This window comes from Carlito syrichta, unplaced genomic scaffold (genome assembly GCF_000164805.1).
Source record: "Carlito syrichta isolate Samal-C Ts95f unplaced genomic scaffold, Tarsius_syrichta-2.0.1 Scaffold303767, whole genome shotgun sequence".
In the NCBI taxonomy this organism is placed as follows: Eukaryota; Metazoa; Chordata; class Mammalia; order Primates; family Tarsiidae; genus Carlito; species Carlito syrichta.
The window spans coordinates 1-68313 of NW_007247863.1; the positions used below are offsets into that span (position 1 = coordinate 1).

Consider the following 68313-nt stretch of genomic DNA (forward strand, 5'->3'; position numbering starts at 1 on the left):
TCCTTAGCAAAAGGAACAAAGTGGGAGGTATCACACTTCCAGACTTTAAGCTTTACTACAAGGCTACAGTAACCACAAAACAGCTTGGTATTGGAACAGGAATAGGTACATAGACCAATGATACAGGACACAGATTCCAGAAACAAAAACCCGGTCACTCAACCAACTCATCTTCAACAAAGTTACCAATAATAACCACTGGGGAAAGGAGACCATATTTAGCAAATGGTGCTGGGAAAACTGGCTGGCCACATGCAAAAGAATGGAACTGTCACCATATTTTTAAAAAATCAACTCAAAATGGATCAAGTACCTAAACATAAGAATCCTAGAAGAAAATGTAGGAAATACTCTCATGCAGATTGGAATAGGCAATGAATTCTTGACCATGTCCCCAAAAGTGAATGCCATGAAAGTTAAGTTAGACAAGTGGGACCTTATCAAACTAAAAAGCTTTTGCACAGCAAAAGAAACCATCAAGAAAGTGGGGAGAAAATCCACAAAATAGGAAAAAATATTTGCTAATTATGCATCTCACAAAGCCTTAACATCCAGTATCTACAAGGAACTCAAATGAAGAGGAAGGAAAAAAACAAACAACCCTATTAAAAAGTGGGTAAAGGACATAAATAGGCACTTTTCAAAAGAACACATACAAGCAGCCAACAGACACATGAAGAAATGCTCAGCCTCACTAATCAACAGAGAAATGCAAATGAAAACTACAGTGAGATACCACCTAACTCTAATAAGGATGGCCATCATCAATAAATCAAAAAATCAGCAGAGGCTGGTGTGTACACAGAGGAAAGGAAATGCTCCCACACTGTTGGTGGGAGTGCAAACTAGTTCAATCAACATGGAAAGCAGTGCGGCAATTCCTAAAAGAACTAAAGATTGACCTTTCATATGATCCAGCAATCCCTCCACTAAGAAGATACCCAGAGGAACATAAATCACTCTACAAAAAAGATACCTGCACATGCATGTCTATTGCTGCTCTATTCACAACAGCAAAAACATAGAACCAACTCTATCGCCCATCAAAAGCGGATTGGATAAATAAAATGTGATATATATACTTGATGTATTATGCAGTCATAAAGAAGAAGAAAACCATGGACTTTGCAGCAAATTGGATGGAGTTGGAGATCATCATACTAAGTGATCTATCAGAGAAACAAAGAACTGAATACTGCACGTTTTCACTCACAAGTGGGACCTGAACATTAATCATATTAGCACAAGGCAGTCATTGGTCACTGCTAGGCGAGAGAGGGAGAAGGGGAGGCATATGACAACACAAAGTGTACCTGGTTCATTACCAGGGGATATGAGCCAGGTAGAAACTCAAACTTCACCTGCATGCAGCCTACTTATGTAGTTAATCCTCACTTGTACTCCACATTCCTAAACTAAAATGTAACCTCTACACTGAAGACTTAAGTTACAATTCTAACTGGACTTTCAAATAATTGTGTGTTTTCCCACAAATGACACAACTCCTTCCCCCTGCCTCATTTTTGTAATTTGTCAAAATCAAATGTCTGCTATACTGACTTCATAGGGTGGTTATAATGAATAAAATAGAGAAAATTTTGAAAAGCTTAAGCATTGCAAAAATATAAAGACTATTAGCATTGCATACCACTTTCTAAAGTTGCAACTTTTTAAGTTGTTGCAACAGCAACAACGACAAAAAAATCAATACACTGATGTAATTTATGAAACTACCATTAGGTGTCAAAACACCAGAATGATTCAGTGCTTTTCCTTGGTAAACTTCACTTTTTAAAAGATTCTCTTAGGTTAAAAATAGTTTAATTTGGAATCAGTTTTTAAAAATTCTTTTAACTCAATGAATCATTTAAATTGTGGTACATGCAAGTTTAATCCTTTGTTTTAAACCTAAATTTAATAGTTTAAATCTGGCCTTTCCTGTGAAACAAGGATATATGAAGCAATAATAACTTCAATAGTGCTCATTTATAGAATGAAAATAGAAAAAAGTACAAGAGAAAAAACAAAAAAATACTTTCTCCTACCAAGAGAACAAGAAAAATAGTTAAATAAATGCTTAATTACCAAATATTTGAACTACCTTTCCCTTTGATTACCTGTCCCACCAGCATCTCCAGCCACATTCCCCCAGCTTTATAAATCTGGAATGCAGAGGTGTCATCACTTGTGTTTCTTTTATAATTTTGGTTTACATGATCAACATAGAAACCAGTGAGTAAATGTCTAAAGAGAAAAGTGCATGATCATGAAGAGCTGGAGCATACAAGGCTAGGATTCTAGAGGATTCCAAAAATGCTATGAATTCTAGAGAGAGAAGAAACCACTTCAAAGGAAAACCAGGTGGACATTGATTGGTTGTATTGGTAACTAAGCATTAGATGTCCACTTTCCTTACTTTACTTCTGGGCTTGCCTCGTGAATCAGGCATTGGCAATATATAAAAATTCACATTAACCTTTTTCAGGAAGTTAGGTCTTGGATTCTAAAATGGGATACTTTTCCTGAGGGAAATTGGACTGAGCCATGAGTTTTAGTGCTATATTTTAAATAATTCATCTTACCAGATCTGCTTCGTTCATATTTTGAATTCATAGAGAAGAAATCTTTTCATATGAACTATAATGACCTATATTCACCCTATTATTAACTCCTTGCATTGTTTATAAGTTAGTATATACTTGTTTGCCAAAACTTCTTTCAAATGCAAAGATTAAAACAAATTTATCTACATTGTCAATATGCATCTGACCCTTCTGGATCTTGTCTCAGGAAACTGGGAGGATTTTGTCTCAGGAGACTTATGGTCTTGTGTGCCTACAAGATTTTTCAGGTGAGTTATCATCCAGGATAAACTATTGTGGCTGAGTTTCTTTCATATGGAGTTTTTGAGGGTTTCTTGGAGCTCTCCATGCTGGGGTATTCAGACTGGCTTTGGCAATGTTGTCTCTAATCTGCTACAGGTGATACTTCAAAACCTTGTCATCTCAGAATATCTACCCAGTCTCTGCTGAGGATTCCTTGTCCCCTCTTGTGTGGGGTCCATAAAACACCATTGCATCTTGCTCCAATCTTGTTTGCCTTGAAGCTAGAGAGTATAAATTGCTTATGACTGTGTCTTAGTCCATTTGCGCTACTATAACAAAATACATTTAACAGAGTAACTTACAACAGAAATTTAGTTTTAACAGTTCTAGAGGCTGGAAAGTCCAAAATCAAGATGTGAGCAGATTTAGTATCTGGTGAGAAATTGCCTCTGCTTCATAGACAGTGCTTTCTTGTTGCATCCCTACATGGTAGAAGGGGCAATCTAGTTCTCTGGAATCTCTTTTATAAGGATACTAATCCCATTCATGAGGCAGAGCCATCATGACCTAATCACCTCCCAAAGGCACCACCTTTAATACCATCACCTTGGTATTTCAACATATGAATTTGGGGGAATACTAACATTCAGAACATAGCAAACTGAGTTTGAACATTAAGATTTATATACCCACAGCTCTTAGATCCAGAGTTGTAAAATTCTAGCAATATTCTGCAAAAACCTCCCTTTCTAAAGTTTCTCCCCAGGTTAATTACCAAAATCTAGCATCTGATTAAGACCTGGACAAACTAAATCAACTGACACTCCCTAGTTTATTTTATCTGTAGACTATTTTCTTCAGTGAAAAAAGATTAAGTTTTATAACCCTTATTTCAAAATTGATCCTAAAATTTTATGTTTTATGATATTTTTGTATTATATCTAAAGATTACTTACAAGTGTTTGAATTACATAATTTTAGCAATCCTGTATTTGAGTTTTTCTATTTCTTGATTGTATGCCATTCAGTAGTTTTCACTTATGTTCATAATACTTTTATGTCTTCTCACTTTTTAATGTTCTCAGGATTTATTTAATTTTAATCTTTTAAGTTCAGTTGCCTTTTTTATTTAACTTGCAAAGACTTCAATAACTATTATCTGTCTATAAATGGCTCAGAAGAAAAAGAAAACAAGAGAATCGTTTAACCAATCTAGATTTTAACAACTTAAAATGAATAGACTTTTGAGGGTTTTTTGTCCTTTCCCAAAGACAAAAGAAAATATTACATTAGCATCTAATGGATCTGATGACTTTGATAGTGAGACTCTAAATTGGAGTCTGTGGAATAAACCCCAGGAGTCTTTGACTCCTAAATACTATTTTACTATTATGATGGAACAGTGAAGCATTCCTTTGTGAGATACAATACTCTCAGAGCTACACTGATAAGGAAGATGAATTTGGATTCTGAAGGAGGTTTTGGCAAAACAATTTTAGACTTATAAACTACTCAAGCAGTTAAATATAGTCATAAGTTGGGGGGGATGATTATTTTCTTCTAACATTAGTAAATATCCTGTCTGAGAAAGATGACTTGTTTAAAGACGCATAACTTGTATATCAACTGAGTTATCCTCTGGGAGCAATGTGATATTTGCCTATTAGTGTGATTCTTTGCAAATCTCTGCCCATGAGGAATCGGAGGGGAAAATAGCAAGATGGAAGCATCATGGCATGAAAAAAACAATAGACACGACACAACTGGGAAATTATTCTACCTTGACTATGCCACTCCACAGCTGTACAACCTGGAGCTAGAGGCTGGGAAGTCCAAGATCCTTTGACTCAAGGATCTCATAGATGCTATGGCGTCTCGACTATCAGAATAAAAATGGCTCCTTTACCTGCTGTGTATTAAGGTCCTTTTATACTCTTTTCACTAACAGAAATGTCTTGTGTTTTGAAAAAGTTCTATGGGCACAATACTTAGGTCTAAATTCTTCCTAATGAAAGAGAGTCTTCAGTTCCTCTACCTACATAAGATCATGACTAGAGCTTTGGGAAACCTTTTAGGCAGAGGCTGGAGGAGCATCTATTTAGGGATATCAGCAGTCTGTTGTGTTAGCAGTCTATTCTCTGCCAAAGGTGCAAACTGCGCTAGAAAATCTCAAAAGTCCACTCCAGCTCTCAGATTCCATCTGCCACAAACACTGTGCTGTTTTATCTAAAATGTCTCACACCTACCTTATGGAATTAGAAACCAACTACATCTGCCAGACCAACTAGACAGCTTGGGGTTTCCAACTGCAAATGAGTAGGCAAGCCAGATAATTTGTTGCTCCCTCTCATTTCTCAGGCAATACAGGAAGAACACATAGTTCTCCTTTTTTTCTGCCTTGTTCACTTTCTGTGAAGACATTCTAATTTTCCTGGTGAGAATGTAAATTAGTACAGCCTGTATGGAAAACAGTATGGAGATTTCTCAAAGACCTAAAAAGAGACCTACCATTTGATCCAGTAATCCTACTACTGGGTATCTACCCCCCACCGCCAGAAAAAAAATCAATATACCAAAAAAACACTGGCACTGGTTTGATTATTGCAGTACTATTCATAATAGCAAAGAAAACTGTCCATCAGTGGATGATCAGATAAAGAAAATGTGGTATATTTACACACTGGAATACTACTTAGTCATAAAAAGAATGAAATCATGCCTTTTGCAGCAACGTGGATGGAACTGGGAGGCATTATCTTAAGTGAAACAAGTCAGATACAGAAAGACAAATATTGCATGTTCTCACTCATAAATGGGTGCTAAAAATGTGTACACATGGACATAGGGAGTAGAATGATAGACAATAAAGACTTGGAAGAGTGAAAGGTAAGAAGGGGTAGATGATGAGAAATTACTTAGTGGGTACAATGCCCATTATTTGGGAGATGGATATACTAAATGTTCTGACTCAGCCACTACACAATCTATGCATGTAACAAAATGGCTCTTGTGCCCAATAAATTTATGTAAGATTGTTTAAAGAAAAGACAAAAGATATTATTTTTTCCCAAGTTTGAGCATCTTATGACATTTTCCTAGGACACAAAGATATACAGCCCCAACCAATATTACTACTGCTAAAGTCACCTTTGCCTGGTTTGCCAAGAATCTTGGCCAAGAAATGAGAATTTCTGTGTGTGACATCCCTTTTGTACCGCCAAAGCCTCCCTCTGAGACTTCTTGGTCAGCATATAAGACTTCTCAAGGCAAATATCTGGTTAGCATCTCCCTCTCTCTCCCTTGGAGATCTTAAAACTCAAAAAAGAAAAAGAAAAGAAAAAGTAAGTCATCTTCAAAAGCAGCCTGAGAAACCTGGCTCTGCTAACATTTTTTTTTTCTTGTTAGTAGGAAATCTTTATTCAGTCCCACAGCTAAAAATTTCTAATTATTTTAGGACAAGCTGGTTTTTTTGTTTTTTTGTTTTTTCTCTCATGTTCTGATCCCCAAGCTCCCCCTTGTGCCCTGATGGGAAATTGATTCAAGAAAGAAGTAAAAGTCAGCACATGTAGGCTGTGTGGTTCATGTAGTCCCCTACAGCAGTGTCTACACGCTTTAGTGTGTATCGTAATTATAAATAAGGGTTTATAAAAATATGGTTGAAGGATTCCAACATGTAGAATGTGATATTTTAAGTTAGAAAACTAAAATGCAGAACACATTTTTAGAATCTGTCTCAGAAAAAATAAGCCAAATTCCAAAATGTGGATTAAGACAAATGGATCTCAGATTTGAATATGCATCAGAATTGCCTTGTGTTTTTAAAAACATTCCTGCTGTCAACATCCAGAGATCCTTTAGGCTTTAGGAAAGGCCCAGAAATTAATTTCTAAAATAGACATCTCAAGGCATTCTGCCGCAGGTGATCTCAAGAAACCCTGGCAAAATAGTTAAGTTCCATAAGTGGCAGATTGCTGGATGTCAAAAGAGAAACTTAACTTTTCCTCCCTCCCAAGGAAAAATTCAAGTTTTAGATACCATCATTTAACCCCAGGAGACAATTTTATTATTTATATTAAAACATCAGAATGTATCTTAGGAGAGTTAGAGTGATATATTTCCTAAAGGACAGACTCAGTCTTTAGTAACATCATATGCTTGACTCAGAGACCTGGAGAATCTATGGAAGCTATTCAAGTAGACTGTTGGAGACTAGAACTAGAGAGGTTAATTGCTAGATCCCAAACAAAGGAACTTCGGTAGTGCTATGATAAATAGAATAAGCACCTGAACTCAAAGCTATTCGGGAGACTAAACAGAAAATGAGAAAAGATATGTGCTTTTTTTACTGAAATATCTGGCCACATCATTGCATACAGAGTGTTTGCTGCCTGGGCCTCCAGCACGGAGACTGGCAGAAGGATCCTCTGCCACATGAAACCCTTAAATACCAGTTTCCCTCTGTTCCTTTCACCGACATCTATTACCTTTTACTATATACTCCTTGCATCACATTCTTCTCTCACCTTGAACAGGTGAAAAGAATAATTGATTCGTGATCTATGAGAAGTAGAAAAACACAGTTGGTGAGAAGTGAATACCAATATGTCTTTACACCAAAAGTAAGCCCAAAATACTGTGTTATGCTATTTTTAGGATGCACAAGTAGCTGAAGCAATATTTGGACCACTGACTTCCAATCCTGATGTGACATGAGTAGAATAACTTGAAATCCTTCAAGGATTACTGGGAAATTATCAAAAACAAAATTAAGTCAATCATTTTCTTTTTACAAATATATGTTTTTGCTAGTTTGATGGAGAAAAATCTGCAAATCAAACTATGATCCAAAGGTACCTTAACCTTAAACATATTAGAAATATATAATCTGCTTACTGAACAATGAATAACTGTGAAAAAATAATAATCAGAAGACACTCAAGTGTCAGTCATGCCCTTAAATCTTTATTTAAGTTCTTCTGAGTTCATGGATTTGCTTATTTCTTCCTAGTGTTCCCATCCAAAGTAATTGTATCATTCAGCTCTTAACTGTAGAGAGCTATGACCTCAATGCCAATCTGCATTAAATGAACTGTATTACGTATTCTACAGTTGGTGATTCTGCCACTATTATTTGAAAAACTAAAGAGTTGAAAATGGATCATATAAATTATCTACACATTACAGAGAAAGAAACTATGACTTAGAGGTTAGATTACTTAATCTAGATCACCCAGCTAGTTAATTATCAATCCAATACCATAAACTAGAAAAGTTCCTAATCTAGCTCTCAAGGCAACTGAGGCCAAATAGTAAGATAAAAACAAAGATACAAGCAGTGCAATTATTTGTATATTGCTTAAATAATTTTCAAGACAATTAGACACTCATGGCAAACAGGATAAGAATATGTCATTAAAGAGGCTGGGAAGTAAAGACTGGACAAGGACTTACTTATCTTCATAGGTACTCGGCACATACCTACAATAAAAACCTACAAATTCTTCTGTCTTCTTTCTGCTTCACATTCACAGATAATGAGTTTTAAAATAGTAAGAGGCTGGAGAGTTGTGTTTTTTCATAATAAATACAAATATAGAATAACCATATAGAAATAAGAATACCTGGGAACTGAAATCACTCCTGCTCCAGGCTTAGTAGGATTACACCTCATTCTCAGCAGTTGCCCAGCCATTAATACAAAATGTTGTAGTTGTGGAAGACCTATTGCAAGGCAAATAACAAATTAAAAAGCAGTATGATAAAGATTAGAAAGACAAAAATATCATGTGAATAATCGTTCTCATGTTCTTCAAACAAATAAAAAATAAAAATGAATTAAGGTTCTCTGATTTAGAACTTTAATACAAATTCAGTTCATTAAACGCAGGAGACACCCTTATGGAAATTGGAACTGGCAACCAATTCCTACTCAGAACACTAAAGGCCAATACCTTAAGAAATAAGATAGATAAGTGGTACCTCATCAAATTAACGAGCTTCTTCAAAGCAAAAGAAACCATCAAGAGAGCAGGGAGACAGCAAACAGAATGGGAAAAAATATTTGCCAACTGTATATCTAACAAAGGCCTAACATCTAGGATCTACAAGGGACTCAAACGCACTGAAGGGAAAAAAACAAACAACCCCTTTAAAAAGTGGGCAAAAGACATGAATAGACACTTCTCAAAAGAAGATATATGGGCAGTCAACAGACACATGAAAAAGTGCTCTGTCTCATTCATCATCAGAGAAATGCAAATCAAAACCATATTGAGATACCACCTAACTCCTGTAAGAATGACCATCATTAATAAAACAAATAACAGATGCTGGCCAGGATGTGGAGAAAAAGGAACGCATCTACACTGCTGGTGGGAATACAAACTTGTACAACCTCTCTGGAAAACAGTGTGGAGATTTCTGAAAGAACAAGAAATTGACCTTCCATATGACCCAGAAATTTCCCTATTGGGAATATACTCGGAGGAACTCAAATTATTCTACAAAGAAGATACCTGCACACGTATGTTTATTGTAGCTCTATTCACAATAGCAAAAACATGGAACCAACCATGCTGACCATTGAAGCCGGACTGGATTTAAAAAATGTGGTACATATATATAATGGAATATTATGCAGCCATAAAGAATGACAAATACATGGACTTTGCAACAATCTGGATGGATTTGGAGTCGATCATACTCAGTGATTTATCACAGAAACAAAGAACGGAGTACCATATGTTCTCACTCATAAGAGGACCTTGAACAATTATAATGCTATCAGAAAGTGATTGGCAGCAATGGGAAACTGTTGGTGGGTGGGGATTGGCAGTTGAAGGAAACTGCTAGGGGAGGGAGGGGCATACCTCATTAACAGGGGTACCTGCATGATCAATGTTTGCATACTTAACCCTGAATTGTACCCCACATCTTTACAATAAAAATTTTTTTTAAAATTCAATTCATTTTCTTTCATGCTGCCTACGAAATGTTGACTGTTTTCCCAGGTGAAATGATAAGCTATCATCAGAGTGTTTAGTAAAACTATAATTTTGGTCAAAATTATAATCTAAAAAATTCTAAAGAAAATGGGAGCCATATCTACTTAGGTTGATGCTTTGATGTAGTGCTTATAAATAATTACTGCCTAGACAATGAAGAGTGTCTTTATTCCTAATTTAAAAGCATATACATATATATGATAGAAGCTAAATAAAGCTTTCAAAATATTTCATGTTTTTACTAAGTTTTTCATTTAAGAAACAATTACAGATTATCTATTAAGTACAAGCTACATGCTAGAAATGTTAAGGGAACACAATTTATCTTCCCTGCCACAGGAACTCACAGTCTAGTATTTAATTATATATACACCATTGTAAGTATATAAGTATAATAGTTTCTTTTGCAATAAGAGTACATATATATATCCATTCCTCTTGATTAAAAAATAGATAATCAAGGGAAGAGATTAAAAATAGATAGTCAAAGGAAGCAGAATTATTACTTACTTATAAAAGAAATGCACATCTGGTATTTGACTTGATGGAACTGGGAACATTTCTTCTTTTATATTAACATTTTGCAATGTAGTTTCAACTGTCACTCCTAGGTGGTATTAAAAAAAGAAAACATTCAGTAATATGAGCGTTAAGTTTATTTAGTCTCTGTATATCTGAATATAAAATAGTTTTACTTTGATGACTACTGTTTTTACCAGAAATACTGTATAAAATTAACACATTCATGGTAAAAACAAGAAACTTACCAAAGTCTCTAAAATAAAACAGAAAAGATTCTACTGCCTATCTTTGTAATTGTGCTTAAGTCATTTCATTTCCCTGGGTCTGGTTTCTTTAATCTGTAAAATTCATGCAGTAATATAGATGAACTATAAAGTTTCTTCCAGCTCTAAACTTTCAAAAATCTTCTATTAAATTTTTCATCCTCTAGTGAATTTGCTGGGCTACTTTGCTAATATAGTTTTTTACTTACTTCAATATAGACTTTTTTTTACTCACTTCAATATAGACATATTTGGCAAAGCAAAAACTATTGTCCTAAAAATATCCAGAAAGCAACTCAAAAATTAGCTTAAGCAAATAAGCAGAAAAATAGGGCATTTTTTCCCCTATCTCTTGTAAGCAAAATGACAGCAGAGTCAAAACGCAAGCAATAATGTCAACCTTTGCTCCTACAGAGTCCCCACATTGAACACAAGCCTTGTAACTGACCTTGGTGCTGAAATGTAAAGCTAAATTCCTCCAGAGTTTACAGCATTGGTTCTCAAATCTGGCTGCGCATCAGAATCACCTATGAAGATTCCTAACTCCCATTCCAGAGGTTATAACAAGTTTGCTTCCTAAGATTCACTAATTAGAGACCTGGATTCTCTTAAAACTTTCCTATACCTGCCAGACCACAGAGACAGAAAGGGTACATGGGGAATAAAACTCACATCCTCACCTTTGCTGCTTGTCACCAACTTACTTCTGGTATGAGAAAAGATGCTGCAAACATGTGGCATATATTGTGATTTAGGTTTAGCTTGTGTTTATTTACTGCCCCTATTTTGCTTTTAGTTCTGGTCTTAAAAATTAGTTTGTCTCTTAAACCCCTAGAGAATCTGATGAAAGGCATAGACCCTCAAAAAAATCATACACAAATGAGTTAATACATAAATTCAGAAGATTCTTATACTCACCAAAATTGGTAAATAGTCCCCACTGGCAGGAATTTTTAACCATTTTACAAAGTGATGATTTAGAATTACCTGGGAGCCTTAATCATCTATGATAATCATCATGCATGTATATATGAACCAAAAGAAGCTTACCTAAAAATGTATCTTCCAGAATGATGGATTGTGACAATAAGGTTGCTCGGAATCCCTTACTTTCAGAAGGAATAATAGTTGACTGGCATACGAATACACCTACCAAATTTGTGTAATCATCTGACCCTGCCACCATTTCTTTTACTGTAAAATCTGTTATGTTGTTGGTACAGAGAGCCATCTTCTTCCCCTAGAAAAACAAAGTCATAAAGGAGAGATTTTACAGAAGGTCAGTCTTTACACTGAATCTTAGCTAGCTAGTGATTCGAGCAGAACAGTGACTTTCTCCTCTTTGCAGAGATTCTGACTTAATTGGTCAAGTATAAGGCCTAGGCAACAGTGTTTTTTAAAAGCTCTCAAGGCAGCTCCAAGTTCAGCCAGTGTTCAGAGTCACTGCAGTCATAACACACACAATAACTCAGGGTTGCACTGCTCCTCCCACTGCAGGCATTATTTGTGCTAGATGAAAGCCATCTAACTTTGGGAAATAGAAGTACTCTATGAAATGTCCAGTTATGGGATGATAACACATGCAAGGAGACAAGCAAACAAAGTTTTAATGCCAAAGAAAAAGACTTGGTCTTCCTTCTCCTTTATGAGCCTGTGTGTGGCAGAAAGGTGATACGAAGGCTGAGAAAGAAAGCATAAAAGACGTATCACAGCAAAATCCTAGGACAACACCTGAATTCTAAATGGTTGGTCACTACAAGTATGTTTATTGATCTACTCTTAGATTCAATGATGAATATCTGTTCAACTACACATTATGTTAAAAGGAATATAAGGGTTTATTTTTAATCATGTAGGAGCTAATTTTAAAATATAATTTATAAAAATTGAAAACCTGTTTAAATGTAATATGTTTAAACATACCATAGTTCCACTGCAATGAACTATAGCTTGTCTATAATGTCAACAAAGAAAATGTAAAAAAAAGAAAAACTATTTTATTGGTCTTAGAAGAAGAGTGAATACAAATGGACATAAAGAAAAGTATAAAGATTTCCCTTTCTTAAAGAAGCTAGCAGTTCTAACCTATAAGTTGTTCTCCCTCCACCAGGCCTTCTCACCACAATACAGGTGCAATATATTTTTAAGCTTAAATTAAACTGTTGAAACTAAGACTAATGGGAGAGAGAAGGGGAAAGCAGTAATGGGGAAAGGGGGGAAATAACCAAAAGCAAAATAAAAAGGATGAGAATTAAAAGGAAAGAGAAAGTCAGAGAAAATAGGCAAGAAGGTGAAATAAATGACAGGGGTAATGCAGGAATGCGATTGAGAAGCTGTGTGATAGATACTGGAGTTAATCTTATTCACTACTTCACACAATATCTGGCACAAGCTAGTTACTTAATACTATTTATTTATTGACTGAATTGACTGCTTAACCAATCTAGTAAGTGTGTTGAATCATCCCACGTAAAATTAGGACAGGATAAATGTCATACCACGTAACATTCATAGATATTTTTTGTTTGAAAACCTCTGTGATCATCAGATCTCTTTTTTATCTCCTTTGCAAATAGTCTAACACAGTGTCTCATAATGAAGAAAATTGGAGATATAGGAGCTAATATGGGAAGAGATATGTAGGAAATGCCTTATTTTGTTTTTACCTTTGCTAAAAGTGTACACCATTAGCAATCTCCCAACCCAAAACTTGTATGTTCATAAAAGTATTGGACATATAGTCCTGTACCTCTCCCCACTACCAGTATTAATTAAAGTCTGCTTCTTCCCACAGAAAATAAAATCCTGTTATTTATTTATATTTAAGGCTACCTGTCAACTGATATTTGTCCCAGCATATGTCCTTTTAAATTTAGACAAACTTCCTCTTGGAAGTTTAAAACACAAACTTGTCTTTTCTTTTTAAAACACAAAATTGACAATATAAGTAAATAAGTGAAATTGATAAGCCTGACCCACTTTTACAAAAATGAAAGCTCCTCAAAGCACTTACACCATAGCTCCAACCTTTAGGGTTCAACTCACTGCATGAGCACTTTGATGGACTGAGAGCCACACAAGGTTGCCCCTGATAGGAAAAGCTGCCGATATGCTAGGAGGTAACAGAGGATTTAAGAAATCAAAACTCAGTTTATGACACTTGGTTGTTAGTTTCCATAGAGAATTTATTGGTCCATCAACACAGAAAATATCAACTCAATCAGAGCTGAAATATAGCTGTATCTTACCTTGACAGCCAGAACTCACCTCATGCCCACATAAACTGATATTGAAGAAATGGAAGTATTGTGTTCCTTTGGAAGTAAAGCTGGGGCCATTCATTAAGGAGCCCACACTGCTGAGGTTGCTAAAGTCATAGTGCAAACTCTGGTTTTCTTTCTCATGGTAGAAAAAGCAATCACTATAGCAAACTGAATGGTCTTTTTATTCAAGATTTTAAAAGACATAGCAGGAAAGAAAGTATTAGCTGCTATGAATATGAATTTCAGACAATAATTCTAACTATAAAAACTATTTCAGTAATTTTATCTTAGTTATAATATATTTTACCATACTAATATAAAGAATTGCTAAACTCTAACTAGATTTTCTTAGGCAAAGTTCAGACCATTCAAAATATTTTTTAAGCTCAGAGTAAAGTTATCCACAAATTGGTTTCTTGTAGAGAGGTATTTTAAGAATAGTCAAAATTCCCTGCTAGAACAGCTTTAAAAGACAATAAAACTCCTTTGTCCTTCACCCATAATATAGCATCAATTTTTGCCCTTAAAATGTTATAAGATACACTAGCTGCTCCCAGAAGACTTCTATAGCCAGCCTATAGAGGTTAATTCTAAATTAACAATACACAAGGAACCGATTTTAAAATTTTGGAAATCATTCTTATTTGGAAGTTTTTCTTAATATTCTATGTCCCCAATAACTAGTACTTTCATGGCACTCATTAAATGTAAGGAAAAAAAAACAGAAAAAGGAATGAAAAATTCTTCTCTCAGAACAAAGAGCAACTTCAGAGCTTCCAAAGGAACAGTAAGAGGAACCCTTCAATTTCTCTACTAAAATGTGCTTTCGTGAGATAACTGACATGCAGACTCACTCCCCTGAGTGCTTTTGCTTCCAGGCCCACATGGAATACAAGCTTTCTTGCCATAAACCTGATTTATGGACAGATAGGTATCAGGTGGACATTCTTTCCACTGGTTGGTTTCTTTCCCAATGTAGTGGCCTGGGGGACGGGGACACATGATGATCCTGACTGCTCAGAGCCAAGGGCACAGGCATGGCATGAGGATGCCACCCCATCAACTGCATTAGTGGCTGTGATGGAATAAATCTTCACAATGTCATTGATGAACCGTCTATTCTGGAAAAAGAGAAAGAGAGAGCGAGAAATACTTTTGCCTTAGGGCTTAGCTGTACAATCAGATTATGTCTTACTTTGATATCATCAAAATAAGTAGAGTGTCCCAGTGTAACAGTTTTTAATTGACAATGGATTAATATCACTATTTAGTTCTTTTTTAAAAAAAGCTTAAATCTTGACACCAGAAGTCAATTTCCCTAATAACGGAGTTCCAGGAGTTTTGCCACAATCACCATGAGATATGTCACAATTGGCATAAATTCAGGTATACTCATAAACTTTATATCTGAAAGAACTGGAATAGTTTAAGAGAGAAGCAACTTTATGTCCTATCATTATTTATTCAGATATAAGCCTAAATCAGATGATTTGAATCAAATCAAATCAAATAGGATGTTGACAGTGGGGCAGAATGGAAAGGCCTTAGAATAGGGATTGGAGAAGCATGGTAGACTAGAACCTCTGGTTCTCACCCAAACTGTTGCAGTCACACCACTTCTTTGAGCCTTTGTTTTCCTCTCTAGTCTCTTCCCTAACCAACATAATCTGATATTGTCTGAAAGCATGTGTAATAGAGAGCAAAAACCTGGGTCTTACTGTATTTTCCTTTGTGTAACACGAGATCAATTTAAGGGCTGGTTTTCATCAAGTAGTGGACATCACTCTATCAGTGCAGAGCAGTGATACCCTAGACTACTCAATCGTTTTTGTCTGGGGCAAAGAAAATGGCAAGCAAAGAAGTAGGGTTCCATTGCATGATCATGCCTCACACTATGTTGATCTGAATACTCGTTAAGAAATACTTGGAGTAAAATAATATCTGGAGTAAGGATTCCCCACTGAATACCTGAAGATAAAGGAGAAAATATTCTACATTTGTCACCACAGTACTAAGGCCACTTCTGAACAAGTGGTTTACCCTGTTCTCACCTTAGGAAGGTCACATCTATGGAGATCCACACAAATAACAGTCCTGCTATCACTGAAACATACTATACAACGGGATTTACTTAGGGGAAGGTTAGGGCTATTCTATCAGGAAAAGTAAAACACAGGAAATGATTCTGTATGTTAACCCAATTGTGTGCACACACACACACATTCTCCAGGCTGTAAAAGGAAACATTACTATAATGAAAAAATGTAACAACATCAGCTAATGGCTCCAAGATAAATGTCAGATCATTCAGATGAAGAGGAAGAAAGTTACCAGACTTCTCAAAGCCTCAGAAAGCCTTACAAACAAGTTATTTTTTAAGAATTGCAAAATTAGATTCCTTTGTCATAAGCTACACGCAAATAGATTTGTTCAGAGTGCAGAAAAATTCAGAGACAGAGTGTTATTTCATTCCATACATTCTTACCTGCAAAACATAAAAAACTGCCATTTTAGATCAATCCACTCCATACCCAAACGATTGCTTCAACATGAATGAAAAGCAAAGTCTTTTCTTCCAAATCTGAGTGATCATTTTGTATGCATCTCCACAGAGACATCATCTTTGTGTTATTAAAAGAGAAAAAGAAAAAAAGTCCTTGGAACTTACATCTTGACCCTGGTTTGTTCTCTGGAATGCCCATGTAATTGCAAATGTGGCATTCTTGAAAATGATGTGGGTGTAAGCTTGTTTTTCTTTGGTTCCACCCCATGATTCTACAACATTGGTACTTTTTCTATTAATATCCTAAAACACAATGAAAAAAATACACAAATAAAGCACAAACTCAATATTAATATTCATGTATATATATTACAAATGTGTATATGCTTACAGTAAATCTGGTAGAGTTCATGACTATTTATCTGCAGAGCATGTTTCCCGTCAAACTTGCACAGATACCTTACTCATTCAGTAATTACTATAGTATTAACCACATTGTTAATATAACTTGAAAGATGTCTCAAATCATAGTATGTTTAAGGATTGGTGTGTGTGTGTGTGTGTGTGTGTGTGTGTGTGTGTATTTTTTTTTTTTTGCCTGTTTTTTGTTGTTAATCTGTGTGATTCTAGCATAGGAAATACACTTACAAAAAAAATTCCTCAAACTTCTAGCAATAAACTTCTAGAACCCTCATAGAATAGAAAGGTTTTCTATCTTTATATTTTTCCTTTAGAGATTCTGATAAGCAGCTCTTACAAAAAAATTCTTAGTTAGCCCTGAATTATACTTGCAAGTTCCAGACAAACCCAAGTGCAGGTTAACCAGAATATTTATCCTGATGAAATACTCTCTTGTTTATGCTTGAATTGCAAAAGGTTTGATTTGTATAATATTTTATTTCTGATTTCTTGAGCTAAATTCAAGATTTATAATAATCATATAAATTTGTAATATTCTAATTAATATGCTGTCATTAACATAGCTATAAAGCAAATATAATAAGTCAACAAGATAACATAATATACATCTAATTTATTTGGAATGAAAACCAAGGCTAAACCCTGAGTATTCCATTAAACTTTCCTTACAGAAACTCTGATAGAACACTTGTGAATTTGGACGGGTTTCCATTAGTTATTGGGATGTTGGCAATGAGGTTTTATGAGCTCAAGACATGCCTCTTCCTTTTTCTTCCTGTGTTAATAAACGTATGACTCAAACATGATATAAAATAACCAAATACAGTATAAGGAAATATATTTTGAGTTCACACCACAGATCGGAATAACAGGAAATGTTTGACATACATTACAGAAATTCTCACATTACCGAACATCAAAATCATCATTCATGTCATTCCCCAAAAGGAGTTCATAATATATAGACAGAGTTTCTCTAAGCATCATCTTTTTAGGTCATAATAAATGCAATTTAACACAGTAGTGCAAATAATACCACCTTCCATTTGTAAAGCATGATATGATATTCAAAGCATTTTTACACATTATTTAATATGATATCTCCAAAACTCCTGTAAGAAGATCAAATCACAGAGAGAGGGAAAAAACAAGCAGATTTTTCTAAAAGCTAAAAATTCTGAGATTGCTTTATCAAAATAAATATTACATAATTCTAACCTCAGGAGTGACTTGTCAAGTGACAGAAGCAAGAATATAAATAAATTTACATAATTAAACAGGGATTTTAGGAGAATATTGGAGAAAGTGGATAACTTTACTTAAAGGAGTAAGAAAGAGCTTCCCAGAAAAGGTGAAGTTTGAACTTCCCTGGAAGTATGAATGGGAGTTCTTCAGACTAAAGAGCAAAAGAAAGAATGTCATTTTGACTGAGTGTGTCAATATATAAGGAATGAAAAAGTACAGAGTATCCTAATAACACCAACAAATTGAGAGTGACTAGCAAAGTGAGTAGTAAAAGCAGGTGTGCTAACAGAGACTGGAGAAAGACCACAAAGAGTCACAGAGATGCCATACCCAGGAATGTGAAATGTATTTACACACCATTGTTTCTCAAACGTGAGTATGTCAGTACCACCCTTGAAGCTTGCTAAAATACAAATCGCTGTGCCCTAGAGTTTCTCACTCAATAAGACTCAGCTGAGACCCAGAAATTTTCATTTCCAACAAGTTTCCAAGAGATGCTGTTGCTGCTGGTCCTGAGACCACGCTTTAGAACCACTGCTATAGGCAATAAAAACCACTAAGTGAAAGGGGAAAGATTTGTCGTTGATGCCTCTAATGTTATTTTTATGGTTAAAGACAATTTTGACAGCAGTATGGATGAGATAGTGGAGATGAAAAGAATGGATCGGAGACTACTGAATAGCTGAGTTGAGAGATAACAAAAGTCTGAATTTCAACAATGGCACTGAGTATGAAGAGGAACTAACAGACTAAAGAAATAAAGAGGCAAAGTTGAGAAAATTGAAGACTTGTGATAAAGATAGATATATGGAAAATTATTTGATTTTTTACTGCTACAAAGTCAGTATTTTTGTCAGAACAAAATAGTCTGCCTTCATGTAAGCCATTAGTAATCACAAATAAAGGTTTAAAGTCCTTTAAGGTCCAAATAAAGGTTTAAGGTCCTCACATTTTGTATATCATGGAGGACACCATTAATAAACTGTTAACTTGGCTGGGCTCAGTGGCTCAGCCTGTAATCCCAGCACTTTGGGAGGCCGAGGTGAGTGGATTGCCTGAGCCTGTGGTTTCGAGACCCTCCTGGGCAACTTGACGAGACCTCATCTCTACAATAAATCAAAAATTAGCTGGGCGTGGTAGTGTGTACCTGTAGTTCCAGTTACTTGGAAGGCTGAGACGGAAGGATCGCTGGAGCCCAGTGTGTCGAGGCTGTAGTGGCTGGGAGCAGCCATTGCACTCCAGTCTGGGTGACAGAGTGAGACTCCAACTCAAAAAACAAATAAACAAACAATAAACTGTTAACTAGCTACTAAAGGGTCATTGAACAAAACACAAAACAAAGTAAGTCTATGAAGTAACTATTTAGTTGTAATATTATAATCTTTGTCAACAATCTTTTAAAACCCAAAAGAGGTTTTAGTAAATGTTGTACTGTTACTGTTCTCAAGCTTAGAGCTAAAACTTGTATAACATCTAGAAGAGAAATGGGCAAAATTATGACATAGGTATAGTAAAGTCCTTGATCTAAATGTATTAAATTTAACAAGGAAAAGTTCTTTCTTCCCAATAGTCTATACTTCCATTATTTTCTACCCTTACTTATTAATACATTTTCTTTCTTGCTGATGGTTTCAATAGTTAAACGGGTATTATGGGAGAATTTTCATTTTGCTGGTGCCATATTAGTATGAAGGATTTTTTGCCAGATTAATATTCCCTGGCCTTTATCAGTCACCTAGACCCTTCAGTTACTCCTCCCCATGAGGAATGAATGGTTCTTCATGGATTTCATTGCACAATTCTCATGGATTTCTTTAGATATTTTTTAATGTTTTTGGAAGACCCTAAAAAATGGCAAGAGAAATGGAATTCTTATCCCAACTTGTATAATTAAATTAACACTTGAAAGAAAGTGCTAGGCTTAGAAATCTGCCTTCAAGAGCTGATCATCCACTTACCACCATGAAGTACAGAACACAGTCGGCTGAACAGAGGGTCTAAAAGACAAAAGTTATTCTTCCTAGTTCAAAATCCATGGCTCCAGGCATAGATGTTGGTGGTCTATTTGAGAGATTAAAAATGGCAATATTAGCCGGGCTTGGTGGCTCAGCCTATAATCCCGCGCCTTTGGGAGGCTGAGGTGAGTGGATTGCCTGAGCCCGCGGGTTCGAGACCCGCCTGGGCAGAGAGACCTCATCTCTACAATAAATCAAAAAATCAGCAGGGCGTGGTAGCGCGCGCCTGTAATTCCGGCTACTCGGAAGGCTGAGGCGGAAGGATCACTGGAGCCCAGCAGGCGAGGCTGCGGTGGCCGGGAGCAGCCACTGCACTACAGTCTGGGCGACCAAGTGAGACTCCAACTCAAAAAAAAAAAAAAATGGCGATAGTTATAGTATGTTCTAAGTACACTTGGGAGTAAAATTAAGTTACTATTTTCCATTGAACTGAAAGCCATGCTCTTCTCTTCAACAAATCTACTGCTTCTCCCAACCAAACAAACTCCTTCCTCATTCAATCCTGCATGTCTACACCCTTTGTTCTATTATGGAATCTACACACCATGGTAATATGGCTTGAATCTCCTGCTATAAATGCTACTTCCCATTCTAAAGCAACAAAAATACCCCTATGGGAAAATTTCAACATGAGAAATGAAAGCAAAATGGAATTCAGACATTTTTAACACACTACAGAGAAAATTGACAAAAAAGACAAACCAAAAGATATTTCTGTAAACAACTTGGTCCAAGATCTCTTCATTAATCATCCAAGAATCATGGATATTGTAGCATTTGGATATCATATTGCTAGATTTTTAGCTTTATCCAAGTAAAATATAACTAACATTTATAGTTTCTCAATTATTGATTCTACAGATGCCCTTAAATATGACATTACCCTGTGACAGCATGTTATTTACTAAGTATTTTTGCAATATTAATATATTCTATAGAGTAGTCCTACTTCATCTATTTTTGTGGGGAAACAGGTGTGAGGATTCTTACAGAAAAGAATCAGAATTGATTTTCCTACTTAAATCCTGGGATATGCAAGTTTATGATCAAGTAATCATTATCAGAGCCTCCAACCCCATTCTTGATATGATCTCCAGCCACCTCCCAACCAGGAAATGATAAAGGTCATTTTCATTAATAAAAATTCCATTAATGATTTCCAACAATTTTTTTTATCAATATTTTTTATTATGATATTGTGGGGTACAGTTAAGAGTTAGGTATACAAATATCTTCGTTCAGGCACCCTTGTTGATAAGAGGTGTCTCCCCATCCAACAATCTTTTTAAAATGAGGCAAAAATAAAAAGAAGTCTCTGTGTTTATGTTCAAATCTAGAACTACTCCAAAAGAATCCCAACAGTTGCAAATCGCATGCAGAGGTAGACTTCTAGATACCAATAAAGATGTTCCAAACGATTCCCCAGGAGGACCTAAGTAATTCACTATTTTGCATAAAAGTTATTTAAAGGGAGAACTAAAACATTTCTCAATGAAGCATGATTTTTATTTTAAGTAAAACAGATGGTCTTTATCCATTCTAATATACTGAGATGGAAAATCCTAGTCTTCAGCCAAGTAATGAAAAGTAGCAACTTTAAATTACTTAATGAAGATAATTTGGGGTCTATAGTTCTTGCTTATAGTTTGTTGTATTGCTGCTTCCTAATTCAACCCATTCTGCGTGCATTCACTTATTTATTCAAGTAGCATTTATCGAGTGCCAAGAACTATGATATGCACTGAAACAGAAAGATAAGACAAGGTCCACCCTCACTGAGGAGTCAGTAGAATATGAAAAACAGACACACATTAACAATTGTCAACAACAAGTACACACATGTACAGACATCAGGTGATAGACGGCAGGTAGATAAGTGGGTGGGTAGTCACATGACTGCTGTCATGGTGATGGGGTCTGTCTGTGTCATGAAGGTCACAAAGGATTGATTAAGTTACCTTGGGTCTTATGGGTAGAGGCAAGTACTTGAAATAGAAAAGCTAATTAATACATAACAAGTTGGGGAGGGGGTTGCAAAACAATTATTAATAGCTACCTCTGAGAAATCGGTTCTGCCCTTGGCTAGTGATTAGAGGACAAATTAAAGTGAGCTGCTAGAGAAATATGACAGATTTAGGCAACGACACATGGCTGCTCATTGGGTATATTGACTCCATGTTATGTTCTTTCAGAAAGCAAAAACCTAGGCTGGACGTGGTGGCTCACGCCTGTAATCCCAGCACTTTGGGAAGCAGAAGTGAGAGGATTGCCTGAGCTCAGGGGCTTGAGATCAGCCTGAGCAGCATGACAAGACCTCATCTCTACTACAACAACAACAACAAAAAATGTCAACAGTTTAGAGCTGTGCACAGTTAGATGAGATCTGTCCACTGCACAGCAACAATCAACATAGCTTAAACTGAAAAGTCCACAGTAGAATGAAAATAGGAGAAACAACTCTAACACGCCACCAAGCAAGATTGTGAATTAATGGCAATATCTTAGCATTGACATTTCCACTTCCATCTCCAAAAGAAAATGTCAACATCTGCCACTTCAAAAGGTATGAGAGAAACTGAGAAAGGAATTAACATCAATGCTAGATTAATTTGTCAATTTTTGAGATGTTATAAGGTGTTAAAAGTTATCTTGAATATACTATATCAATCAAGGTAGTCAAAAATAATATGTAATAATCTACTTACTGATAAGATAAATGTCGATTGCTTGGCTGTTTAAAGGCACATGTGGTTGAAAAGACAGATAAGCAGGTATAGAATTCTAAGAGTCAAACAGTCATAAAACAGTTCAACTCTGTGGGACAAAAGGTCCTTGACTGCAATAAAGGTATTATGAGACACATTTAGGTTCAGAGAGACTGCAGACTTGTGGCAGGGGTAAGAAAGAGGAATATTCCCATGGAGCGATTCTATACCAAGAAAGGGAGAACTTTAAGAATGTTTCTCTAAGAACACATTCTAGTGTTCAAAAATGTCATGAAGTGGGATGGTAAAGCAGGAAAGGAAGAAGAAAAGATGACAGTACATGGATGCTAATGAGAGGTATGATCAGAGGGGACGAATACCCCCAGCAAAAGAAAACAAACATTTCTCATGTTTGCATATTGCTCAGCAGAGGGTCCCTTGGGTTCTCTCACTTTTTTCTCTGTCCTGACCAAGAAACAGAGTGCCTTGACTGCTCTGTGACCTGGCCAGCTGCGTGCTTCTCTCCTGCAGGTTTGGACCTGAGCTGTAGCCTTAAGCACTCCCAGGCACTGATAAAGGTGTTCAGGCTGTTGTCCAAAACACTGAAAGAAACCAGCCTCAGCTTCAAACCAAATCCCTCAAACCCTCACATAAACTCCATATCCCAACTTCCTCATTTTAGATATACCTAGGTAGAACACCCCTTGTCTTGCTGTCAGTTGCAAGGTACACTGCAACTGACAGTGTACTGCAACTAGACTGATCACCCTGGTGTTTAGTGCTTCTTTCTTTGAAATCCCAATTGGTCCCATCTTAGGACGGTGTGGGACACTCCCTTGTGGAAACTCACCTACCAGTCACTTTTGGGGCAACTCCAGCCATGGGTTTGGCCAAATGGCACATCTGTTGTTATGGGTTGAATGTGTCCCTTCGAAAAAATAAGCTGAAGTCCCAATCCCTGTGAATGGTACATTATTTGGAAACAGAGACTCTGCAGATATAATCAAGTTAGGATGAAGTCATTAGGGTGGGCCTTAATCCAATATGACTGGCGTCCTTATGAGAAGAGGGAAGTATCATCACAGACAGACACACAGGGCGAGTACCATGTGAAGACACAGAGACACACAGACACAAAGGGAAGAGGGAGGCAGAGACTGGAGTTATGCTCCCACAAATCAAGGAATGCCTAGGGTTACCAGAAGCTGAAAGAGGCAAGAAAGATCTTTCGCCCCTAGAGTCATCAGACAGAACGTAGCCCTGTCAACACCTTGATTTTGGACTCCAGCCTCCAGCACTGTGAGAGAATATATTTCTGTTGTTTTAACAGAAATATATTGTTTGTGGCCTCCTGTATGGCAGCACAAGGAAACCAAACACTGTAATACTCTTAGCAGGAGAGACACTGAAAACAGAAAATAAAGGAACCCAATGCTTTGAGACTCGACTTGGAGGAGACACAAGATAATATATTGGACAGGAAAAGCAGGTGGATAACGTCTTCAAATGGAAACTGGAGGGCTAATATCAATCCAAGTGCCTTGAGGGATAGGCCACTGCTGTCCAAGAGAGACATGTGAGCCACAAATGTGAGTTTAAATGTTCTAATAACATCTTGAAAAGTAAAAAGAGGCCGAGCTCAGTGGCTCAGCCTGTAATGCCAGCACTTTGGGAGGCTCAGGTGAGTGGAGGCAAGTGGATTGCCTGAGCCCATGGGTTCGAGACCAATCCCAGCAACTTGGTGAGACCTTATCTCTACAATAAATCCAAAATTAGCCAGGTGTGGTAGTGCGCACCTGTAGTTCCGGCGACTTGGAAGTCTGAGGCAGAAGGATCACTGGAGCCCAGCAGGTCTATGTTAAGGTGGCCGTGTGCGTGACACTGCACTCCAGCCTGGGCAAAGTAGTGATACTCCAACTCAAAAAAAACAAAATAAAAAGTAAAAAGAGGTGAACTTTAATATGTTTTATTTAACCCCAATATACCTAGAATGTTATCATTTTGCATGTGATCAATGTACAAAATTAATAGACATTTTACTTTCTTCATAATAAATCTAGCATGCATTTTCCACTTTCAGTGACCTCAACCTGGGCCTGCCACATTTCAAGAGTTTGACAACCACATGGTGCTAATGGCCACTGTATTGGCTAACACATCTCAAGAAGGTTAAAGCAGAAATCCGAAAGTAGGGAGTATTAAAGTTAGTAGAAACTTTTACTGTGTCTTGGTTGTCATTTTTATCCATTCTCAATCATAAAAACTATATGAAATAGTATCAATAAAAATGTTGATTTTGAAACCATTTACTTCTAATCTAAGGTCCTAACAATTATCATAATTTTTATATAGTCCCTTCTCGTCTTTGTTCGCATGTACACCTTACAAAGATACATGAAATTTTGTATCTTCCTTTTTCCCTAAGAGTGAATTCCATATTTTCCATGTTTCTATATATACTTTATATTTCAAGAATATTCTGTTTTTAAAATTTTTATTTAGGACATATCTCCTGTTGACTACATTTTAACTACTGGATTGCTTTTGCCTTCTACTAGTTTATAACATATATATTAAAACATACAGTTTATAACATACGTAACTAAAATGAATGAGAGTATAATAAATTTCCTTTGGTAAATATTTTCTGTATTTCAACATTTCTCTAGAAAAGAAAACCAATTAAAGAATTATTTGATCAACTTAATATCTTTAAACCAATATTTTGTGCTATTATTCTAATTTTAAAAGCAATGTGTATCTATAAGGAATATTTATTAAATACAGTTAACCAAATTTTGAAAAATAAAGTTATTCATACTTCCTAGAAAACTGCCGCTCTATCCCAGGGATAGCCTCTTAACATTCTTTTATAATATTGTTCTCCTGTATGTTTTTTTAAAACATGCATTAGGTTTTGCTATATAATCTAGTTTATTTTCTGATTTTTTCCATTTACTATTGTCTTTTGATTTTTTTATAATCATCATCATATCAAAAATATTTCTCCATTGAAATGAAGAGAGGATAGTTAATAGATACAAAAATACTGCTAAGTACAAGAAATAAGATCCAGTATTTGACAATACAGTAGGGTGACTACAGTTAACATTAATTTTGTATATAGTTCAAAATACCTAAAAGTATTGGAATGTTCCCAACATAAACAACAAATAAATGTTTGAGGTAAAGGCCAATTATCCTGATTTGACCATTACACACTGTATGCATGTTACAAAATATCACCCATATCCCAAAAATACATACTATTCTTATGTATCAATAAAAACTTTCCCGATTAAAAATCCTTTCGATACCTAATTTTAATAACTTAACTACATATTGTATTATTATATCATAATTGCATTTAACTGCACCATTGTTGCAAATTTAGTTTTTCTCCTATTCTTCACTCATAAATAATACTAAAATTAATCTATTTGCCCATAATTTTTCTTTACATCACATTGTTTCCTTGATATAAATTCCCAGAAGTGGAATTATTGGGTTGGAGAATGAAAGCATTCTAAATTCTTGAAACATATTGCCAAATTGTTTTCTATATAGCTTCCATATAATCACTGCATCATATTTCATTCAATTAGTATAGTGTCACTTTCTTACTCATTACCCTATTGCCATTTTCTATCTTTTCAATTTCATTTATTTCTATTTTTGTTATTATAGATAATGCCTAGTGAACATCTTCATGTGACTTGTCTTCACCTTTGAATTCCTCTTAGGCAAAGTTCCAGTACGTAAAGATTTACTTCTACATACCTGTTCTTCAGCTGTGTAAAACTCACACAAGGCACCAAGGACACTTCTGACACAATTGCATGCATCCTGGTTTCAGATAATATATGAACACCCCCCTTAAATAAATTAACCTCTGACTCACTTCAAGAGATCATAAATGCTTTACATTCTTTTCCCAAAGGTTCAGAACTTGGAGAATAGTGTACATAAAAAATACACAAAATCTGAGTGGATATACACTGAAAAAATAGTCTACGTTTCTCAAACAATTCAAAAAGGAGCAGATATTGCTATGTGCCTTCCATTACACTGCACTTCTGCTCTCTGAGTTTATAATACATATTGCATGTAAATGGGTTGCCTTACTATGGAAAAAAGAAATCACTCCCTGGGTTTAGTATGGCTGTATATTTCTGCCTATTAATATTTGGAATTGTTTTTAGAAAGTATATTTTTGTATGCTCTGTTTTGTGACTTAAAAGTGTTACCTTTGTAGTCAAATTTCAGATAAGAATGTACATAATGCTACTGGAGCTGATTTGTTTGGTTATTAGCTCTTAATAGTTGTGGAAAAATAAATGTTCTATTCTAACACCAAAAACCACTAACTGAAATTAAAATAATGGATGGTTTATGACTATAGTATAAATACATACTTTTCAACAATTAAAAAAAACTCACACTGAGAACACAAGAATCTGAAAGCACTCCACATCACAGTCAAGTCAGGCAAACACATCTACTCTGACTTCATGACTGGGTGGGTGGGTGATTGACTCATGAGAAAGGCTGCCTCTGTGCCTCTCAATTTGACCTTGGTTTTTGGCAGTGCTGCTCCTCACAGGGTTGGTTACTGTACCACTCAGTCACAAAAATATGCAACAACTTTTATCTTTGTATTCTTTATATTATTGTTTGCTATTTCAACCTAATACATGAATAATGCAGAGATGCATATGTTTCAAACAAAAATAGAACATTTCTGAAAATTTGCAAAAACTTAAAATATAGCCTCTAAGTGAATAGGTAAGCAAGTGGATAAATCAAGTACTGCCATGAGAGTTAAACAAAAAGTCCTCTATAAGATCAAATAAGGCCAGGTTCAGTGGCTCAGCCATGTAATCCCCGCACTTTGGAAGGCTGAGGCGAGTAGATTGCCTAAGCCCATGGGTTCAAGACTATCCTGGGCAACTTGGTAAAACCTCATCTCTACAATAAATCAAAAATTAGCCAGGCATGGTAGGACATGCCTGTGGTTCTGGCTACTTGGAAGGCTGAGGTGGAAGAATCGCCTGAGTTCAAGCAGGTCAACGCTGGGGTGGCCGAGAGTGTGCCACTGCACTCCAGCCGGGGTGACTCAAAAAAAAAATCAAATAAAATTCCAGATAATCTTACTAGTAGATGAATATACACACACACACACACACACACACACACATATTAGTTCTCTATAGAGCCATACATGCAGACCCTCCCAACCTTATTTTTCCAGTAGGTCGTAACTTTCTCAACTTATAATTCAATCATCAGAATTTTAGGAACAAAAACCCTCATAGTCCTGGAAATAGCTATTGTATTTTTTTCTTCTCCCTTAGGTTAAATATTTTAAATGGTATGCTTGGTCAGCAAAAAAGAATCGTTCACAGTTAATATATATTAAGGTCGTGTCTTTACCTCTTTCACTCATCTATTTAACCAACATTCTTCAAAGACCTATTGTCAATCTCTGTACTCATGTATATACCTACTTCCTATATCTCAAGCCTGTTTGTTTTGGATAGGTGCTGATTTGAAACATTAAAAAACATATACGTGTGTGTGTGTGTGTGTGTGTGTGTGTGTGTACAATAATCAAACATAATATGGAGAAAAGTGAGCTGATAAAAAATGCCAAAGGATTGAAAAAAGTAGAGAATGCATCTTAGTGTAAAGCCCTGGTATTTACAACAGCTACCTCTAGCATCAAGCTTAAAAATATATACAAAGATATTTTCATTCATTCAATCAACAAATATTGCAGAACAACTAAGTGTGAAGCCTCATAAGCACTTAAAAGGAAAGAACAAATAAAGTTCAACAACTGCCCCATAGAACTCAGTCACATTTTCAGGTTGCTAATAAGTGGGATTCATATACATTTTGTAGACATAATCATAGACTTTATAAACAAGGAGAATTCAAGATCATTTAACCCCTCACCATGGTACAGTGCTGAACCAGCTTAAACTAATTAAGACAGAAATGCTGTCATGCTACTCTTTTAAAGTGATAACATAGGTTTCATTACCCAAGCTGGCATATCTATTCTGGTATTTATACCCATAAATGGTGATCCTCAATACCTACTTCAAAACTGACTTCAAAAAAATACAAACTTAATCATTAATATTCTTATAGGAAAGTCATCTGGCTGTGACACCACAATTACTATTTTAATGTGATGACTAGAAGACTGGCAAGTAGCCAAATGATAAAACAGAAGTTCCTCATACTGTTTCCAAACATCAGGGGCTTGGCTGAGGCCCTGTTGCTTGCCACACAGAAAGCCAATCACTGAGACAGTGGTTATTGCCAGGAAATAAGACTTTTTAATGGGTGATATCAGCCTAGGATAATGGGAGATTAGTCTCAAGTCTGTCTCCTCATCCCACTGAAGTCAGGGGTTTATATAGTGGAGCAGAAATACAAAAAATATGGATGAATAAGGAAGAGGAGTTGGTAAACAGGAATTAGGGAGGGTTCTGGCATCTCACTGTCTGAGTACAGTGACTATGTGTTTTGGTTCCTTGATACCATAGGCCTGAGTGTTGGCTGCCTGAGAAAGAAACTCAGATACACAAATGTAAGTTTCAAGCTTTAAGACCCGGAGGTCAGTTTCTATGTTTATTAAAAACAACTGTAGCCATTAGTTCCATAGGGAAGTAGGGCTGCTTTCAATACCCATATTAAGTATGTTTCGGAGAGCTGGGTCAGAGAATAAATGATGTCCCTGCTGAAGAAATACATCAAGTAGGTTGATTTTGGACTTACCATTCATTCCATCATACTTTGAATTCCCAACATTGAAGCACGAAGTTTTCATGTTGCCAGGCAGGACATTCCACCATTTATATTCAAACCCTAGTGCGGGCTCTGTTCCTGCCATCATGGTCTACATTCTACAGGAGATAAGTGGGGTGAACAATTACAATCAAACTGCATCTGGACAATTTTCTCTTTCCCTGTTCCAAGCATTACGAAGCTATAATTTGCAGAGAGAGAAGTGGGAAGGAGAGATGTTAGATCACAATTCCCTTTGGAAGAAATAACTTTTAAAAAAGAAATCTGGAAGGAAAAAGCCCTGAGTATAGTACGCATACATATACTTGACCAATATGAGAAAAGAAAGGGATAGAGAAAAAATATTTTTAAATATGTTTTCCTTCATTTCTGGGAGTAACTCCTAATACGGAATTACCCTCCATACAAAGAATAATTCTGAAACAAGTTCAATTTCTTTTACATGTGACCTTAAAATCAGTTCCCTCCACCTTATTAATAAGGAATGGTTTCACCCTTCCTATTGGCCATTAAACTTCACAGAATATTAATTTGTTGACTAATTACTTGAAATTCAAAATACTGATTATATTGAGAAATGGTTGGGAGTTGAGGGACTGGGAAAGAGTTAAGTTTATAAATAAGGCTGATTTAAATCAATCTGCAACTCTGAAACAGAAGAATCTTTTCCAAACATTTTTCAATTTAGCCAACACACTTTGCATCATCATGTCAGTAAGAAAGGGAGTAGGGAAAGAAAATGTTTATGTAGCAAACACTTCCTACTGCTAACGTGCTACAGAAGACATATTTATATAACTGGCTCAATGATGATGAGATAGATATTATCCAAAATCTTATAGACAAAAAAACTTGCAGTTCAAAAGGCTTAAACAACTTGGATAAATCACACTATTGGTAGCATGTGAGATGTAAATACAAACCTAAGTCCATTTGACTTCAGAGTCCTTAATATGCTATCTTATAAAGGCTTGGGATATTAAGTATACAGCAGGACTATATTAAAGCTGTATAAATGCAACTAAAAGGTACTGTAATATTTGTCTATTAAAATATTTTAAAATTCTGTAACCACTTTCCATATTATTATTTGGTAAGTACTAAATTTTTTAAACTGTACTCTAATTTTAAGCAATCTACTTAGGGACAATTTTAATTGTCATATGATCACAATGAGCAATTTTGTTATTATCATATCCTAAAATGGGATTCATTATTAGAAGAAGTAACTTTTTGTTTTTTTTGCCTGCATGAATATACGTGCACACACACCAGGAAAGGAGTGCTTATTCTCAGTGACATATGATAAAATGTTCTTATCACTATCCAAGGGCAAACAGTCACCCCATTAAGACCAATATTATACAAACGCCACTAAAACAGCTATTATCGTGTATTAAATAAACCGTGATGGTCTCACAATTCCATGATCATATTTTTTAACTCTTCTTCAGTCTCAATGAGATAAGAGAATTAAGTGCTTAAATTAAATAATTCTTCATAAAAAACAATTTAGAATAAGGTCACAGTATTCCAACAAACTTACTTCTAAGAGCCCAGTTATGGGACCAACTAACATCCTAACCGTTGTTGCATCTGAAAACGTTCCACAAGGGCACGGATGGCAAGAAGATGATCCATTGTTATAAAATTCAGGGTTGCAAGGTGGACAGTCCTTCTTCTCTCCAGAAGGGGGCAATCTAATTTCATCTGTTAGATCCGCCCTGCAGATTTGGGGCTCTATTCACTTATACATTATCTGTGTCTGCCAAAAAAGAGAGAGAGAGAGAGAGAGAGCAGGTCACATAACATGCTTGTAATAAAAAATCCTAAACTGGCAGCCTAGGAAAACTTCAAATAGTGACAGAATAAAAGAGGTCAATTGAAGAGAATCTAAAACATTGGTGACAAAATGAAAGAAAACGTCAGTGGAGAAATGTCTGTTACTTCCAATGCTTTCATGGTAAGCTATATATGTTCCTCACATCATGAAATCCCTCTTTAAAATATAGGTAACATGATTATCACCCTTACTCTTTCATCCATTCATTCACTTTATTCCATAACTGACGTGTCTATACAGCAACTCTCTTTTTTATTTTGAGACCTCTACACTTCCTTTCATTTGGCCAGAGCACAGTTCACCAGGTTTTGCATATATCAATAACAAAAGAAAAAGGTTATTTTCAAAAAGAAAATTTCAAGTATCACATTTCAATCCTGCCACTTCATAAATATTGGTAGTTGTTCTCTGAGTCGTTTTTAATAAACTGATGTCAGACTATAAGAGTCATAGCTAAAATATTGACCCTGGAGGCCTCTAGGCCCTGTTCTGTGTTCTCTGAGCATCAGGATTAAGAGAGCTTCTGCCCTCAAGAAGAGTAGTCTTTTAAACTCTGTCCTTCCATTCTCTCACACATGCATTCAGTCAAACCCAAAAGCTATAATTATAAAATTCACCATTCTCGTTTTGAAACCAGGAATATCAAAAGGGTTAGCCATTCCAAAACACAGTATGCTCCATAAAGGAAAAAGGGAAAGGTATTCTAAATGCTAAGAGAAAAATATATCAACTCTTTAATACTAAATATAGCTTTTTAAAAGAGACTAAAAGTTCCTTTTATTAGACGTATAATCAACTGAAAATATGTATTCTCCTTTAAAACAACTTCTGCAAAAGGAAGTCTATGACTGAAGCTAGAGTGTCAAAATTAAAGGTAGTTCTTTATGACTATTTCCAGTTAACAGGAAATCACGTACAGGAAGTCCTTTAGGCCACTCGATTTTATTCTCAAGTATTCTCATGAAAGAGTAGATTATCTGAAGAAGGATGCTTAACAAAATGGCTTAAAGGTAAATTTCTCAACAGAATTATAAATCACATTTTTTCTCTTTACAACTCTCTTTTCCCACATTCGTTTTATGGCTTGTGTCACGATACACTTTAGCCACTTCACACATCTGCTTTTCTTACCATCTGTAATATAATGGCCACTCCTGCTGGGCTGCCCAAATAGCTGAAAAAATAAATTAGACACTGCATCCATAAGGGGCTTTCAAGTCTCCTCAAGAAAGACAATATAAAATTCAGAGAATTTCAGCAAATGAAACATCATTATGTTTGGGAGATTGCCTTTTTTAAATTACGCTGAAATGAGTGTAGAAGACAAATTTCAAATCCTAGTCAATTCGCCAATTTGCTAATTTATTTAGACATTAATAAAAATAGATTGAGTTATGTGTGAGCTACTGCCTTGTGGGGAATCGCTGGTTCCCATGTGGGAGTGGGGAGCGGTGCTGACCCCAGTGCACCATGTAATCTTCTCAAGTACTTTGGAAGCAACGTTATCACCCTCAAGTTTATAAATGAGGAAACACTCCAGAGTAGAGCTGTTAAACAGCATGCCCAAAAGTTATACACAACTAGCAAATGGTAAAGTAATCTCTAGGTGTCAAAGAGAGTTAATTTGGAAAGAGTAAAAATAATAAAGCATGCAAAGATATTTTGAGAAGTCAGCTAACCACACGACTTTCAAGATATGCAAACTAAATCATTAAAAATTCAAAAATGTGTACCATCTTTAAATACTTAAAAACTTAGAAGTACAATTTCAAATGCTCTATATTAAAAGTTTGTTTACAAAACCTCTTGTTTCACATGGCAGATTGATTCTCCGCCTCTCTTTCTAATGGGGGCAGATGCTTTCAAGTCTGGTGAACTGGGGAAAGATAATAATTAATATTAATGATACTTAGCACCAGATGGCCCATAGTGCAGGTGGAAAACCAACAATCAACTCATTCTCTGGCAAGCTGAGATAAAATTACAAAATGTTTTATAAAACCAAAACTCTAACACAGCAAAATTTACCCGATTACTGTTAAGATGGCAAAAGAATTGCAGTGTAAGTGTATGTTTATATTAAGCATGAAAGTCTACATTTTAAAAAGCACAAGGAGGTACCAATTGGAAACTGTTTCTCATATCAAAATAAAATTCAGCACTGGGAGGACTAAAATTTAGACAAATTTTGAAACTGGATTTTTCCATGATTGCCTGATTTCTTCCTTCAAATATCACTACACAAATGCACTAAGCCTTTCTGATTGGCTGAACTCATCAGAGCTAAATTATATGCGCTTTAAAAGAGTCTACTAACTGCCACTATGATGTTCTGCCACTATGATGTTCTGCCACTATGATGTTCTGCCACTATGATGTTCCATGATGTTCTGACTCAGATGGCCTTAGCCAAGCAGGCAATTTTTGCCTCCCAGCTTCTCCCAGACCTTGATTTTTTTCCAATTGCAAGCCACTGGGCACTCGCTCGTCTCTCTTGGAATTACCCATCTGCCATCCTGTCTGAGCCCTTCACCTTCAAAGCTACAATCAACATCTACAGCAGCACTGAGTAGGACCTTAGACTGCCCAACTACTTATCACCATTTATCCAGATCCCTTTTCTATGAAGGTTTTGCTGCTTTTCTGTTTTCTCATGTGGTTACGTCCTTCTCCCCTTTCTAAATGTTTAACAACCTTGATCACCTTCCTCCTTTATGTGGAAGACACCGTGAGGATTTAGCATTTTACTGGAGGTTTTAGCCAGGGCCTACAGCAGAAAAATGTTCTAAAATTAAACTGTGGTGAATATATAAAAATGCTGAATTGTATGCTTTAAATGAATGAATAATACATGATGAGAACTGTATCTCAATAAAGCTGATTTTTTTAAAGTTTGTTTTTTAAAAGACTATCAGGAAATGTTTATTTTAAACAAATTCAGAAATCCATAGTCTCTGAGAAATGCCATGTTTTCCCATTGTCCCAATTAAGAAGCAAATGCTGAAAGTATATTTGACTGCTTAAATCCTATACAAAGAAAGGCAGATCTAAAAAACATATCCCCTTATACTTTGTTTTTAATATCCTCTATGTCTTTCTCCTGCTATATAATTCAGAAGCACTGTGTTACAGACACTGAGCATTTAGAATAATTTGTAATATCACGTCTGACCCCTCCACCTTCAAAGTCACAGTCAGCATCTACAGCAGCACTAAGTAGGACCTCAGCCTGCCCAACTAGATCAAAGGGAAAAGAAAGGGAAAAGAAATCATAAGACAATCTAATATCAAAACACCAGCAAACTCTCTATGTTCATTAATTTCCTAAACTCAGAGATTGAGAATTTGTATAGTCTAATGCCTCCTTCTAAGAAGGCTCTCCCATCTAGAACATCCTTCCAGGCGCTCTTTGAGCCTTGGCAGAAAGTTCCTTATTTCACACAACATGCAGTTCCAGGACTGGGCAGCTCTGTTTTTTAGAGCATCATCTCATCCCATTGATTAGCCCAATGTAGCCCTACTATATAGAGGACAAAGCACTATAGAAGATTTAAGTATTAATAAGACTCATTACTCCAAAAAAAAGATTATAGTCTAATAGTGTTAACACAGATTCTCAACTGTAATAATATGACAAATTTTAAAAACAGGAAGGAAATTCAAAGCATTGGATTAGGAAACAGACAATTTGGGTTAGAATTCCTGCCCTGAGATTTACTAGCCATGACAAGCTATGATCTTAGGGAAGTTATTTAACTTCATTATGCCTCAGTCAGTTTCCTCATCTGCAAGCTGGGTGCAGTAGTGTCTAAATTGTGTACAGCTAGTGAATGAAATTATATGCACTGTTTGAATATGTATACACATATATATACAAGCATTGACGTATGAAGAGAGAGTTTGTGCACAAACACGTAAATGACAGCCGCTTCTGGTATTAGCACTATCATTACTATTATTATACTATGATTATTGTCCCATCATCCTCATCATCTCTAAGAGAAAAATAAAACGCTATGAGTGCCCAAAGGGAAGAGGTCTAATCTCTGACTCAAACAGGAAACATCACAAAGACAATAATAATTTTTTCATCCCTTGGTGTATTTCTTTCCACTTGAAAATATATTTCCAGCCAGGCTCGTTGGCTCAACCTGTGTAATCCCACGCCTTTGGAAGGCTGAGGTGAGTGGATTACCTGAGCCCGCGGGTTCAAGACCCACCTGGGCAACTTGGTGAGACTTCATCTCTACAATAAATCAAAAAATTAGCCAGGCGTGGTAGCACTCGCCTGTAGTTCCAGCTACTTGGAAGCCTGAGGTGGAAGGATGGCCGGAGCCCAGCAGGTTGAGGCTGCGGTGGCCGGAAGCGTGCCACTGCCCTCCAGCTTGGGCAACAGAGTGAGACTCCAACTCAAAAAAAAAAAAAGAAAAAATATTTCCAGATTCTTTATATTTCATACAAAATATCCTGGTCTCTATCCTCTAGATTCTGCTACTTTTGTTGAATTTTTTCAAGACTTATGCCAAGGATAGAGCACAATACTCTAAATGTGATAAGCATCCATTCATTTACTAATTCTCATTCATTAATTCATTCATCAGGCTGGACTCAGTGGCTCACACCTATAATTCCAGCACTTTGGGAGGCTGAGGCAGGAGGATTGCTTGAGCCCAAGAGTTTGGGACCAGCCTCGGCAGCATAGCAAGACCTCGTCTCTACAAAAAAGAAAACAAGTATCCAGGCATGGTGGCGCATGCCTGAGGTCCCAGCTACACAGGAGGCTGCGGCAGGAGGATCACCTGAGCCCAAGAGATTGAGGCTTTGGTAAGCAGTGATCATGTCACTGCACTCCAGTCTGGGTGACAGAGTGAAACCCTGGCTCAAAAAAATAACATAATAAAAGATTATAATAAGTCATTCAACAGATGCTTCACTATCTTCTTTGCACTAGGTACTACACGAGGCTTGGTGATTTTTTTTTAATGTATAAGAACTAGTATCTGTCTACAGGAAGTTGAGAGTCTGGTGAAGGAAATAGTCAAGTCTCTGCAATAAAGCAAACTGATATCAAAACACTAGCAAACCTTCTATGATCACTATTAAGTATCGAGAGAGGTATGTACAAAATTCCGTGGAAATTACCGTCTGGTAATTATGCTATTTAGGAGTTTATGCTTTCTATGAACCTGCACAAAACCACTCTCTATTGTGGTAATAGTAACCATCTTTTTCTCTTTGGGAACTGATTCGCGTGATGCTGAAAGGAAACGGGAACTACATGGTTTGGCCTCCCCAGCCACGGGCATGTACAGGCGAACTAAGCCAGCCTACCAGAATACCCAATGCTCTTTGGCAGAGTGGCTGGCCTGCTATGAACCAACCACTGTCTTTTCTGAAACTTTGGTCAATGTTCCTAATGTCAAAAACTGTGAGAATAACAGTGGCTCGAGTGGAGGTGACAATGAACATCTTGCACCACAGGAATGAGCAATTTTGATAAGGAAATTAAACAACCAAAATATCAGCGAGAAGAACAAGAGAAAGTCTTGATAAAATAGTTTGCTCTATATTGACCCGCCAGTCATAGCAGTCAGCGGGCTCCTGCCCGATTCCTGCCCCCTTCCTCAGTTTTCTATCAGCTTGAGTCAGGGTTCCTACCCAATTTCTGGAAAGTATTTTTTAAACTAATTACTACAGAATGTATAATTATTCCCAAGTGCAGAAGGCAAACTGACACCTTGCTCTGCCACCATTAAAAGGAAACATGTGAATCACATCCTCCGCTGGGGATGGAGAGGAGGAAAACACCAGTAGGTTCCTCTGCCTAGGTCTAGCACCCAAAACAAGTGCATTCTTAAGCCTTTTCCATAAGTTGCTGACGACTTAACAAAAACAATCCCATCCACCTGATCTTGCAAGTGGATATGAGCCAACTTTTGTGGATATGATAATCAAGTGAGAAACTTGCTGTTTCTCAAACATGAAGAGGTTAATATAAAAATAAGTGTCCTTTGTATATCTGGGGGTCCTCCACCCCCCAACCCACCCCCACCCCCACCCCCGCACCACCCCGACCCCCGCTTTTATTTTATTTTTTATTTTTATTTTTTTTGAGTTGGAGTCTCACTCTCGCCCAGACTGGAGTGCAGTGGCTGCTCCCGGCCACCGCAGCCTCGACCTGCTGGGCTCCGGCGATCCCTCCGCCTCAGCCTTCCGAGTAGCCGGAATTACAGGGACGCGCTACCACGCCCGGCTGATTTTTTGATTTTATTGTAGAGATGAGGTCTCACTACCCAGGCGGGTCTCGAACCCACGGGCTCAGGCAATCCACTCACCTCAGCCTCCCAAAGGCGCGGGATTACAGGCTGAGCCACCGAGCCCAGCTACCCCCGCTTTTAAATAGTTGGTGCATTTTTTATGTGCATTTTTTTATTTGCTGAGTCAGGTCTTCTGAAGTTTGAATTCCCCTGGAAATCTTTTTCTCAAAAAAGAAATCCTTTCTCTTTTCAAAATCCTTTTATATGAGAGTTGCTTTCACATAAATTTTTATTTTACTAACTGAGCACATTTTTCAAGCACATTGGAGTTTTTCTGAATCTTAATTTTATCATTCTTCCAAGCTTTATTGGTTCACAATTTGTAGACACTTCCTAATATCTTCATGAAGTTAATGATTTTTAAATAAAATGCTGAAAATAAGTCACCCGACTCATACTCTTCTTTGTATAAGTTAGGCCAAATAATTTGTTACATTTATACAACTCTGGCAAATACATGAAACTATACTTCTAGTTGATATGCATTTATTAAATCAAACATTTTACGTGTGGTTCTTCAATTAGCCAATATATCTACCTAACCATATCATTTAGTCCACAACTTTCTATTCTGTCCATAGGAGATCATGAGAAGCTCTGTCAAATATGTTGCTAACATTAAAACATGCCTTCGGTCAGGCTCTGTGGCTCGTGGGCGGCGAGGTTGCCGAACCCATTCCAGGCAGCGCGGGTGGTTCCTGGCCCCTCGGGCTCGGCGATCGGGAGGGCAACATGGACGACAAGGAGTTAACTGAACACTTTAAGTCTCAGGTGAAAAAAGATCCTGACATGGCCTCAGCAGTGGCTGCCATCCGGACTTTGCTGGAGTTCTTGAAGAGAGATAAAGGGGAGACAATCCAGGGCCTGGGAGCGAATCTCACCAGTGCCACAGAAACCCTGCGCGGTGTGGACTCCTCAGTGGCAGTGTCCTCTGGCGGGGAGCTCTTCCTTCTTCATCAGCCTTACCTCCCTGGAATACTCTGATTACTCCAAGTGTAAAAAGATAATGATTGAGCGGGGAGAACTTTTTCTCTGGCGAACATCACTGTCAAGAAGTAAGATTGCAGCTCTGTGCCATACTTTCATCAAAGATGGGGTGAGAATATTGACTCACGCCTACCCCAGAGTGGTCTTGAGAGTCCTGGAAGCAGCTGTGGCAGCCAAGAAGCATTCCAGTGTTTACATCACAGAGTCACAGCCTGATTTATCAGGTAAGAAAATGGTCAAAGCCCTCTGTCACCTCATCGTCCCTGTCACTGTGGTGCTGGATGCTGCTGTCGGGTATATCATGGAGAAAGCAGATCTTATCATAGTTGGTCCCGAAGGAGTTATTGAAAACGAGGAATTATTAACAAGATTGGAACCAACCAGATGGCTGCGTGTGCTAAAGCACAGAACAAACCTTTTTATGTGGTTGCAGAAAGTTTCAAATTTGTGCATCTCTTTCCATTAAACCAACAAGACGTGCCAGATAAGTTTAAGAACAGGGCAGATACTCTGAAGTTCATACAGACTGGACAGGATCTCAAAGAGGAGCATCCGTGGGTCGATACAGCGCCCCTTCCCTCATCACCCTGCTGTTCACAGACCTGGGGGTGTTAACACCCTCAGCAGTCAGTGACGAACTCATCAAGCTCTATCTATAACCAGTGTGCCCTTTCCTGCTGAAGTGAAGCTTCCACAGTGGAGGCAGGAGTAACTGCTTGACCTTCCTCAGTGGAGGCATGAGTAACTGCTTGACCTTCCAGTGAACCAGGCCAAAACTGGATTGTTTTTAATGAAGATTTATGAACTAAGGATTTAAATTCATAAATCTTGGAAAATCTTTCTTACTCATTGCAGTCCTATCTATAATATGTCCATAGCTCTAACTCGACCTAAATCGTGCTTACGGTTTTCAGAAACTTCCATTTTCACTCTCCAGAAATACAAGTTAGATTATTAGCTACTTAAATGATGAAAGATGTCCCAAGTCCACCTCCTTTCATCTTCCTCTGCACCCCAGGCTGACTTGCAAAAGCACCAGTGAGAGAGACAAGGCCAAAGGGAGGTGATCCTAACCACAGCCACAACCCCTCTGCAATAAATGACTAACAGCTGGTCAGGACATGCTACAAATGGTGCCTTGTAAGAAAGGCAAGAAGCACTTGCTGGATTTGCATCAGCTTCTGGTGGTGAACATATCCCTCAACAGGAACAAGCCAAACGGAGTAAAAACTACCAGAAAAACACAAGGAAGGCAGAAACAGCATTTGGCAGTCCCGTCCTGCATGACTCACCAGTTAGGAAGATAACTTCCAGAATATTTGTAAACTGAAATTCTGTATGAGGATTTCCTTTAAACATTTGGGTCCTAAACAGCTTTCTAAAATTACTTACAGTAATAATTCAGCATCTTTTCAAATAAATTATATGAAAGAAAAAAAACATGCCTTCTCTTGATGAGCATTTGCTCAATATCACTGATCAGTATGGTTCTGAGTTCAAGCTCCATGCAATGAATTTGTGTGTGCTTGCATGCACTTGTCTACGTGTATCTCATTTTATGTAAGAAGTAGGCTCTAAGCATTTTGTATAAATAAGACATTCACAAAAAGTTCAAGTTTACTTACTACTTAGAATAATTTTATAGTGAACACTTATTGGGAAGTAAATATTCTTTATTTTCTGCATCTCTATTTTGGTATACTAAGATTTAATTCGAATATGTCACATTTGAGGAAACTCATTTATATGTCACAGGGAATAATGTCATGAAAGTCTGACATCTCCTTGAGACCTACAGAACCTATTTGCGGGTCAAAAACACCAACTAAATAATTCTCCATGTTTTTTCTATCTCTCTGTAACTACACAGGGCCTTATACAATACTTGATATACAGTAGGCCCCACAAACATTTGGGAATGAATGCCTTACTGTATATATTAGAAATCTTAGATCCTTGTATCTTTTCCACACACTTTGCCCTGGTTTCCATGTTTTCAGCTGGCTCTATTTTCCCACCATTTACTTCAGTGTTGCTGAATCCAATGGATACTTTGCAGTCCTCATCTAGGTTGACTCTTCAGCAGCACCAGCTATCTTAACCACTCCTGCTGGTGTCAATACTCTGTGATAGTAACTCCCTTGGTTTTCCTCCCACTTTTCCTGCTCTTCTTTCCTAGCATTGGCTCCGACCTAAATCCCCTCTACAATTCCCCTACAAAAGTTTACCCAAACCAAGGCTTCAATTGCCACCTATTTGCTATGAATCTCAGATTCGCATGTCTGGCCCAGACTGAGCCCCAGACTGGTATAAAAAGTGGGCATTCCAACATCTCTACTTGGCCCATCTCACAACATAGTCAAAACTATACTCAAGGCCTTTTCTTCTCTGCCTCCAAACCTTCTCTCTAATCACGCAGTACCTCTATCCACCCCTTTTTAACACTCCCCTCTCTCATCCCCTATCCAATCCAGCTAACTACCACATCTTGTGAATTTTACTTTCTACTTACTTCTCCAGTCCATGCCCTTTTATCTATTCCTCTTACCACCACTCACTCCATCTTCTCTCACACGGAGAAGGGCGTCATCAGCCTTGTCCCCCCAGTCTTATTTATAAACACTGACAGGAGGATCTATATAACGTATAATGTAACTACAATCACTCTGATACCAAAAACCTTGCAGTGATTTCTCATGTTCTTAGGATAAAGGCCAACATTCCTAATATGGCCCTAGGAAACTATGCCTATTCTGGCACTAGCCTATGTCATGTCTTGCATCTGATGCAACCCCTACCCACACCCCCACATTCCAGGCACACATCTTTTTCGTTCTTTAGACTTACCACACTCCCTCCCACATCAGACCTTCATCATCCTGCTCCCTCTACCAAAAATGCTCTCCTCTCATGCCTTTTGCTTAGTTTTTAATACAGCCCTGAAGCCTTCCCAGATGGAATCAGATCCCCTTAGAACTCAAACTTCTCTGCTATAGCATCAATCACATTTGAAAATAATTCACCTTCTTTGACTGTCTACCTATCCCTCTAGAGTCCAGACCAAAAGTTCTCAAAGTGCTTCGATCCGGGACCAGCATACTCAGAATTACCTGGGACAGTCCTGGAAAGGCACATTCTCAGGCCCTGCTGCAGACCTACTAAATTAGAAAATCTGAGATGAGACGAACCCTCCCAGGTCAGTCTGAAGAACACTAAAGTTTGACAACCACTGCTTGACATCTAGGAAGACACTGGCGTTTTTATCCTATCCTTATTTAGCTCTGCCCTCCTCACCCAGTACTCTCTATGTAACTAATGCTCAGTAAAGATTTACTGAAAAAAAACTAATGAGTAGGCAATTCTACATTTTTCATTGTGTGACCGAGAGTCTCTTAATTAGGATTGGAATATTTTCAATTACCAATTTAAATATTTCTGTAAAACTTCCTTCAGGCAGAAAGCAAGATAAGCAATCTATTTTAAACCAAGATTCGAAATAAACACACACTTGCAACATTCCTGTATCACATAAATGGTAATGTTTGGAATCTCTATACCTCAATAGCTACTTTCCTTGTCAACCAACTTGATCCTCTCCAAGCAAGGGCAAAATAGGATGAAAGAAAGCATAAAAGGAAAAAAAGAACCAAAACACAGTCATTAAACAACCAAAGGAAATATCCTGAAACTACTGACAAATCACCAGGCTATTCTTAACAAGAATAAAATATCTATATATTCTTCTATTTGTTTAAAGAGGGTCTCACTATGCTGTCCACCGTTGTACGGTGGCTTTTCACAGGCCCAGTCATCACGCACTGTAGCCTCAAACTGCTGGCTTCAAGTGATCCTAAGCCTTAGCCTCCTGAGTAGCTGGGACTGCAGACACGCACCACCATGCCCAGCTAAAATACCTTCTGAAAAGGTGAAACCCAGAACAAATTAAGATCTTACAACAAATACAAACAGAAAAAAAATCTCAAGTTCTCATGTCCAATATAAGTTTCTTACTTATATACATATGGTTCACTAAGTTCCCATTCATTGTTTCTTTTGTTTACCTCTGAAGCTAAAAACATTTACCTTGACATAAGTCTTAAATTACGTTTCAAAAAAAATCACTGAGTTTATAGAGTGCTATTCAAGTTTTCTTCTATACCAAGAATATGTTTAGAGTTCACGTAGACTCAACAGAAAAACCTAATTTTTCTGTATATGTGTACACAGCATGCTTGTGGGTGCACTCACATATACATATGTGTGTGTACATGTGAGAATATTTTATATATTATACATTTAATATATGGTCTTACTTCCATTAGACCCAGGTCAACTGGATTTTGTCACACTACCTATAGAAATTATACTCATGGATTTAATAAACTACTCATTGCATAATGAAAATATAGATTTTGTATATTAGCTTTTGTTCATTACAGCTAAGACAAGATCCTATTTTATATTAGATCTCATTCATTTAAGCTTCAGTAATGTTGAATTAATGATTATCACATAGAATAAACTAAATTTACTTTTATCTTTCTTATTATTAACGCAAGTTTACATTACCTAAATTACTTTTCTTTTTTTTGAATTGGAGTCTCACTCTGTCACCCAGGCTGGAGTGTAGTGGCATGGTCACAGCCAACGCAGCCTAGATCTGCTGGGCTCACACGATGCTTCTGCTTCCTGAGTAGCTGGAACTACAGGTGTGTACCACCACACCTGGCTAATTTTTCTTGATCTATTGTAGAGACGAGGTCTCACCAAGTTGCCTGAGCTGGTCTTGAACCCCTAGGCTCAAGCAATCCTCTCGCTACCTAAATTACTTTCTAATCCACCTCAGTGGCACCTCTGTACAAATATTTTCTAAATAGAAACTGCCCTTACTTGGCCATTATTGTAAGGGCCAAGACCTTGCCTTACAGCTCCTTGTCAGTTAACAGTTGTTAGGTTGAGTTATTGTTCTTATTTTAAGTAATAGTTGTACTTCTTATCATAGAAATTTTCCACTAATTTAAACTAGGATGTACTTGGTCTTAAGGATTCAAAATAACATTCCTTAAAAAAAAAACCTTAAGGACCTAAGGGTAAGAATAATAATCATATAAGTATTAAAAATATAGATTAGAAACTAGGGCTACAAAATTAAGATAAGAGAGTAATAATTTTACTGACATCTGTATATATTTTCCAAACTAAGTCAAAAAAATACATATCATTACTTCAAAGATGCAAACATATACAAGGAATGCTGTATAGCACCCACTTTAATTTCAGTTTCCCCTCCCACAGGCTGGTGTAGGCTAATTCTTTAATTAAAAGAACAGTGGGTCAACTGCAGAGTTCATGCATGCATTTTTCCTCTGGCTAAGTGCCATTTATATGCCAATTACTTTGCATTGCTAAATGCAATTACACAGTAATCTGCTATAACTAAATAGCCTATGGCTGCATGGCTTTTATGGACAAAACCTACCAAGTAACCAAATAATTAGAGAGATTTTACAAGATATTTCCATCCTGTGAGTCACACTACACATATTAAGGCTGTGCTCTTCCTGATATTATTGCTCTTGAAAAAAGCATAACTGTTAAAAAATAATAGTAATTTATTGAGCACTACTGTGTGCCAGGCACCATGCAAGGAACTTTACATTAAATATACCATGTATCTTCATAGTAACCTTATGAGATAGGTTCCAATATCTTCCCCATTTTACAGATGGAAAAACTGAGGCTCGGAGACATCAAATAACTCTACTATAGAACTAAGCAGTAGATTTGAAATTCAAAGCCAGAAAGGCAGGCTTCAAAACCTAAACTCCTAAGTTTCTTCTGTGCACTTGCGTACAGGCATCATAAATCTCTCTTATAAACAAATTAGAGTCTGCTCAAATGGGAAGGGGGTTGGTTGGATAAACATGGGATGGAATCGAGTGAACAACTCTGATACCTTTGCTTCTTCATCACACGGAGTATGGATCTGGAAATAGTCTTTTGTGGTACAGAGAGGGCATTCCACACACTCACTGGATCCTTCTTCTGAAACATAGAAAAGCATTTCAGAAATGGATCACTTCCTTTGTGACTCTAAGAGACAGTAAAAGTCAAAATTTAAAAAAGCAAACTAAAAAGTAAAAATAAACTTACCAGATCAATTTAGGTAGAGCTAGTTAAGCCTAAGGAAAATAAATGTCTACATTTTATTTGTCCTAGAGCAATAAATGTCTCCATGATACACATGTAGTGTATCATAGTTTTTCTCAGAAGACATTAGATTTCTTCCATTATCACTGTACATTGAAAATTTGGAGCAAATTAAACGCATCTAAGTACATCTCTATGCCAACAAATGATCTAAAAGTATAATTATTTTAGATTAAATATATCCACAGCAGTTACCTGTGGTATGTGGAATGGAAAAAAATCATAGACACAGGGTAAAGTCATGCAGAAAGGGATAATAAGATGTCATGGTTTATCCAGTCAATATTGTTGGATATATACAATGTTGGTGGGGGTGTAAATTAGTTGTAATTTACATTGGTGTGAGTGTAAATTGAGTCACTTTAGCACTTTGACATCTGGTCCACCATGGCTGTCACACTTTATGTGTGACTTCTGGTTTAAGAATATACAATTGACCAACACAATTTGGGGGGGGGGGGGGAAGAGCATAAACTATTTCTCCCTGAACACTGGGAGTCTTCTTTATACCTTAAGCATTCTTTGACTCCTTTTTCCAAATAGGTGTTTCTAGGACATACTTGACAGCTGAAGGAACCTGGTTTGTTGCTGCACGTGCCTGGCTTGCATGGAAAGCATTCTGACGTGTATGCCACTCCTGGGTCATAATGAAAACCAGAGCATAGGAAGAAGGACCCGTTACCAACAAGCAAATCAGCACCTACCTGCTGTCTCTACCCAGAAGTGAGAGATAAATAAGCTCAGTAAGCTCAGCCTAAATCTGTCACCGCATTACTTCAGCACTAAGAAAGTATTCACTGTGTACAAGCAACTGGGAGGGATACTTAATCTAGCATAATAAGCACAATAAATGCTTAAATAAGAGTTGGTGGTTTGAGAGACATATTATTGATAGATTTGATAGAAGTTGAAAATGTGATCGAAGTACAGTAACTGCGCACTGAGTTATCAAGAGACAACTACACTGACTCAAAAATCAGACCGATCCCAAGGTCTCCTTCAATTCCACAGGCGTATTATTCTCTGTTCTTTGCAGTAACCTGTTCCCTTTTTATAATCTGCTAAGTCACACGTAAGACCTAACCAACCAGGAATAGTTTGATTTGTGTTCTGGTGTGTAATTCCAGCCTTTGCCAGCAGATGTCTGTAGGACTAATGCGTTAACACACTGTTCACAGGAGAAGCCCACTTCAGAACATGTTTAAATTTAAGCCACTCAGACCCCAAAAGCAAATGCAACAAAAACAAAAATAAACAAGTGGGACTTAATTGAACTAAAAAGTAAAAAGCTTCTACTCCGCAAAAGAAATAGTCAACAAAGTAAACAGGCAAACTACAAAATGGGAGAAGATATTTATAAACTATACATCTGACTAATATCTATACAAACTATACAAAGGACTAATATCTAGAATCTACAAAGAACTCAAATCAGCAAGAAAAAAAATAACCCCATTAAAAAGTAGGCAAATGACACGAACAGACATCTCTCAAAAGAAGATATACAAATGGCCAACAAATATATGAAAAAATGCTCAATATCATTAATCAGGGAAATGCTAATTAAAACCCATGCAGTGGCTGATGCCTATGATTTCAGCACTTTGGGAGCCCAAGGCAGGAGAATCGCTTTAGCCCAGGAGTTATAGACCAGCCTGTACTAAACAGTGAAACTGAGTCTTTGCAAAAATATTAAACTAGCTGGGCATGGTGGCACAAGCCTACAGTCTCAGCTGCTTGGGTGGCTGAGGTGGAAGGATCACTTGAGCCTAGGAGTTCAAGCCTGCAGGAGCTGGGAACGTACCCCAGTCTAAGCAGAGTGAGACCCTGTCTCAAAAAATAAAATAAAAAACCAACGAGATACCACCTTACTCCAGTCAGAATAACCAGTATTAAAAAATCAAGAAACAATAGATGGTGTAGATGTGGTGAAAAAGAAACATTTATACAATGTTGCTGGGAGTGTAAATTAGTACAACCTTTATGAAATTGGTACAGAGATTTCTCAAAGAATTAAAAGTAGATCTACCATTCCATCTAGCAATCCCACTACTTGGTATCTACCCAAAGGAATAGAGATTGTTATATATAAAAAACATACCTGAACTTTACATTAAACATCTCATGTATTTAGGGCATTGTAGCACAATTCACAATTGAAAAAAGATGTAGAATCAACCTAAATGCCCACCAAATGATCAGTGGATAATGAAAGTGCATGTATATGTATGTATATATATATGTATGTATATATACATATGTATATACACATATATATGTGTATTTTTTTAATGACTGAATAGTATTCTATGGTGTGTATGTGTGTGCATATACACAGACACACCATGGAATACTATTCAGTCATTAAAATATATACATGTCAGGGGTGCCAAAAATGTATATACATTTTAATAGATGTTGTTTTTGTATTACTTTTAGTTCACCATAATCAGAAGTGGATGCTGATGGTAACCACTTTGAGCACCTCTTGAAACTGCAGAAGTCAAACATGATTTGTATTCATCTATAATGTTAATGCAGTATTTTTCCTTTCTTAAAATACCTATATATATTTTTGCACCTTCTGTATACACTCACACACACACACACACACATACACACAATGGAATATTACTTAGCCATAAAAAGAATGAAAAATGTCTTGGATGGAATTAGAGACCATCATCCTAAATGAAATAACACAGGAACTGAAAACCAAATGCTGCATGTCCTCACTTCTAAGTGGGGACCCTGAAAAGGCATAGAGAATGGCATAACAGACATTGGAGACTCAGAAGGGGCAGAGGGATGAAAAATTACCTATCGGGTACAATGTACACAGGTGGGAATAGTGGGTACACTTAGAGCCTAGACTTCTTTGCCACTATACAATGCATCCATGTAACTAAAAACATTTGTACCTCCTAAATCTATTCAAATAAAATGAAAATAAAGTTTTAAAATGTAAGCCAAACTTTAATAAAAGAGAATTCGGCAACTCCTTCGGGTCCCTTCCCACTGTGGGAGGTTTTCTGTCCTCTCAATAAATTCTGCTTTCTCAAAAAAGAGGGGGGGCGGGATCACTGCTTCAATTTAAAATACTCCCCTAATTAATAATGAGCCATGCAAGGGTTTATCGACTGCTCTCCTAGGCCAAAAATTACCCAGTTGGTTCAGAGAAGCACAAGAAGTTTCGAAAACAAACAGTCAGGTCAAGATGTTTATTGTTACTTTACGGGTATAGCACCACCCAGATTGCCAACTCCCTGAGTAACTCAATGTCTGGCATAATAGATACTTCTTGAATGAATATTAGGGTGTCATTAACAAAGAACGAGACTTTATTTCATTTGAAGACTCTTAAAATTGTCATTATGATTACTTTTTTTCACCAATTTAATAATTCTGTTTAAGGATACAAATTTTTAAAAAATCAACTTCCTGAGAACAAAACCAGAATTTCTAGCACTATCTGATGCCTAATATCTTATTTTCTGTTCTATAAACTCTCGATCCAGCCAAACCAAAATTCTAATAAATATTTTAGCTAACTGTTAGATAGGATAGGTGACTACTAAAACAGACTGCTGTGAAATACCTTCAACTGTGATATTTTTTACCAACACAGGCTTGATTGCCTTAGAGTCCATAAGGATGCCTGTAGTTCTCCAGTATAGTATGCTGGTCCCTGATTTCAGCATTACCTACAAAGAGGAACATAAGACACTCAGATCAGATAAACCATATTATTTCCCAGGCTCAAAAGCTACTCCCTTACATACTTTTTCAGTGCATTATAATGAACCACCATTAAAAAAACCCACAAATTTAAGTCACTGTTGGCTCAGACCTAACTTCTGCTGATGTTGACATTATCTTTAAAAAAGGAAACTGGTTTGCCAATTCACAAAATATACTAATAAAGAAGAAGAAATCTTCAAATCTGAACAGATAAAATTATTTTCAAACCATTTGCGTAAATCTTGGTTTATATTTAAAAGGAATCCATTTTAGAGGGCGAAAGTCCCACAGCCCACATATATTTATACGTTGCCACTATTCATAAGTAGATCTTGAAGCTCTGAAGGCAAAATGGCAATAGAATTGGTTTGTTTCTTTTAAAAATTACTTAATAAGCAGCACTGTCACAGGAACAAGAAAAAATAGGAATGTGCTTACAGATAACCTGATTTGATTCTAACGCTAGAATTGTAAAGATACTTTGTCTAGTATTTGCTTCCTTTACCACTGGATTATTTTCCTGATTATAAAATCAAACTAATTTTCTGATAAATTTCATGCCAATGCAGGTAAGTAAAATAATTTAAAGAGTTCCTTGCTGTCCTATTTGTTTCTTCTCTGCATTCTCTGGTCGGTCAAATTCAAGCTGTGTAAAATTAAAATCCACGCAACTATTTCATCCTGCCAGAGATTCAGAAAAGTAATGCATTAAACACTTTCCCCTTGTATTGACTCCATGTACGTGAAGAAAGCATATTTGTTGTCAAAGGTTACTTGTACCTACAATGCCCAGTTGAATGACTGTTTAAGGTGAATGAATCATAAGTGGTATTAATACTATTTTCAGGCACACAGACAAAAAATATTCTGAAGAAGTACACTGTATTAATCACCCAAGGATGAGGCACCATCTATAAACAAAAAGGCAATTGCTGATGGTCACTTATTGAAACAGAGTTCAATGTACATTACAGGATCTGCACAGTGCCCTCCACATGCATCTAATTTAATCCTGCAAGATTGTTCCTATTTCTTAAATGAAAAATCAAATGCAAAGAGATTAAGCAAATCACCTGAAGAAACATAACATTAAACCAGTGCTAGTAAAATCCATATCTTACTGCAAAGAGACAGTGCCTCAAATAACAGATTCATTGAATCGTTATTACCTGATAATTGCCTTCAAGCATTTTAAGAGATGCCCTGTGAAGTAGGCAGTTACTTTACTTGATGTGACCAGAGAAGTTAGTAAGAATTTTAACCAGTGTGGACAAAATACTTAGGAAGCACATTGAGGCTCCAAACAGAATTTTGTGATAATTAGAGTTGTCTAACAATGGAAACAGCACAATAAACAGCACAGTAAAATACAACGCAAACTTGAAAATCATTTGTTGAGGACACTGCAGAGAAAGTTAAATAAAAGGAAATAACGGGTCCTTTCAATGGTAGGAGCCGCTGATTTTCTCACATGTTATAGGCACAACTTACACACTCACAAGTCTTGTACATAAGTTTTAAATAGCCATCTTTCTTGTTGATGCCCTTGGAAAGGGAGAAAAGTTGGAGTATGATGGGGGGAAAAAAGAAAAAGGAATCTAAAGAGAAAGAAAAAGGTGGAAACAGCCGGGCTCGGTGGCTCAGCCTGTAATCCCATGCCTTGGGAGGCTGAGGTGAGTGGATTGCCTGAGCCCACAGGTTCGTGACCCGCCTGGGCAGTGAGACCTCATCTCTACAATGAATCAAAAAACCAGCCGGGCGTGGTAGCGCATGCCTGTAATTCCGGCTACTTGGAAGGCTGAGGCGGAAGGATCACCGGAGCCCAGCAGGTCGAGGCTGCGCTGGCCGGGAGTGGCCACTGCACTCCAATCTGGGCAACAGAGTGAGACTCCAACTCAAAAAAAAAAAAAAAGAAGAAGAAGAAGTAGAGAGAATGCAAGATTGAATGTGTGGAAGAAGGAAAGCAAAAAAGATAAACAACAGCATCAGACAAATTTACATTGAGAAAATTACACGCGAAGATTACCTTTTAAAATGTCTGCTTGCCATTCAATTTCTTTAATGAATAAACGATTCTAGGTATAAAAAGAAGCCATGTCAATATCTCGTGTCCACCAAAACAAAGTTCTGAGGCCCCACAACATCCAATCTTCCTCTAAGAAACACGATTATTTTTTTAAAAAGCAAACACACACTTAAAGAAATAATTCTGTTATCAGGGTATTAAAATAAAGAAATTGGTGCCAACTGACAGGAAGAGAGCTAGAAAGCAAGAGTGAAGAAGAGAAGAAGGAGAAAGAGAACACATGTCTTAGCACAGCTAAATAATTCCCTAGCATCCTTAGCTCATGGAACAAATTTTGGGTTCCTAAGACACTCTTGTCAAAGGTGGCCAAAAACCTAAGGTTTTGTTTTGTTTTTGTTTTGTTTTTTTGAGTTGGAGTCTCACTCGGTCGCTCAGACTGGAGTGCCGTGGCCGCTCCCGGCCACCGCAGCCTCGACCTGCTGGGCTCCGGCGATCCTTCCGCCTCAGCCTTCCAAGTAGCCGGAATTACAGGCATGCGCTACCACGCCCGGCTGATTTTTTTTTTTATTTATTGTAGAGATGAGGTCTCGCTGCCCAGGTGGTTCTGGAACCCGCGGGCTCAGGCAATCCACTCACCTCAGCCTCCCAAAGGTGCGGGATTACAGGCTGAGCCACCGAGCCCGGCTAAACCTAAAGTTTAATTCTTTTAAACATGTCCATACGAAAGAAAATGCTATATAGTGGATGCAAGACAACAGAAAGGGGTACAGCTCAAAGACAAACATTTTGCTATGTTTTTTCACAACAATTTAACATTCCCCTAGCTTAGTCATAGGCAAAACTAACAATCCCCCATAAAAGAGGTAAGGATTAATAAGCAAAGGAGGTTTTCTTCTTAGACATTCAACCCACTCTCTCAGAGAAGATAATCAAGTGTCTAAATGAAGGTTATGCATCCTTCCTTTCAGAGGAAAAGAAAAAAATCTGAAATTATTCATTAAAATTTTTTTAAAGGTTAGCAAAAGCATCAGTGAATTAAATGTAGTTATAAATATACTATGAGAAAATTAATTTGCTTGTTTCTCTAATAGCTTTACTGTATTTATGAATACCATATCTGTTATATCCTGAATGCAATGATTTTTAACATCATGAAAACTCAGTTACATTATTCATAATGACTGTTCAAGATATGTGACACTTTGCAATTGCAATCTATAATCCCAATCAGTACCAAGATTATTCTCAATTTCTTTCTGGATAAGAGCAACTACATTCTTCTCAATTATTCAGTCAAGATCCAAATATTGCTTTGGATTCTTACTTGTTACAGCCATCCAGCCTGCTGTCAGAAGGGCCCACCACAGTGTCCATAAATGTTGCAATGATGGAAAATCCTGCCGGCAATTCATCCCATTCATCAAATTTGATACCATTGCCCAAGGAGTAGGTGCCTTCACCACACTTACTGCATACCTGGCTCTTCATTTCTAGATACTCTCCAGAAGCACAGGAGAAAGCTAGAAGACAGAAGAATGGACAACCCTTTACTCACTGGCCTCCCCCATCAATTTCCTCACCTTCACACCTAATTAAAGCCTTCCAATGTCTTCCTTATCACTACATGATGTTCACAATCTGGCGCCAACCTATTCTACCAAGCTCATCCATTGCTCTACCCGCTTCCAAACTATAATAAAATCCTGTCATTTCCAAGGTAATTCATTCTCTCTCTTGCTGTTGTGGCCTTCCTTCCTGAAGATGTTGGCCAACCTCACCTTCTCTGCCTGGAAAACTCCTGTTTTTAACCCCAAAATGACCCAATTCATGACAGACCACTACCTCTGCCCCCACCAGGCTGTCAGTTGTATCTCCCCTTAAGCTCCTACACTATGATTTTTATAATATCTCGATTAAAGCACTTAATATACTTATAGACCACTTACCAGTTGATGTCAGACTTTGAGCATCAAGAAAACAATTATCTTCAGATTCCTAACTGTGTCTGGCTCATACTAAGTCCAAATAAACTGCTGATCCAGTGAGTGAAAACTAAATATAAAGGGGGAAGCAGAAGAACAGTATAATAGTTGAACAAGTTATGTCCACTTTGAAACCATTAGCTCACTTTTTCAATATTCACAACACCAATCTACTCATTTCCACACTCTTCATCTTATTTCTGACGTGAAGCTCTCTGCTAACTCTGAGAACTACACCCAGAGATAACAGACATGGGCAATGTGAAGAATAGTTGACACATTACAGAAATGAAGGCAGTTCTACTGCTAAGTTATCATTCATTCAACACATGCAAATCAACATCCTCCAAGTGTGTAGCTCTATGCAGGGTTGTATTAGAGACTCTAACCTGGAAAAGGGCTTTCTAATCCCTTAATAAGGATATTAAAGAAACAGGAAAAAAATAAAACTTCTAAATTACCCAGGGAAGAAAAATAAATCTCCCATCAGAAAGTGAAGCAGCAAAGCCTCACATTTAGGAAGACTCCTCTTTTAGAATATACTGGGAAACTCAGTCAGAAATAAAAACAAGCCAATTTTGGAAAACTCACTAAAGAATTGGAGATAAAACCTACACTCATCTACCTATTCACTAAATTAATATAATTCTTTTATTCAAAAAAACTTAAAGATGGCTATACAATGAACTTCTAACATTCAAACCACCATCCCCACATCAGTAAAATATCAGAAAATAAGACAAAATTAGGCAAAGGATATTGCATGCTGGCTACATGGTCAAAAATGTCCTGGAACCAGGAACTACTTTCTAATTCTGTGACCTTGAGTGAATTATTTCATCTCTGTAGGACTTAATTTCTGCCTCTAAAAATGAAATACACTTCCTGCAAGATGACAACGGGGCAGCTTGTTCTGTGAGACCCTATGCAAAAGAGAACACACATAAAGACTCCAGCTCTCTCCCGGGGGCTGCAGTTCCCATCGTTGGTAGCCTGCTCTTCACATGGAGCTCAGCTGTGGCTGCTGCTCAATCACCTAAGCAGTCTCAGCCGCTGTCGCAGCCATCACCCCACCCATGCCTGAGGCAACCCACACCTCCCAGACTGTGAAGCGCCCCCAAGCACGGTCTACTGAAATTGCCACCACTGCTTCCACTGCCAAGCTACCCCTCGCCCAGATCCAGGCTTGTGGAGCTCCTTCCACCCACCGTGGAAGGAGCTACCCTTGCCTGCTCCCACCCGTCCTGGGCATCTGACTTCTGCCCAGCCAGGCTTGCACTGACTTGCACTCTCCGGATGCAGATGAAGATCAACTGGAGCAGTGAGATAGGACCACCTGCTGGAGATCCAAGGTAACAACATCAAAATGGGAAAGACAGAAGCTCCTTTCCCTTGCTAAATAGACAAAGGCCAAATCTGAGTGGTAGACTGGGCAGGGAGCCCAGATCTGAACCACCATCCACAGCAGGCCAGGGGCAACTGACCCTAACTGTGAACAAATCTACCAGCCTGCAAAGACAGCTAGAAATCAGAGCTGAAAGGACACTGGACTTAAAGGAAAAGTCTCAGAGTGTGCTTGGTTGGTTCTGTTAGTTTACTGACTTTATTCTATTCCCTTTTTTTGTTTGTTTTGTTCTTTTTTTTCTTTCTTTTCCTCTATAAACCCCATCTTTGTACAGAGGAATAGCACATCAATAAGGAGGTTGATTAGCTTGTATGTTAGCATCATTGTATGTTTTAGTTTTTTTGTATGGTTGTTGGTTAGTTTGTAGTTGTTGTTATTGCTTTTCTTGTTTCAGGCTTTGTGTCTCTTTTCATTTGTTCGTCGGTATGCTTGTTTGTTTTCCTTCTCACGCCTCTCTCTCTCCAACCCCCTCTTCCCCCGACTGGTTGCTCCATTCTCTACCCTCTGTTACCCTCATTTTGCTATAAGGGAGTAAGCCTACAACCCCACTGAATGAACAGATTCCAAGGCAGTGGGAAGTGGGTTTCAGATTACCCATACACCTGTTGGCAGATACTGAGATCTGCAGATAGATTTTGAATCACAGCTCCCACCTTAATTAAATCTCAGAACTGCAAAAAGGACCACCCCCAACCTACAGACCAACTCCAGAATTGAACAAAGCAAGAGGAAATGCATAAGGAAGAATAGGAGATTGAACAAACAGAAGTAAAAGCAACCCCTCCACCCCTGAATAACAGAATTAAAGAAGCTGAGGAAGGGGAGGGAGGTAAAAAGTAGGGGGGGGGAAATCCGCACAAATGAAGAAAAACCAAAAGAAGAATATAAGTCACACACAGACCCCTGGGAGTTCAGACACTGAGAATACAGATTTCAGAACACAAACAATGAAGAACACCCAGAATGACTAGTCACATGCTACAAACCCAGACATCAAGACATTAATAGAGAGAATTTTAAAAATTGAGGAGAGACAAGAGGAAAATAGGAAGGAGATGATAACAGAAATAACAGCAGTAGAGAATACTGTGATAGAAATAAATAGCAAACTAATAAGCATGGAAAGCAGAATTACCCAAGCAGAAGAAAGAATCTCAGAGCCTGAAGACCAAAATACACAACTAACCCAAACTGTCAAAAACATAGAAAATAAGCTTAAAAAGACAGAACAAAACCTTCAAGACATGAGCGATTACTTCAAGAGACTGAACCTAAGAGTAATTGACCTTCCTGAGGCAGAAAAAGAGACAGAGAACACACTGGAGCAAACTATCCATGAGATTATTCAAGAAAACTTCCCTCAGCTAATCAGTGATACAAAAATTCAAACACAAGAAATTCAGAGAACCCCTGCAAGACAACAAATGAGAAGACCAACTCCCAGACACATAATAATTCACCTAAACAAAGTAGGTATAAAAGAAAAAATCCTAAAGGCATTAAGAGAAAAAGGTCAGATTACCTACCATGGAAGACCAATTAGAATAGCAGCAGGTTTATCTACAGAAACCCTAGGAGAGCTTGGAGCTCTATCTTCAAAGTTCTAAAAGATAAACAATTTCAACCAAGAATAACCCACCCAGCCAAGCTAAGCTTCATCAGTTGCGGGGGGCCAGCCCCTGCAAGTTTTGGGGAGTCCCTTGGAAGATGTGGTGGCATTGGTGAATTTGTAGGGACAGATATTAAAAGAAAGAAAGATGAAGGATAGATAGAAAGAGGAAGAAAGAGAAAGAAAGAAAGTGGACAACTGTTCAGTGAAATGAGCAGAAGCCATTTATTGAAAGTTACAGCAGGTATTTATCTCCAAATTTTAGACAGACAGTCTCACAAGTCTTTCACGTGAACACAAGGCCAGGTGCAGGAGGGGCGTCCCCCACCCACCAGATGTTTTCTTAGGTATGAGGAGGGACAAACTCCAAGATTGTCTTATTGTTCCCTTTGCTAGTTAATGCTCTTCAAAAGCAGTGCAACAATCCCTACTAGCATGATGATGCTCTGATAATCAATAACTTCTAAAGCTCATGCAATACCCATGATGACTAACTTAAACTTTATTACCTTTCTATTCTATGCTAATACTACTTACACAACGCTACAGAAGCCCTTAATTATAGCTTAAGCCAATTCCTAAAGAATGTGGCCCAGTCCAAAGATCACGCTGGACTCTACAGGATGTGGCCCAGTCCAAAGTTCGTGGTGGGCCACCTTTTGGAACAATAGATGACAATCTCTTAACAAAATGGCTATTCTAAAGTCCTATATATCTATCCTAATTTCTATGAAAGTTTCTAATTCCTAATCCTAATATATAAAGATGATCATCAGCAGCAAATCTTCTAAAAATAAAACGCAAATATAAACTGTAAATGTACTAAGGCCAAAACCACAATAGTAGAAAATGGAGCCAATGAAATTTCTAAAGTTAACTGTGTTCTTATTAAACCTCAAAATATCATGATTGGTCATGCTTGCACTAACATGATTCCCTAACATTAGCATGACCTATTCTACAATACTTTCTATGAATAAAATAAATTCAATTTCTATAATAAGTAGAAAAAACCCTACACTAACTATAGCTAAAGTCGGCCTAAAAGAATGCAGCCCAGTCCAAAGTACGTGCTGGGCTCTCAGGAATGTGGCCCAGCCCAAACTCTGTGCTGGGCCATTTCTGATAATTCTAGATAGTCATTTATACCATTGAAAAGCTGAAAACAGCTCTCCATAAGTATATACTAATTCTACAAATATACTTTTAAATCTTATAAAGAAGCTTGTACCATATAAAAGGCTCCCAAATGTGACCTGAATTTGAATTATATCTAATACCTAAGCCAAAATAGCAGTTTATGGGAAACAGGAACAATGGGTTTCTAGAGTGAGCCATGCCTGTCACAGTTACAGAGCCTTCAGCTTAGATCAGCAGAGTTCCTTTAGGTTACTTGCACTGCATGGTAAAAGGAGGAGGAAAACGGGGTCAACAGCTCCCGAACACATCCTAGTGGTCTTGGGGTCCATGGCCCTCCCTGATCCCTAACGCTCAGTGGGCCTCGTGGCCGGCTCCCAACAATCAGTGAGGGAGAATTGAAATCTTTCCCCGATATCCAATCCCTAAGAACTTACGCTGCCACCAGACCACCTCTACAAGAAACACTTAAGAAAGTATTGAACGCAGAAGAAAAGACCCACCTGGGCAACTTGACGAGACCTCATCTCTACAATAAATCAAAAATTAGCTGGGCGTGGTAGCGCACGCCTGCAGTTCCAGCTACTCGGAAGGCTGAGGCGGAAGGATCGCCAGAGCCCAGCAGGTCGAGGCTGCGGTGGCCGGGAGCAGTCACTGCACTCCAGTCTGGGCGACAGAGTGAGACTCCAACTCAAAAAAAAAAAACCCACAATAAAATCAGTTAAACCAGATACTCTTAAGAGCCCTGTGGTTCCCACTGTAAATTTAATTTGTTAAATATAGCTATCCGGAAAGTGTATCTTTTGCTCAATACTTTTTAAAACAAACAATTGTCACTGTTTATTAGAAAGATATTTTATTCTGCTCCATTAAATAAAAAATTAGAGTCATTCTGAAAAAAAGGAAAGAAAGAAATAATTCCATAAACTTACAGTGTGTCCTATAGTTTCTGCTGTCATATTGCTCACTTCTCATTTGACCAAAGTTAACAGGACAAATGGAGAAGTGATACAAATTATAGCGCAGTGAGTGTCTTCTAACAGGCAAGAGTGGGGAGAAATATTTATGCCATCTCCCACAAGTCATCATCCGTAAATGTTGAGGACTAGTAGGAAAGTATTAAACTCTTACTGCTGATTCATCCACTTCTTAATATTCCCTCTTATCTGCCATGTAGCCATAGAATGTCATTTAGCATCTCCCACCCTCCTTTCCTTCTGTGTAATATCACACTGGTCCTACCAACTTAAGATTCAGGAACACATGAGGCAATACTTACGAAAGTGCGTCTGAGACTGTGAAGGAACTCTCCAAATGCAAATTATGAAAATATCAATGACAGTGGACACATCAGGGAGGCCCTGGTAAATCTCCACTTTAGTCGGACACCGTGAACAGTGACTCTCTTTAACTTCATTATGTAAAATGGGGGCAAAGGCTAGGGTTGTAGCCATCTGCCCATGATGGGTGATTTAATAAAGAGAAATCCATCCTTTTAAAAGAGACAGGACACAGATTGTTTGAGTGTTAAAACCTGATGGAGACTTCCACGGGTACCCCAGACAGTTATTTTACTGTTACTCTTCTCCTTGTCTCATTTTCATGCTTTTTATATAATTAAGTGGGACGTTTTTTGTGAGTCATTTACACATTACATTAATGTTTTTCTTAGTTAGCTAACCTCCTCAAAAATCTATATAAATGTGGAAATAAGAAAACATTTTGCTTCAAGTGATATAAAATATCTTCTTTCAAACACATAAACTTGTAAAGACTTTTTCCCCAAAACTTGAGATTATTAATTAATTTATTCTCATGCCTTAATTCCCCTAAAAAGAAGATACATCTGCAATTTCTCTCTTTCTCTAAGTAGAAAAGAATGCCATCCCCTATTTTTGTGTTACAGTTTTGTAAATGTCTATAGTACCTTTGTTATTTAGTTTGACTAATAAGGTTTTATGCTGAATGAAAACAATATAATTGCTTTCTTTGGGGGAATGTACATCAGAAAACAGTTATAACCCATTGTTTTCAGTTAGAACCCACATGCTAAAATAGATAAAATATATATTTTGCATATTATATATGTAATATGTAATATATATAAATGTGTTGATGATTACTTGAATTTATTTCTGAAACAAGGAACATATTCATCTATAGCTATGTTTTTACATTGATATTAATATATGTATATTTAAACATTTTGCAGGAAATCTATAGCTGTAACTAAGTATATGTATCTACACATCTCTATATCTTTTTCATAGGGTACCCGAGATCATCCTGGAGGTAAAATCCACCTGGCAGAAGGAATGAGAGAGAGAGGGCAGAGTATCGAGTGAAAAGTTTGTATCACCAGATATGAAAGTGTTGTTTGACACTTGTACCCCTGTTCTATGGGTCACAACTTAGCTATCTGGCCCCAGTTAAGTAAAAAGTGCTGAGAACCACAGCCAAACCTAGGCTGCCACACCCTGGTCATAACTTTGCAGTATGAAAAGGAAAGACAAGCCATTGGTGGATACCTAGTGACCTCTACTGCATGGATCCACACCCAGACTTTAGCTTCTCACTTACATGAGACACTTCTACTTACAGGAGACAGTGTATAGGTGTCAGAGCTATATATATATATATAATCTGGATTTGTTTGCCTAAATCCAGATATGCCTAAGTCTGCGTCTGCACTGTTTACTGTTACTTTGAGTACCTTATGGAAACCTCTTTGAATGTAATTTTAATTCTCTCTAAGATAATTTACATGTGTAAGAAGCTTATGTAATAAATACTCTATGAAGAGCCCTTGGCTCACAATATCCCACAGAATAGTGACAATTATCTTTATTGCTGTTTGGAAATAGATTTGGTTCGCTTTTGTTATCTCCTACTGGACCACACTGGTGGTTATATATTTTGTATTATCATTCCTGCAAATAATCAAATATGTTAAATAATAAAATAAAATGTATAGTAATATACTTAAGGAAATATGCTTTTAAATTTATTGCCCTAGCTTGTCAATAATATTTGTAAAATTTTAAGTTTGTTACCTTGTATACTTAAAGATGAAGAAAAACATGGTCTATAGAACTTAGAAATTAAACTCAAATTTGAGCTTCCACTCTGTTAATGATGTACAATCTATTCCAATTCAGGAATCTTTAAACGTTCCTCCAGATCATCAGGCCATTCTTGGCTTAAGCTACACACCCCGTTACTCCCACGCCCCCACCAATGACTACATAGCCGTGGGATAACATAATCCACTGCAGCATACAACGTACCTCCTTGCTTCTGGGCATGTAATAGAATGACTCAGTCATTTTGTTTTATCTGAATCATCATGCTTTTTGTTCTCATTTTTGTAAGTTTTAAGATCTCCCTACAAATATAGTTTGGCAGGTATTTAAACAACTCAGTCTAAGGACATGCTCTAACTTTTTAAAGTTAACCTTAACATTACTATTTGTGCAGCATTAAGTCATCTTATATGGATGATGTCAACATAAATGAAGAGTATAATACATTTAAAACCATGTCAGAATATTTCTATCAGATTTACTACCCGCTTGAAAAACTAAAATTTTATTTTAATTTGCAAATAACTGAAAATATTGCTTATTTGAAGATCTTCACTGAATCAAGAGGAAAAGGTCACTTTTTTTACCTACACAAGTAAAAATAACCTTTCTTTTTTTTTTTTTTTTTTACAAGCCTGGACAAGAAAATATATCCTATGTAAACTCACTCTAGTTCTAGGATTAAAAATATTTAGTTTGCCTGGTGAGAGCTCTATTTTGCTCCAGTCAGAGTTAACTGTGTATCAATCCCCTCCACCGGAATTCACATTTTTTTTCAACATGTATGCATTTTTCAGATAAAATTAGGTGGTTGGATTCCTGGTACAGTAAATTTTTTTTGAGGTTATTTAATATAGAAATTACTGTTACTAAAGTAGAGATTTTATCATTTTTAACAACTTTGGAGTTTTTCTTGAAATTTTTGGCAGATACATTGTAATTGAACCATCACATCTGTAACTAGGATGGGGTATTTTGTGGTCGTAAATCAGTCGCCATCATAACAAAATAATACTATGTTCATATTCTGTTGACATGGGTGATATCCATTATCCTGTATCACAGGGTCACGCTCACTGTGTAGCTGAAAACCAAACACTAGCCCTTAAACTCCAATATCATTTTCAGCTGTTTATTGTGTTAGCAGCTCAGCAAAATACTCATAATTCTAACAGAAAATATAACTCCTAATTGTATTTGAGCAGGATGAGTGTAGCATAAATTAGACGGGAGGGCTCCCTGGCATGTAAATATTAATCCTTACAACTATAATAATATCATTGTACAAAAGCTTCATTTATTTAATTTGAATTTCTATTGGAGGTAAATTTGTAGAGCAATACAGGGGAAGTCTAGGGAGGCATTTTTTCCTAGCTTATTTATTGATGTATTTTTTTTGTATTCATTAAAGACATGTTATTGGGAATAGAGAGAAATAATCTTTTAAAAAGCCTCTATCATCTAGTAAGATATATATTTACATATATTTCTCAAACTAGAAAGAATATGTCACCACTATTATTATTTGAAAACCATGCACTTTATCGTTTCATCCATTCACTTCACATAGAAACTTAATTAATGGCAAGTGTTGACTAAGGAGAGAAAATTGCCTGTGATGGTGTCAAAATGCTCAATATCAAAAATGTTTTACTTTGTGTATTTCACTTATTGCTTATTGTTCCTTTCAAAATGAGCTCTTCTTGAAAGAACTGCAGTTGGACCCAATCTTGAAATAACACAATGTAGTATAAAGAGGAAATAACAACAACAATAACAGAGTTAAGTAAGGCAGGGCTGTATTGATTCAGGAAGAGCATATTCATTACAGAGAGTTAATTCTTAATTATTATAAATGTTCTTTTAGAAAAAAAATTGTTTGGTGAAAAAATGACTACTGTTAGAGAACCATGTCCTGTTGCATGACACATAAAATTTTAAATATTATGTCTATCACTGCCATGTGCAGTGGTTCAAGCCTGTAATCCCAGCATTTTGGGAGGCCAAGGTAAGAGGATTGCCTGAGTTCAGGGGTTCGAGACCAGCTTGGGCAACTTGGCAAGACCTAATCTCTACAATTTAAAAAAAATTGCCAGGCGTGGTGGCACACACCTGTAATTCCAGCTACTTGAAGGGCTGAGGTGGAAGTATTGCCTGAACCCAGCAGGCCAAGGTTGCAGTGGCTGTGACAGTGCCTCTGCACTCCAATCTGGGAGACAGAGTGAGACTACTACTCAAAAAATAAAAATAAAAAATAAGCCTATCGTGAAAATAATTAGTAAAATTACCAAAATCTGTACATTTTTTCATATGTGCACATAAAATTATCTCTCAAGATTCAGTCTAGTCATTTTTTCCAGAAAGTTTCCCTGAAACACTTCATTATGACATTTTTTCTAAATTCACCCCTGAAAACTGGGTTGATATTTCTTTCACATCTTCCCACTTCCATCCAACTATTGTTAATAAACTACATTGATGTCCTCTTTACCTAGCCAGCTCATCTACCCAAACCTAAGTCACTTGATGACAAGGGCTACATTTGGTTCCAGATTGATTCGGTCATGAAGCAACATTTTTAGCCACTGGGACAGCATCCATCACTGCAATTCCAGCAGTACACAGAGAAGCTGGCCTCTAGAGACAGGAGCAGGGACAGGTCAAGCAGCAGCAGCAGGGCAGGCAGCAAGTGTGTCCAGCAGCGGATTTGGTTATGGGAGGATGTGACATGACTAGATTGAGACTTTGGAGGTGGCATAGTTGTTACAGTGTGGTAATGACAAGACTTACAGTGAGACCTTAGGAGTGGATAGCTAGGCACAAGATCATTCCATGCAAAAAAAGTATCAGAATTGAGAGGTAGTGATGGAATGACACATCAATGTAGGCATGTCAAAATCCAGAAAAGAGTAACGGCTCTGGAAGGGAGAAAAGGACATGAAAAAGCTCAGTCATGAAAACTGATGAAAAGAAAATAAGAATGACATTTTTGGAGGGTATTTTGGTCATTGTTTTTATTTGTTTTAAGAGATTGGGTCTCCCTCTGTTGCCCAGGTTGGAGTTCAGGAGCATGATCCTAGTTCACTGCAGCCTAGAAGACCTGGGCTCAAGCGATCCTCCTGCTTCAGCCTCCTGAGTAAGTGGCACTAGAGGTATGCACATCATGCCTGACTTTGGTATTTTTAAGTAAAGTAAGATGTGCTATTTAAGAAGCCACATCAAGAACATATACTTACAGTGCCTCCTGAATAAGTCTATGGTAGCTGGGGGATCAAACAAATAAACAAAACAACAGCCATTGTTTGTGAGCACTCCAAGAGAAGGCATAGGACCAGTCCTAACAGGTGTTTTCATCTGTGTTAATAAGTTGAGAGCAGTTAGTAGATATTTGGATGGATGGATGGATGGATGGATGGATGGATGGATGGATGGATGGATGGATGGATGGACAGGTGGGTGGATGGATGGATGGATGAGTAGATGAGAATATAAGAAATGCAAGAATAAACAAATGAAAAAGAATGAGAAGCTGTTGAACCAATGCTATCCTTTACCTTAGAGTTTATCCTTTGTGCAATTCTTCCTTTTCATTTCTCATATTCTATCATCTCTCTCGCAATGATAGAATTGTGACCAACTCAAGTCAATTTGAATTCTGTTCCTGGGTGCCCAAATTCTAGGACATTTCACAATGAATTATTAATACTCTGTTACTATGACTAATTAAATGAGAGTGAGCAGAATTTCAGATTCCCTAAGCTTTGCAAATGCAAGTTCTATTAAAGCGATAAGAATTCTGGGCTTTGCAAACTAGTTTCAATAATGAATCATAATATATTACAGATCTCATAATTTACTGATTTTATCTTACTTATTTGGCATAGAGTATAAAAGAGACCTAACAGCTGAATTATAATAAGTAATCTCAACATTCAAACTACTGGGATAATTCACAGTTTTGTTAAATAATCATTTATATTCAGCACAATAAATAGTTAATAAAAAATGATGTACTACACACATCTATTGCCATGGGGATACAACCAGAAATATAATGAGTCCTAAAATAACTCAGAGTCTAGGGAGGAAAGTCAGTTAAGTAAACAGGTAGGTAATGATTTCAAATGTGAAATGGAAAGGTTTTATACAAGTAGTTTTAATTATGAGAGTAACATAGGAAGAAGAATGAAATATAGGTTTTGGGAGTTTAAAGAACAGATTTAAATACACATTTGCTTCTTATCATCTATTATGGGTGGAATTATATCCCACTCCTTCCCGCCCCCAAAAATACCCATGTTGATGTCCTGAACTTAATGACTCATAATGTGTCCATATGTGAAAGTAGATCTTTAGAGAAGTAATCAAGTAGGAAGGAGGCAGCTGGTGTAGATCCTTGTGTTTAGTGTCTTTATGACTGGGGTATTTATTAATAAGAGACACTCGACGCACAGACAGGCACAAAGGGGAGAGGGTCATTTGAAAATGGATAAAAATGGTGCATCTACCAGTCAAGGAGCTCCAAAGACTGCCAGCACTCCAGAAGCTGGGAGGAGGCAGAAAAAGATCCTCTCCCTACAGGTTTTAGAGGAAGTCTGTCCCTGCTGACACGTCGATTTCAGACTTATAGCCTTCAGAATTTTGATACATCAATTTCATGTTCTCTAAGCCACTCACTTTGTGGTACTTTGTTATAGGTACTTTGTTATAGCAAACTGAAATAGTTTCTATAAACTCTTGCTAAACTTCTTCTTGACGCTAACTAATCTTTGCAAGATGGAAATGAGGGTGTCAAAGAGATCTGCATGAAAGACAACTGGTACATGGTGATGCTTAATCAATGAAATTAGTTACTCTATTTTTAAGCGAACATCTTTTCAGAGCTTTAAGAATCCTGATCATAATAATCATGACAATGTTTTTGCCATTTGTTATTTTGAAGTGTGACTATATATACATTTTACATGCTGCAAATTATCACTTTATGAACTACTTATGATTGAAAATTAATGTCAGGACTCTAAAAACATTCTCTTTTATCTTTCACTTTCACTGAATGGTCATTCTTTTATGCTTAAGGGTATTTCAATTGAGATGAAAAAGTGTGCCAAAAACACATCATTAGCACTAAAAATATTAAGCAAGATTTTTATCATGGCAATAACAAGGATTTAGCATTGCTGCAGAAGTATGTAATTAATTTGCTATGTACATGTTGAAAGGGGGGGAAACAAACGGGAAAATCAGACCCATGTTCCTGCTCCTGCAGAAAATCCATTAGTCTTCTTCTCAACAGTGGCACCATGGAAAATTCTGCAGTCTCCTCTTGCAAGCACTGCAGTAACTGCCTGCTTTTCCCACCACCGGGAAAACGGAGCACCCTCCACTCCCGCTAAACGAGGAGCAAGACCAAGGAACAGCATGGGTGAAAGACCAAGGAATGGCATGGGTGAGTTGCTTAATTTATAAAGATTACATGACTCAGCAATTTTTAATCTCTTCCAGTATATAGACCAGAAAATATTTCTAAATTTTTAAATGAAATTCACAGAAAAACCTGAGAAAACACACATAGAAAAGAGAACTATAGCAAATCTCACATATAAAGGCTGATTCAAAACTTCTAAACAGATAGCAATAAAAAATTTGAGAGTCTATTGAAATCTTATACAAAGTTTCATTTTAGTAATATTACAGTAATTAAACAAAAGGAACTAAAATGCATTAGTAGATTACAGAATATCATATTTAAGTTAAATTTAAAATTTAAAATCAGTAAATTACAATGTAGCATGCATTTCTGATTGAACTGTATAAGCTTCATCAAATATAAGAAAAAAAGGGTACGTTTAAAGGGTACATTTTAATGAAATAATTCAAGGGATTCTGATTACCACTGCAAATATACAACTTTCACTATTATTTTGTAATATTCTCCTGGAAATTTTAGCTAATACTGCTGAATAAGAGAATAACATAATAGGTATCATTTTTTTAAAGTCTTACTGAGCGCTTACAAGCCACTATGGGAGTATTATTCACACCATAGAAATTGGAAGATGATACAAATCAGGAATACCTTATACCAGTGAGGCCAGTAGTGAAGCATTTACCAGTATATCTCTACTGTTCGATATTGATAACTTACATATCCCTCAGGTACCTCAGACACAATGGTCTATAAAAAAATCAGTCCCATCCTTGCTTTATTGCATGACCTGCAGATTGTTTTGTGTTTACTAATAGCCCCATCTATTCAGATGTTTGTACTGGCAGCTGCCTTTCCTCATATCTCATGAAGTCTCCTGGGAAATAGATACCCAGCCTCAGCCTCCCTACCAGTCCCTCTGCCATGACTTCTTCTTCTGGACATTGTCACAGTTGCTCCCAAGATGGTCTCCTGCGTCTGCTACCTCACTGCTGAAGATGTTCCACTGGATACTATCACAAGTATTTGCAAAAACAGATCCCATCATTCCGCTGCTTAAAAAACCTTCGGCAACATTCATAGAATAGCCACATTGAAACTGAGATCTGTCCTATCCAACCCTAACCTGTGTCCCTAGCCATCTCCTATCAACAGGTGAAGGCCCGGTTTCAAGACTGACTTGCCGCAGTTCCCAGGAGAGACTCTTGCATTAGAACCCTCTCTGTGTTCTTTTCTCTGTTTGTACTCAACTGTACCACACAGTCTCTCCTGGACCTGCCATACAGTTTTTTGTTTTGTTTTGTTGGAGTTGGAGTTTCACTCCGTTGCTCAGACTGGAGTGCAGTGGCACGCTCCCAGACATTCCAGTATTGAATTTTTTTACATACTGTAGAGATGAGGTCTCACCAAGTTGCCCAGGCAGGTCTCGAACCCCTGGACTCAGGCAATCCTCGTGCCTCGGCCTCCCAGAGTGCTGGAATTACAGGCTTGAGTTACCACGCCCGGCCTGTCATGCAGTTTTATAGCTCTACAAAAGGAGACCCAAAAAACTCGGGATTTATTTACTTAAAAAGATGTGTATTTACGCTTTCATGTTTAAACTTCAGTCATCTTCTAAGTACTCTCCGTTTAATGCAATGCACCTACTGAGATGCTCTTTCCACTGCTCAAAACAGTTTTTGAACTTGTCAATGTTGATGTTTTTAATGCTTCTGCCATTTTTTGTTTCACCTCTTCCACAGTGGCAAAGGATTTCCCTTTGAGGATTTTTTTTCATCCAGGGAAACAAAGAAAAACAAAGTCACTCAGGGCAAGACTGGGTGAATAGGGAGAACAGGGCATAGGGGTCATGCAGTTTTTGGTCAAATACCTGCTTACACTCAATGTGGTGTGGGCAGGTGCACTTGTAAATCGCCGGTCATGAAATGGGCCAACAACAACAAAAAAAGAAATGGATCAAAAAAAGAAAGAAAATTTATTGAAGCCCAATGCAGCTTCTCACAACAATGCTGGCTGCTACACTCATGCAGATGGGTTTCTAGAACACTTACTAGCGGGAAGAAGCCCGTACTACAAGGAGTCCATCCTCCAAAAGATAATTCCATGTTTTTACGGGAGGTCCCCCCTTGTATATGGCTTTTTTTAAGACATTTGCTTCTGTTTTCAATGCTTTTATTCCATCCCTTCTCCACCCGGAATAATTGTATTCATATATCCATTCCTGGTGCAACTAAATTCTCTGTGGCATTTTTCTGACCTATCCCAGAAAAACTTAATTCCTTCTTCCTCTTTGTCCCTGCTCGACTTTGCATGTGCTTGTTTGTAAAATTCTTTATGGTAAAAGAATATTATTTATTTGTTCTTCCTCTTTATATAGCCAATAACTAGTATTTTGTAGCAAATAGCAAGCACTCAACACACAGCTAGAGAAAGAATACATTTAGAAGTCAATACTTTTTTTTTTTTTTTTGAGTTGGAGTCTCACTCTGTCGCCCAGACTGGAGTGCAGTGGCCGCTCCCGGCCACCGCAGCCTCGACCTGCTGGGCTCTGGCGATCCTTCCGCCTCAGCCTTCCGAGTAGCCGGAACTACAGGCATGCGCTACCAACCCGGCTGATTTTTTGATTTATTGTAGAGATGAGGTCTCGCTGCCCAGGTGGGTCTCGAACCCGCAGACTCAGGCCATCCACTCACCTCAGCCTCCCAAAGGCGCGGGATTACAGGCTGAGCCACCGAGCCCGGCATAGAAGTCAATACTTTAATCCTTGATGAAATGACTTACAATGTCAGAGCAGAGTACCAAATCTGGGAGTTTCTGTTGGAGACAAGAACACACTGACTACAGGGAAACATATGATTAATTGAAAAGCATGGAAGGAGAAAGGCTACTGGCCAGGAATGAAGATTCTTGTAAGACACCATCCAGTTGTGTTGCACAGGGGTCAGTGGCTCTCCAGAGCTC

The 68313-nt window shown here is 37.3% G+C and overlaps 2 pseudogenes; one reads left to right on the forward strand and one right to left on the reverse strand.

Annotated features, from left to right (window-relative positions):
- Positions 1 to 8446: 8446 nt before the first annotated feature.
- Positions 8447 to 49872, reverse strand: LOC103261576 (annotated as a pseudogene).
- LOC103261575 lies at positions 38385 to 39390 on the forward strand (annotated as a pseudogene).
- Positions 49873 to 68313: the final 18441 nt, after the last annotated feature.